The 72,089-nt window shown below is 35.3% G+C and overlaps 1 long non-coding RNA gene across 1 annotated transcript; it reads left to right on the top strand.

Annotated features, from left to right (window-relative positions):
* The first annotated feature begins 4,150 nt into the window (after positions 1-4,150).
* On the top strand, positions 4,151-26,531 carry LOC106892582. Its single transcript, XR_001412884.1, has 5 exons — positions 4,151-4,272; positions 5,065-5,199; positions 5,596-5,668; positions 18,226-18,283; positions 25,809-26,531. It is a non-coding gene; the product is annotated as an uncharacterized LOC106892582 (long non-coding RNA).
* The last annotated feature ends 45,558 nt before the right edge of the window (positions 26,532-72,089 follow it).

Consider the following 72,089-nt stretch of genomic DNA (forward strand, 5'->3'; position numbering starts at 1 on the left):
TTCAAAATTCTTGATGTCCAAGGAAACAAGGTCTGTAGCTAATACATCGCAGTAAATTTTAGTATGGAATATTCACTTTACTCTCTATTTTTAGCAAGATTAAACATCAGCTATGTAACATAAAAGCTCGATGTCCTACCAGTCCTATGTATTTACACAGCATAATAAAGACAAGTTTATTAGGAATGTAATCACTTAATAGGTGCATTTACAACTACCATTAACTTTTTCCATAAATGGAAATTATTGCTAGTACTTTAGCTAGTTTATTTTATGTTATGATGCTTTCTGAACAGGGACTGATTATTTCAAGCTCACCGGGATACAAGGAGAGAATAGGAGCAGAGGAAATAAGAACAAATTATATTAGTTATGAATCTAACAGCTTTAATTACTCAGCATGACCACATAATGCTGTTTTTAAGTAACTCTGGTACAGAAGCATTAAAAGAAGACTGGAGTTACAGGGTAGAGAATTGATGATATCAGCAACTCATACTGGTTTGTCGCTTAGAAAAGAGCCAGCTTAACGAGTTATGAATAATGGCAGGACAGGGTCTACCTTTATGTTAATGAGACTATTTAGGGATGTTTTATGTATCAAAAAGTTGTTCAAATGTTGTAGAATGACTGGGTTTGCTGGTTTGGGTTGGGTTTTTTCCCTCCTTCCAGAGGGATTTTCTTGTGTCTTTTTCTAGTAGCTGCAAGGAAGGGATTTATCAGGAATCCACAGGCCTCTGGGCAGGTCTTTGTGCCTCTGCAGCCACTCTGAAGTGCTGGCAGCTCTTTTTTTTGCAGGAGCAAACTGGCAAAGCAATGTAGGTGGGCTTCACAGCCACTAAAAGGTCTGTTTCCTCATTTCCCTCTTCTCTGTCTGCCAATTGCCAATCAGCTTCAATATATGCAAGCAAAAGTATTTCTGCAGTTAGAAAAGCCAACTACATTACACTTTTTGTAAAAACATTTGGATTAGCCTATCATGAAAAGTGCCTTTTGGAGCCAAATCTAAATAAAATTAATCTACGTATGCCTGTTGATACTCAGTCTGAACAGAATGGACCAAGCAATTCTTTAGGGTTTTGGTGTTGTTTGTCTATTATCCAAAATCGCTGGGAACAACCTTGAGGATTCTGCCATATTCTGGAGTACTTTGTGCTTCTGGAGAAAATGTTTAAGTGAGGTCTCTCTCCCTAGGGAGGAGACGATTTAATTTTCAGTAAAATACTGCAGTGATTATGTGTTATGCTCACCAATAGCCACCTAATTTCTTTTGGACTACTGATTAATTTTCTGAGAGATCCAAATGATCAGCAACTTAGGAACAGCCTTTTTCCCTGTAGAAGAGAGAAGACTGCTAAAGGCAGGGAGGAAAAAAAAAAAAAAAAGATGTTGAACAACCTTGAGGATTCTGCCATATTCTGGAGTACTTTGTGCTTCTGGAGAAAATGTTTAAGTGAGGTCTCTCTCCCTAGGGAGGAGACGATTTAATTTTCAGTAAAATACTGCAGTGATTATGTGTTATGCTCACCAATAGCCACCTAATTTCTTTTGGACTACTGATTAATTTTCTGAGAGATCCAAATGATCAGCAACTTAGGAACAGCCTTTTTCCCTGTAGAAGAGAGAAGACTGCTAAAGGCAGGGAGAAAAAAAAAAAAAAAAGAAAAGATAATTTAACTGTCCTGGGGGGATTAGGAAAGTAAAATTAGCATAGGTATGTAGGAGGGCTGGAATTCCACAGATGCCTCTGCAGAAAAGATATTCTAATCTAAATGTTCTCTAACTCAGAATATAGCCCTGAGGCTGCGTCTATCTGTTTATCTATATGTTTCATTGTCTCACTGTAAACTATCCATTTATACTGCATGCTGATGAAAAAAAATTCTCAGCATTCAGTCATATTTTTTCCCCACTTGCTTCCGTAGTGTATTTACACATAAATCTGTGATCTGAAAATGGGTATCCTGCAGCCACTGTGCCTTTGATGCAGTTCTAGGGCTCTGTACTATGTGTCAAGGATGATCTTTCACTACTACATAGTGTTAATTTCCTGGGAGAAAAAACTTGGTGATGGTAAGAGTTGGTAGATGGTACCAACTTGGAGATGGTATGGAAGGATTAAAACAAAAAAACCAAACCAAAATAAAAAAACCCAACCAACCAATCACAAAACCCCAAACAAAAAGCGTTTAGTGCTTTGTATGCCCATTCACTCACGCTTATTAGCCCTATACCAGCGTGTTCAAAGACAAAGAGGAGAAAATGAGAAGAGCATGGCCCAGCTCTAGCTCTGTTCCTCCTTTGTCACAGGAGCTGATTATCTGTGCAAATGGTCCCAGCCCAGTTTAGGGACAGGAGAAAGGGATAGCATAGAAATAAGAGAGCAGCGTAAGGGCATATGAGCTTAGGCTGGTATTGTGGATGTAAGCAATACTGCAGTAATACTGGTGCCTTGTAATTTTGGTATTGGATCTATTTAAGATTATAATATAGTTATATTTTGGTATATCACCTGTCTCTGAGCCAGGTTTTATTTTGTCTTAATATTCTTGTTAATAAATGCAGTGAAATTTTAAACACCAGCTCTTGTTCTGCATGGGTTATATATTTGTAGTATATATTCACACCAGAAAAGGATTTATGTCATCCTTTTTTATGCAGAGATTTCTGTGAACACTTCAGTAGTCGAACTAGATGGTAATCAGTAATAAAACAGCTTGAATAAAATGTTCAGGTGTAAGTTCTTGAAAAACATAAATTCCCTTTGTTATTGAAGTTGTGCGTGCCTGTTTTGTAATGATGATACAGTGAAGTGCAAATATGAAAGCTTTAATTTTAATGGGAGAAATCCCGACTTTACTAGGACGTATAAAGCTTGCCAATTTAGTAAGTGTTTTATAAATCTTATCTAAATGGTTTTTTTTCATTTTACGTTGACTTGATTGATTGGATGCTTGTATCTAGTAATATGTTCAGTAAATGCTATGAATTTTTTTTTAAAGAAAAAAGTTGATTTTTTTTTTTTTTCATTGAAGATACGGTTTTCCTTCTGAAGCTGACCCAAGTCTTGGAAGACTCTTGTATTTGAAATCAGCAAAGATTAGCTTTCTCTCCAAGGCTCACCTAGGAGAAAACATGAAATACTTAGAGGTTTCTGTGTATGAAATATATGTATTTGGTGAAGTGAAAATATTTCAAGAAATAATAATCCTGTTCAAAGCACTTCTTAGTTTGTGCTCTTGCTTTAACAATGAGAGTGTAACAAGTCTCTATTTCCTCCATCTCTGGAGCCTGTTTTAACAATAATTCTTAACATTTTTTTACTTTTCCACGTACTATATAAAAATGACAGGTATTTAATTTCCATGAAGTTTATTTTGGTAAATTCTAGACATACATTTCTGAGAATGCATATCGTTTTCTGGTTTATTTCTTGTACTTTTATGTATCTGTAAACAACAAATATCTAAGTGTATCTGTACATTTATTTGGGAAATCTTACTTGTTCAGAAAATCATCCTTCCAGCTGAAGACAGTTATTTTAAAATGAAGAGTAGAATTTTATTTTATTATTATTGAAGTAAAGATACTTGGGCCTTTCTTGAGATGCTACTAGCAAGGCAAAGATCATTCTTCTAAGCTGATAACTTAGGGCGTTCCATTTTGAAATGGGCATTTGTACTGTTATTTCTAGCAGTTTTAACATCCTTTCTCCTTTAATCTCACTAACCTAAGCCATTATTTGACATCTTTCTATTACTTCTGGGTTTTGTGTTCTAGTTGTTAGGTTAGTGTCTACAAGTACAGACAAGAATCTAATTTTTCTAGGCCGTTGTGAGATATTATCAGATTATCTACCATCTGAAATACACTTTGTTCATTGTTTTTCCAAGTTCTTGTGACAGTTTACTTTTCTGACATTTGCCTGGCTTTATAAAACAGTAGCTTAACTAATAGTGCAAATTAAATTGGGGGATAATTAGATTGATACTGAAGAACTGTGACAGACCCTAGTGTGAGGATGCTTCCTGAGGCACTGCCACAGCCCTGAGAATTCAGGGAGCAAAAGGTGAGGTCGTCTCAACGGAAAAAGTGATTTAACACGGGTAAATAGTTTCCAAAGGATTTGTTTACCAAAACATGGAAAACAGATTCCTAGAGCTCTCCTTGCTCTTTTTTTTCTCCACTTCATAGCTATCCTTTTGGTTAACAGTGTCTGCCACACCCAGCGATCTGATTTGGATGGATTCTCATGTTCAATGCTATCAAGTGGTGAGTTGGAAAAGACGACAGCTATGATCAGGAGATAGAGATGAGGTGCAGTCACAGTAGAAATCAGGATAAAAGGAGAGCCAGAAATCTTGGAGTCCTCACTGAATTGGTGGAAATGTCTACATAACTGGAAATATGTTTTCCTTTCAAAGGAGGAGGGAGTAATTTTTTTTATAAATTGCTCCATTTTGTCCATATCTTCATATTTTTAGTAAGATGAAAGGAGAGCAGAATGGGTCTACTAGGCTTTTGTAACTATTAGGAACAGAAGAACACAGAAAAAAATTTATACTGCTACTTTTATCAATGAATACAAGAGATAAAAGGAAGAGATGGGTATCTCCCATTCTCATAAGATGTTAATGAAAGATTTAATTAGCAGTAGCAGCATTGTTGTATAATAAATCAATTAATCTCTCCTGCCCTTTCCCTTGTGAACCTTTTTAAAAAAACACAATTAATTAACTGAAACCTTTTGTCACTTAATCATTGCCCTACAACCCTGAATTATCTTGTGATGCAATAGACTAAAAAGTCATATTTTTGATACACGTGGAATGACCCTTCTAGCTTGAATTAATTTACAGTGATTTTACAGAATAATTTAGAATATACTATTTGCTGCTTAGTTTGAAATTTGAAGGAACCATCTCATGAATATACTTGTTGATGAAGATCTTTCTATATAAAAATACATATAATTTATAGATACTACAAGATATATAATGTATATAGTCACATAATAAAAAGTATAATGTAATACAATATCAAATATATAACTTCTCCCCCCAGTGTTCATCTTGCAGCACATGTCCTTTGTACCTCAGTATTGCTAATCAGATCACAGAGGGAGAAACAGCTGTCCTAGAAGTTCTCATATGAAGGGGACAACACTGATTGTGGGCAATTCCTCAATTTTGGAATGTGGTAAGAGCTTATCTGTATTGTACCTCAAATTTCTCATATATCAAAATATTCATGAGTGTTTGAAGTGGAAGACAAGAGGAAGACTTGTCTTAATGCTGCATATTCAGAAAATAATCTGCTTAAGGAATGAAGCGGGGAGTAAGGAGATGAATGTTTGACTCTGGCCTACTACGGGGTCCTGTGTGTCCTTGAGCTACTTATCTTGAGCTCAGCCTTCGCTTGTTCACTCAGCTACTACATCTATAAAAATAGGTCAATAAATCATCAAAGTTAATTAGGATGTGTTGGATATCTTCAGAGAGAAGATATTGCTATTAATAGCTGTCTTTTTATATCTTACCTTTATTTTATTTATGGATTAACATGCTAAACGTGTAATTTCATATAATACTTTAGGTGCTTTCCACGATTACCGTATTCCTGTCTGAAATCCTGACACAAGAAAACTGCAGCCAGCCTCTCCCCAAAGGTCAGCAGATGTTTGAATTGCTTTTGTGCCACTAAGGTGTTGGTGATTATGTGCTCTCTGTTGCTTGATGTGTGTGTAGGGTTAAATTACATTCAGATATAAAATAAAAATTCAGAAATGAGCAATACATATTTATAAGAAATTCATATTGGCAAAGTTTGTTTTGCTGACACTGTTTATAAAAGCACAGGTGTGTGATAAAAGCTTTTGGGTTGAAAGAAATATGCTCCTTAGTTTTGATTGGGCTGTTCTTTTCTTTTTCTTTCGCCTTTCATGAAGCACATTCCATCTTTAACAAATTATCTACTCAAAAATAATCAAGATGCTCTCAAGTATTCAAGTTGCCAAAAGCAATCCAAAGACTTTCTGCTTGTCTTGGTTTTGGTTGTCGTCTTAAAAGCACAGAACAAATTTTCACTTCACTGTAGTAAATGCACTTTGATTAATATTGTATGCTGCATTTTTATATGTAGATTTCAGATTGTGTTCTGAAATCTTCAGTGAGGAGATGCTGCTTGGAAGGTCTAGGAGAAAAAAAAGATTGATGAAGAATTTTGTTAGCAGGGAACTAAACCAACAGGTGCCACATTGACGCAAGCAAGCACCTGAGCTCTCCTGTGCCAGTTTCAAAATGTGTCCTCCTCTTCTTGTCCATCGTGCTTTTTTTTTTTTTGGTGGGGAATGTTGTAATGGAGAGCAGAGGAAAAATCTGTTTCAGAAATGTAATTTGACCAACTCTACGAAGGCTCTTCCTTCTGCTGTTTGTCTAAACTTCAGTCATATCTTTGCTAAAAGTATTTATGCTTTACATCGTGCAATCTGTCTCTTCTGAGCTAATGACTACTTGGAAAAAAAATTATCTAGAAAGACAAATGTTGAAAGGGACTAGATAAATGAAAATGAGTGTTCATGAAGCAACTGGGTGTAAGGACTCCAGCAATGCAGTTGACCTGGAGTAGCTGGCAGATACACACAGTCTTTCTTATCTTTCATATGAAAAACAAGTTTTAAACATAATTCACCAGGCTGTAACAAACCTATTGCTTCCTGCTTGTTGGTGAACAAGAACAATGCAGAGCATCTGTGCTTTTTTGTGTGAGAGGTTTCCTAGGACTGCCAAGCTAGAATTTACTTAAAAGAGAATGGGTTAAAGCACGATTGCTGTCAGTCAAATTATGCACAATTTTTTTCTCATTAATTTATGATAAAATTTTAAACATCTTCATAAAAGTTGGTCTTCTGTTTGGCAAATGGTTTTGTCCCTTAAAAACAGGATATTAAAATATAGAACACTTCAGCTTCATGTGCTTATTATTGTGCTTCATACTTAATATGGGTATTTCTCAATGATGAGAACTGGGCAATAAAAATGAAAGTAAATCATTCTAAAATAAAATGGCTTTCAGACTAATTGACTGACTTAAAAGCAATGCATTAATAAAAATACTAAATGACAGTTCAGTTATTGAGAAATTATACAAAGGAAAGTAAGGACAAATAAAATCTTGGTTCAGAAAGGTGACAGCAGTGCTTAGTGCTTGCTTTAAATGTTAGCTTTTTTTTTCACCCCCACAAGAAGGCAATATTAGAATATGAAATGCAGAATTTCAAGTTACAACATTTAAGTCAATGATCTCAAAACAATACATTGAAGTTTCATACTGGTATTTTCTAGAAAACTTAAAGCCTCCTGCTGGGCATTATCCTTGTTTTAGTAAAAGGAAATGCAAAGGATTATTGTGGGGATAACCAAGCGAGAACAATCTGAGATATCCTTGCGAGCTGATAATAAATATGAAGCAACTGAGCCATTAAGGAATCAGTACTAGCCAGTGCAGGTTATTTTTATTATTTTTTTTTTTTTACAGCAAGCTTGTAAGCCTGCTGTTTTCTATTCTTTGTGGGTTTTTTCTTTAATTAGCTCTGCTACAATCACTAAAGCTACTGAAATAAAAACATTGCTAGGCAGATGTTGTACTAGCAAATGGGCCCAGTTCATTAAATGGATTTGTCTCATTTAAATGATTTACTATCATTTTCCAAAAAAAGTTCTTCAAAAAACCCCCAATCTACTACAGGCATGTTAGTTCATTCCTTCTAAAAGCAAATATCTTTCACTTATTAAAATTTACAGCTAAGATACTGAAAGTTGATAAATGATAAACTCTGTATTCTTTTTATATGCAGTAATAATCCATCCCTAGGAAAAATCATGTATTTTTATGGACAGAAGATAGTATATAAAGTTACTGGAGGGAGGGGGGAATGGAAGTCCTGAATTGCAGAGGCCTGCTGTCTTGCCTGATTTTTTGCAGTAACTTCAAGTCAAATGCATCCTTTTCAAATTTAATTTGAGGCAATTTCTGCCACCTTTGTGAATCTTTGTTTTCTCTATTTTACACACCTGAAACTAATGATCTGTTTTTTCCATGGGATGCCTAACATTTCTGTTTTAGGTTCGTCATAATGCTTCAGAATATTTTTGAGGCCTTCTTGAGGAAAAGTCTAATCTGATGGTCTGTACTATGATATGCCAACTCTGAACAAAGCTATGAAATGGTATCCCATGGACTTAACAGAAAGCCACAGACAAAATCTATAGCTTTCACTATACTGCTTTTATGTCATATCTCTCAAATAACTCCTTCTGGAAGCAGTCAGCATGAATTTACCGAGTGCAAATAGTGCTCAACCAACCCGATCGACTTCTGTGATGAGATGACTTGCTCTGTGGGTAGAGGGAGTGTAGTAGATACTGTTTGCTTTATCAATGTATCTGCTCCTCAGTTAAGTCTCTCTTGGAAATTTGTTGTTGTCATGATATTCAAACTGCTTCCTTTGCGATAGCCATTCTGTGAAATGTTGTGGGGAAATCTGAATATTTCCAGCGTTTTATGTAATTATCCTCTTAGGTTTTTGGTTTTGTTTTGTTTTCATTTTCTGCTATGTAAAACCTGGATTGTCAACATTCATACATCCTTCTTGATTTTTAAAAGCAATTTTTTTTTTATTGTGTCAAAGATGCTTCTTGAAATTGATCTCTAATGAAGTTTCCTCTAAGGACTTTTCTCAATGATAAATATTATTAACACCTTAAAAATAGCTCATCTGTGTCTATATGCCATAGGTCATGAACTAACGTAGACCCCATAGGATAACTAGGTAGTCTTGTGTAAGTCTGAACTCAGAGGGTACTTTTCATTGTGATGGTGACAGAGAATGTGTGTTATATACTTATCTCCTTGCAACTATTTTTTTTTAACTCGGCTTCCTCCATGCAATAGTTCATTAAACTATCTGAATCTAATTCACAAGCAAGTGTGAACACATTCATAGTATGTGAGAACAGAAATATTTCATAATAATATGCCAGGAGAGATTTGCTTCTTTGTATAACCAGTTTTCTTGATCTTATTGACGAGAAGTTCAATCTTCATGTAAAATATCTCAGTGAATTTCTGTGCAGTCAGCTGAGATATAAACGCCCATTCCTATGGGAACGGAAGCAGAATTGAGACATTTTGCCTCTGCACCTTTTTGGTATTTAACTAGTCTTTTCCCACAGCTGGCTCAAAGTTGCCCTACTACCACAGTCCTTCATCTCCTCCTGAGTATAAGCAACCAACAGGCTAAAGGATTTTCACTCTGATATAATTTATTTTGTGCTTCAGTCTGGACCATTTTGATCAGTCCACCTATGTTTTGTCTTATACCTCAAGGCAGGTTATTGCTGGAACTTGCTGATGATGTAAGTCATCTCACCTAAAAGTCAACCAAAAGTGGATGTTATCTATTGATAATGAGAGAGAAAAATAGCTAAATAGGTCTTAAATTAACCATTGATGTTAGTTTAGGGAAAGTAACCCTTGAGTTAAAAGGTATTGGTTCTTGGAAGGAGCAGGGGGAAACCTAAAAGAGGTTGGCTGTTTCGACCTGTCCTTCCAACTGTTGCTGTCGCCAAGCAAAATATGTTTTCAGGATGTGTATGTGTTTCTTGCTTTTATGTGTCATACTCCATAAAAATCAAAAGCAACCTGCTTTCACAGTAATTTGAAGACTCCAGTGGTCTTCATTACAGGCAGCTAGATATAGATTTGTATGAAAGTATAGGAACCCATGTAACACCTTCCTCTGTTCTGAATTATCCAAGTACTCGGGAGGGAGCAAGTCAAGCTGTTTCCAGAAGCATTTTGTTATATATTCTTCATTTATGTGGGAACTAAGATCTTCAGAAGTAATTTAGTCTTTGTCCCAATGTCTATGTGTTTATTATTATTATATTTTTGGATGGAAAGTTGCTCTTAGTAGAAAGAATCATAAGTTAGTGTACAGCACAGTAGTCTAGAGGTAGCTTTCAGATTTCAGGCTTCTTCCAATAGATCTCTCTTGCCCCAAACTGGGAATAAATGTGTGACTTTTTTTTTTTTCTTCCCCTTTTCCCCTAGTCCACGCATGTCAATCTTTAGAAAAGTTCTTTTTAACTGGTTGCATTTGCACTTTACTGTGCGAGACAAGTGTGTGTTATTACCAAAGGGAGTGGCATCCACCTCAGCTGCTGCTGTTCACTTTGACAGTGATCATGAATCAAAGCCATCAGCTGTCACGATTCAGACTGGTGTATTAAGTGAAATCAATGGCAATTTACATTAGTACATTGGGCTTTGAATGGCAGCAACTAAAGCAGTCAAATTGTCTTTTTTAGTGAGTTTCTCTACCTTTTGCCCATAACCTCTGGCTGCAAACCTTAAAATCCAGCCTTGCTTACGTTGCTAGGGTTTGCAAGAGCCACACTGATCTGCCGTTCCCGAGGGCAGAAGATTAATTCATTTTTAATAATAGCAATAAGAATAATAGAAAACGAGTCTGGGGCTACCATGGGACACATGACATGGTTCAGAACACTTTTGAAATAAGAAAGCAATAAGAAAGCTGTTTCTGTAAAATCTGGAGGGCAGGTGGTTCCTAGTAGAAACTAAAAAGTTGATTATTAATCTTTCTTTTCTAATAATAAGGCCAGCTGAACCTTGTATGATAATGATTATAATGGGCATAAAATGCCACACCAGGAACTACAGTTTAGAGTTCTATGCTGAGCACAGGTAAGAGAAGCAGTAATTTTTTTGGGTGCCTTCAACTTTCTAAATGTGGAAGGAACATTATTTGACATAAATATTACACTGTAACTTAAAAAGTCTATGTAAAGTTTTTTAGTTTTTTTAATAGTAAATTGGTGAAAGAGGTATTCCTTGCTAAATTAACTTATTCTAAGGACAAACCTCATCTCAATGTCCAACCACTCAATCCAGTTGCAATGACATATATAGAGATTGGGCTTCATGCCCAAAATCTAGCAACTCATCTTGATTCCATCAATTTTATCGTCAGTGGAGAGAGATGAAAAAACACAATGTGATTCCAATGGTATTAATTTAACACTCTATATTTTTCAACTACACTGTTACTGAAAACTGTCGCAGCTCTAAGCAAGCTACATAAATATGAAACTAGTTAGACTGTTGGCAAAATAGATTTACTTTACATAAAATATTTATACAGTTCATTGTTGGATTCATTTGAGATGCAGTGAAATAATTAGAAGCAGTGATTTCTCATTTTTAAACACCAAATTATAAATACTAGTTAATGTTTAAAATATATTGTTTATTTGCTATATAAAATTTTGGACTTTGTATATGTTTTAAATCTCAAATATTTATTCTCAAGCTTTCCAAGGTCTGTTTTGAAATCTGGGATTATTTCTTTGTATGCAAAGAATAATCATACATTCTTAAATAAATACAACTTCCAAATTCATTTAGTTTAAAACAAATTAAAAGGATAGATATTAAGTATTTTCCTTATGAAAAATCAACATATTGTGTTTTCAATTTACTATTGGAAACCTCATGCTGGATAGAATAGTTTTGATGTGGCCAGAAAACAAAACAAGCCAACAAACAAAGATTTTAATTTTAAAAATTTGCTATCCACATTTGCCCCGGATCAAATCTGTTCCAATTCCTCCTTTGATACATTCCCTAAGCTAAATTTCTGAGCAAATTTTATTTAGCAATCTTTGTGTTTGTCTTAGAGGGTTTTCCATACTTTTCCTCCATTTTCAGCCAGTAGCAACCTTATTTGTTTAATATATTGGCTTTGGTTTGGTTGCTTCTTAAGTAGTCCTTGTTCATATTTATTTTGTGTGTATCCACCTGCAGATTGCAATCTAAAGCATTAAAATTTGATTTACAGAAGAAATTCCTGCTGCCTGTGAATAATAGTCAGTCTTCCTTATTAGTCAGTCTTACAACAATTATTTTATATTGTAGTAAGTAATTAATGTTATATATATCTTTTTTTAAGTAGCATACTTGTTGCTTCACGTTTTTTTTGTAAATATTGTAACTCAGATGTTCTGAAAGTAAAATCCTTTCATGCATCTTTTGCATAGCCTGTTTTTTTATGATTTGTCTATGTGATAATCCTAATTTGATGTTTTGCTGCATACTATAGACTATTGTGAGAGCAATTGCTTTAGCAAAATTTGAGTTTCCAAAAGAAATGGACAGCATTTGTGAAAGGAGTAAATGTCAGTCGTTTACATTTTAATTATGAAATATTAGTACACAAAATACGTGCTAAATGATGTCTTCTGAACCTAATTGCATCATGTGACTAACTATTGATTGGACTCTTGTTAGTGACTAGCAGAATGTAGCCATTAGTTATTAAGTTGCTTCTTTCTTTGCTTCAGGGAATCTTTATACTGAAGTCAGGATTAAACCCAAATTCCATCTGTTCTATCCTAACCTAGTTCTATCTGACAAATACAAGAGCCATTGTGAATATCTGCACGTGTTCACACAAGCACAGGCTCTGGTCCAACGTATTCACTCTTACTGTGGCATGCCCTAAATTTTTTATGATATCAGAATCTTTACTGGAAAAAGTTGTATTTAGTCCTACTTCTCTGCCAGGTTAATGAGAGACGAGTAATATTGTTTCTCCTTGCTTTATGTAATTTCTTCCCAGAGCATTGTTGCCTGATAGTTTGGAAGGACTTGTAAAGTTGCTCATGAAATCTGCCTTGAATCGATTTACAACCTGCACCCTTCCAAATTATGCAAGTGACAACGCATCCACAAGCTTTACTTTATTTGGTTTTCGTCTTTGAATTGAATTGTTTCTAATGCTGGTCTCTTAATACCTGACAGATTAAAGCAAATCCTGAATTGTATTGGGTCAAGTGAAGTTTGATACCACGAGATAGTTCCATGTCACGCAGTTGTTCAGGATGACAGTCCGGACTACCTCAGGACATAGCGTGCTGCTATGTTTCATGACACCTTTGGCCCAAAGATTGCATAACAGTGTTAGCTTCCTTATTCTGATCTTTTTACAAACTAAAATGATTTTGGACTCATTGCCTTGATCAACATTTTTAGCTGTGGTGACTCTTTAATTTCATTTAAAAGTGTGGCCATAAAAGACTTCATTTTAAGAAACAGAATATATCCTTCACAAAAAGTCACAAAGTGAGTAGTCTGTTGTTCAGTGTGAGCAGATAGCCAACCATTGACTTCATCCCCATTAGATCCAATCATGCTTTATATTGTCATTTCATGTACTGTGTAATTATTATAAGTGATCCTCGACTATTTCACGTATTATATTCTGTTTATGGTTTTATATCTTTTAATGTCTCCAAAGCATTTTTTCCTCTGTTTTGCTGCGCTATAACTAGCCACTGTGGAAAAAATATACTCTGAAATTTCTTCTCTCTTTTTCCTATGCGTGATAGTAGCAATGAAAGCATTCATGTACAAATTCATAAAGTCTTCTAAGAAGCTTCCCTGATGCTGCACCACTCCCCACCCCACCTCCCCACCCATTGCTGCTCTCTTTCTTACATGGTTTTTGTTGTGTTAATAAAGCCCATTTTCTATTTCAGCAAAGTGAACATCTCTAAATACTTGAGACGGGAAGGTTTAGGGTGGTAATGGTTCCTGATGGGAATACTGGTCCTGTACAGGAAAATAAGCTGTTAGAAAAGGTAATCACTGTCTAGTTATCATTGGGTGATGCAAAAAAATGCTGTTGTGAGGAAATTGTGTCCTTTTTCTCATTGCAGTTCCTTTCACATTTTTAAAGGGAATGGTCAAAGTCCAGAGTCTTTGCATTTATACTGTCCTGGGAGTAATATGACCTTGATGTAAATTTTAAGCTATCAGCAGGGTGATGTAGTCACAAGCCAGATGCTATCAAATTGCTAAGTTGCTTAGGACTGATTAAAGAAAAATAAAAACCCCCACAATTTTTAGTTTGGATGTGGAAACTCTGCCAGTTGTTCCTATTTGCTTAGAGATCACACCCAAGAGAAAAAAAAATATTGTAAGAGCAGTCAATGTATGTAGTAAAACCCATGCAAGTTATGCGCAGATGTGTTATTGTTAGTCAAGTTTGCTCACTCCAAGCCTCTATACAAAAGAAACAATTTCTTGCAGGGGCAAATGAGATTAATCCACACTTTCTTTGTTAGATCAGGGAAAGGTAACAAAAATTTTGAGGGCAGTGGAAACTGAGGGGGAAGCAAGACAAGGAACTTGAAAGTGAAGGAAAAATAGAGTAAGGCAGGCTTCAAAGGTGGAGAATGAGAGGAGGTGGTTCGTATTATTCCCAGAAAGTTTTAATCTTCATATTAATTTACTAATTTGTAGGAAATTGCATATTAGATCAAATAAAGTGACCTAGTTTGCCTGGTACTCTTCCTTTGACAGTTTTCAGTTTAGATGACTCCTACAGACAAGCTTGGAAACTAAATCAATTAGAAGGTGATGGATGCACTGTCTTTATGTCCCTTAATTAAAACTGCACTTAGAGTTATCCATTTAGAGTTTACTTAAATATATTTCACCAACATATATGTGTGTATGTACACCTATATAGGGACATGTGTGTGTGGATATATAAAGAGTGAAAGCTTCAGATAATCCTTAGACCAAAAAAAAAAAGAAAAGAAAAAAAATGAAAAAAGGTTTTCAGGAACACTTGAGCGTTTTTCTTTGCTCCTTTTATCTCACAGACAACTAAAGCAATGATCAGTTGTCACAGTGAGTTGACTATTGCAAGTTTCTGCATTGTCTGAAGTATGGTCTAAATTTTTACTTTATTATTTTTGTTTCTGCCTTCCTTCTCTGTTTATTCACTATAACTAATATGTCTAATATGACTAAGATTGTCATTACCTTTCTTCAGTTGTGTTTACCTCTCTAGCCTTTCTTTGTGGGTGCTCTGGTAGATACTCCTATTTAAAGATGAAACTGCAGAAAGGGTAGTAAAGTGCATACCAGACGGTACCTAACTCAGTAGTCTACTTGTTCTATGTCAAGCTTTTTCAACTTCTCTATATTCACAAATTCACTACTGTTTACAGAAACGCTTAAGAGAGAGAGCAATTTTGCATCACAAACGTGGGGAAAAAAACCAAAAGAGTGGCATGGCTTTACTAAACTGACAAACCATTTTCCTGGAGTTTTCTTGTATAAGTTTTTACCTTAAAACGGCAGTTCCAAAGGTAACAGAATGTTACAGTAATTAGATGTAAATCGGCAGTGTATATCCTTTCATTACCTTCATGAAACACAGTTTTAAAATAGAACTGAAAAGCTAAAATGTGACTTTTTTTTTTTTAACTTTGCATTGTGTTCACTTGCATTTAGACTGCTTTTTTCTTACTCCTTATTATAATTCACCCAGAAAATCAGCTCTTTGCAAACCAAAGTATGCATTGTTTGTGTTTGTGGGATTTGGGTGAGTACATATTTAAATAAGGAAACATAATATGGGATGGGATAACATTCTTTGTTTGCCAGTAAAGGACGTGGGCAACCACTGGAACATATGGAAATCCTTATTTGATTAAAAAGCAATAGCTATGTTTTATTAGCCTGAAACAAGAAAAGCTGGTGCTTGGAAAGCTTTTGGTTTGGGTGTAGCTTCCACTGCTCACATCTGGAAAGTTCCTGGTTTTGAATGCTGAAAGAGGATTTCTCCATGTGCAAAACAGAGAAACTTATGATTGAGATCAGTAGTAAAAGAGGTATAGGAGTTGTGTTGAACGTGATTTGGTAAAACGCAATTTCTAGGCATAGTCCATCTTTGTAGCTTTCCCAAGAGTGTTGGAATGGGCTCAGTACCTCCTGCTGCTGTGGGACTCACTGCCTTAAACTAAACAGAGTTGGATATTCTGGGCTTGGCATCTACTCTCTTTCTACAGGTATTTTCCAGTAGATTCTGGGCTTGGCACACATCTACTCTCTTTCTACAGGTATTTTCCAGTTTAAAAGACAGTTCCTCAGCAACAACATGCAGAATGTGATCTCCCAGTAAGAAATAGAAAAATAGTGAATAGAGATAGAATATGATTGCTTTTTCTCAGTCTCTGAAAATATAGTAAGGAAAAAGGCAGGCTGGATGCCAAGTGAACGTAAAAACATGTAATAATGTGAATAATAGCGATATAAAAAAACGGACATATTGCGATTTGTATCATTATTTTGATGAGATGACTGATGCGTGCAATGACTTCCTCTTCTGTCTGGTATTTCCTATCAGTGATGTGACCTTTGCAAGGCAGGCTGACAGCTCTATTGAAAGGGAATGTCTAACCACATATGTAATTTTTCTTCCATATGGTTGTGAACACACCATTATTCGATGCATTAAAATTCGAAAAAAGTGTCATAATCATCTTACCATCATCTTAACCATTGAGAAACTGAGAAAAAGAAATTTGTGCAAGACCTTAAATGTAGTTTGCTGTATCTAAATTTGTAAAATACTATTCAGTTCATGGGGCTGGATGTGGAAATCTGGCAGTGCACACAGAAAAATGATCCTTCATTAATTATGTTTATCATCAAAATAGTGAGGAGTCAGGCAAGATTTCAACTGTATTCTTTCTTTCTTGACAGTTGTTCAGAAATTGGGACAGGGCCCTGTTTCATGACCTCTGTAATGTACAGTGCTTTTTGATTTAATTATAATTACTTCTGTTTTGGTTTTCCTTAATGAACTGGTAAACGTTAAATAAAAACACTTTTCCCACATAACATACTGATAAAAAGCATGTGAATAATTCCAGGTTAGCCAAAACTGTTGTTTTTTAATCCCTAAATTTCATAAATCTTTTTGCTTCAGTCCTATCATCGTGCCAGTGTGTATCTGTATTTTTCTGTAAGCTACAATTTTTCTTTATAGGAAGAATCTACACTGTAGGTTGTGCATGAAAATAAGTGGATACGTTTGGGGCAAACTGTGAAAATTACTTGTTTTTATTTATTTATTAGATGTAGCCCGCAGTCATAAATATTTCAAGTGTTCATAAGAGTACTTGTATTTGTAGGTACCGCACAGTGCACTACTATTAAAATACAGAAGAAGAAATAAAGCTAAAACACTTGAATATTCATTAGTTCCCATCTTGACTATATACAAGTTACTAATAAGTGGTTGCCTGCGTAAAAAATAATTATATATGCCTACTGAAAAAGATTAACAGAATATGTCGGTTAAGATGGATGAAATTTAAATCTAAAAACATATTTTAACTGTTGTTCCCTGTTGAGAGAACACTTTGTTCAAAGTTCAGGTACCATTACCTTTGGGGATAATACAAAGCAGCAGAGTAGGTGTCTCATCCATAGACATACATTTTTAGCCTGTCAATTCATTACTGTATGTTTGTCTTTCCTTTGGAAAAATATTCTTTCCGTCACTACCCTTGAGCCAGTCCATGTCAGTTTTACTTATATTGAATAGTGATAATTTATTCAGAACTACTCTGCTTGACTCCAAGGTTTGTTCACACAATAACTTACTTCGCATGTTATGAATGGTGACATATGGGTGTTTACTGGTTTTGACTCAATTTTGAGAGAAATAATGCCTAAATTAAGAAAAAAGTAGAGATACTAATCACAGAGTTTTTTTCATTTTGATTTAATGGTGTTATTTTATACATTATATACATTGTTTAGTAGTTTCCTTTAAGACTTGGTAATATTAACTGTGCTAATGGTGTTTGGGCCCAAATGCCTTATTTTAAGTCTAAAAGTTTCCTCTTTGCCCATTTACAATTGTAGATGTTTCTCTATATTTTCCTTAAATCTTTCAGTAATTTAAGTCTGTTTGGGGGTTCTTTAAAAGAATCTGATGACAAGAGAGGCACAACAGCCATCGTGGATTATTTGCCTGTCTCTTCAGTACTATGATAAAGAAATGTTTATGTCGACAGAGTATAACTTAAGAATTCACATTGTGATCAAAGAGTACATGGGGTTTATATGCATTTTTTGTAAATAACAGTTATCTAACTTAATCTACATATAAGCTTTTAATGCTTCTTATAACTAGAATTTTCAAATTGTGACAAAGAAGCTGCCTGTATGACTGTGGGAATTGTGATGCTGAAGGTTGCTATATACACCACAATACGAGTTGTTATATCTAGGGACTGACAAAATTTTTCTTGTCATTGTCACATGTCTTTTGTTTAGAAGCACCTGAACAGACAGCACGTCTCTGTCACTCTCACCTGGTCTTATGGTCCATTAGGTAAGTCTGGGATTTTAACCCTTATTAAAATATAGTGAATGAAGAGTAGCCACTGCTACATCTTATAGGCTAGATTGGGGATTAGCAGAAAAATTAAGTGTGTTTTCATTCCATGATTTAGCTGACAGCTGGGAAGGAGTTGTCATGATACCCCTGCACTCTAGTCACATGAGAAAACTATTTAATGCTATAAATGCTATTTAAATTATGTTGTTGAATTTTGGTGGGATTTTATCTATTTTTTTACTTCTAGATTTGTTTTTTTTGAGGCAACGTTGATTTCAAACAGCTCTCTTACACAAGTTTTCTGATCTGTTCATTTTCTAAAGTGTTGCTTCCCTGAGTAAGATAAATGCAAATTGTTTTGGTAAAATATAAATTTCATAAGAATTGATTTGTAAAGCAATTTAGGTGGCAAACTCTGGTAGATTTGATTGGAGTTGCTTGAATGTTTGATGAATTTCCATACCAGTGATAAGAGATGGTTTCCATACCAGTGATAAGAGATTCTTAAAAAAGCCTGGAAAGAATGTTAGAAGATAGAGTGTGGCAAGTTTGGACATAGGCAACTAGGAGCTGGAGTAAAAGCTGGAATATGTTCAGAACTTGTTGCCTGAGGCCTCAAGTGATTCTCTCTGTTGAGGATTTAGCTTTGATTATTCCAATTTTTCTTATTCATTGGAATGAGTAATTAGAATAAAATATTTTTATAACAAATTTTGAATAGCTATGGCACGCATTCTCTCCATTTTTTTGTATTATTATTTGTAGCCCATAAACATATATATGCCTATAATGTCTTTTTTTTATAATGTATACAAGCTTATCCTATGTGACGGGTGACATGCGTAGTGCTCAAAAGCCCTGTTAATAGGAATTTCCTTCCTTATTACTATGAGGCAATACAATGTCCAGAAGCATTTGAAGATCAGGTCGGTTTTAGGACCGCCTAAAGCAAGTTAAATTGTTTTAATTGATTAACCAGGCAAGCGAACTGTTCTTTCTTACCAGGTCCACAGCTAATTTCCTTTGAGTTTGCAGCTGCTGTGAAGCATGCTTGGAGTTGGACATTGTCATTGATTGCATGGTATCTCCCCTGACTTCCTTTGGTGTTGGTGGTTTGTGTGAATGTTCATGCACGCAGATTGCTGTCAGTTGGGTCTCTGACATCTAGATGTTTCTGTCTCCTGAAACTTATCCCAAAGTTGTAAACTTTGGCTGGTAAACAGCATTTTATGAGATTTGTTATGATTTGTGCATGTTTTAATGTCTGACAACTTAATAACTACATGCTACTTCTCTTCTACTACATAGTACTGAACAATAACTATACTTGAAGGTTTGTATTTTCTGCATGTTATTAAAAGGAAAGGTATGCCTCAAGGCAGTTTGCAATAATTCTGCAGTCAAAGGCAGAAATCAGGAGGGGACAAAACTGATCTGACACTGCTTCAGCTCACGTGAAATAGTAAACGTATTAACTTTGGTTCATTTGTGAAGTAGACGTAATTTGGGATTAAACATTATAGCGTATGTATTCAGGGTTTGCTTCTTTAAACAACTGGAGCAGCTCTGTTGAAAATACTGAACTATAAAGATGCTGAGAAAGTAGTGTAGTTTGGGGGTTTTGTTTGTTTGTTTTCTTCCTGCTCAGGCAATCAGTACAAGTTGTTAAAAACATACCTCATCAAATTTTAGTCTCACAAAAAATGGAAAGGGTCTTTTATCTGATTTAAGATATAATGTGTCAAATAGATATTCATATCTATTTGACCTTTAGAAATTCATTATGTTAAAATTTAAAGTTAAATAATTCTGTCAGATATCCTTGAATTAGAAAAATTCCTAACGTTTGGTTTGGAGGAGGCTCTTGAATTTACATGTTTATGCTGTAGGAATGTTCTGACCACGGGGTCTTACTAATCAGGAAAGAGTTAGTGTCTGTCTTCCTTTCTTTTCCATTTCCCTCATCTTTTCTTTGCAAAGAAACCCGTCTATATGTGCAGGTCCTTTTGTAAGAAAAAAGGTGTTATGATTTTATTTCTTTGCAGCCTCCTATCTTACTCTCTCCCCTTTCCCTAAGGTCCTTCAAAAGTCTGTATTCCCAGTATACAGCTTGGGGGCCCTTTTTCTTTCTTTTTTCTTTTCTTTTCCTTTTTTTTTTTTTTTTTTTTTTAATGACCAGCCTTAGTTTCAGTGACCTGGCATTTTCAAAGTGGAATAATATTTCTCATGAGATTTTCCTTCTAGATCTACTGCTGAACTCAATGAATATATGATCTTTCTTGATAGCAAGATGGGAGCTGACTACTTTTGAATCTAGCCAAGATTTTAGGAAAATCTAGCTTTTAAGTAACTGTTGTGTCTAACAAACTACCTTTGGCTTTAAGCTCTATACATAATGAAGTGCTTTTTTGGTCTTGGGCCAGGAGCCTCAGCACCATGTACAATCATATTATTGATTTGCTAGTGTGCCATTATTTCTCATAAGGCTAATGCCATAAATCACTTGATACTTTACTATGAAGATAAGAGGTAGCAGGTCTTGAGTCTTCTCCTAAAATGGTCAGCAAAAAGTTACAGAGTTCCCAGGGCTCATTTGAGTTTCCCCAGTGACATCTATGCTTATTCCAGGAAAGATGATACATCTCCAGGATCTAATACATAACACACAGGCTGCTCTTATTTGAGGGAATTTCATATATTTTATGTACTTAAAAGGCTTGAGCACTTGCTTCATGCAATTTGACCTCTGGCACACTTAATGGCCAGAAAGGCATTAAACCATTCTCAGTTACCCATACGCTAAGCTTAATAACTTGTGTCCTATTGCATCCTGGAGCCTCTAGAACAAACTTATTTATTTTTCAAAACTTTACGTCTAAAGTTAATTTTCTAAACTCTCTGGTTAGCTGTGAGTTGCACACCTAAATAACATGATCCTCCAAAAAGGCTAGCAATTCAGCAACATCCACTGGTGAACAAATCTACCTTAGTAAATTCCAGACAGCCAAGACTATATTCTTAATTTGCACTATATTCTTAGATTGAAAATAGAATCATGCTGTACAAATAAAAAGCAGAAATTTTTGAAGTTCCACTTAGCAATGAAACAACCCTCTATTTCTTCCCTCTTTCATAGACTATTACTCTCTCTTCTGGCTGTCAATACAGCTAGTCCGGGTATAAAAATCACAGGATTAGTTGACAGACTATTTCTCACCTGACATTCATTCTATCATTGTTCCAATAACTGAAGGACGATAGTATAAGATTAGTCTAAAAAAAAAAAAATTAAAATATTTGTACCTACTTATTTAACATGGCAGTTGCTGATTTGTTATTGTCTTGAAGTATTCAAAAACAGTATGCAAAAACACTTAAAACTCTTCTAGAAGTCCAATCCTGTTCACAGTAACATCAGTTGGTTCTTTTCCTTTGATATTAACAAAATGTGAAACAGATTTCTCCATTTATTTTGGCTCTGAATGCTTTTTGCCAATGAAGCACTTGTACCATTCAAAAATTAGTAAATTAGATTTCCATTTTAAAGTACTGTTTATTAAAAGGAAATCTAGAGAAATAAAATATTAATGTACAAAGAATTCTACTGACATAGCACTATTAAATGGTGACTTATCATATCAAAGTAACAATTTAACAAAAACCGTAGAGTGTAAGTCTTATAATTGTTAATACCTATTGTATAGTTTTATTTAATTCAGTTTTGGAGTATAATGCAAAGATACATTAAGAATACTAAAGGTTTTGGTTGTATTTAAAACTGTACATGATAGTGTGGCCAGAGTTTCTATTTTCTGGTGGTGGTTTTTCTTTCCATATACGTGTTTTCCTTCGGTTTTTCCTTCTTACTGTGATCCATCTTCTTTTATTCCCACTGCTTTGAGGTAATTATTTTTTTTTGCCAAAGGCTTGATTCGTATGCATTTTGGATATGTCTGTGGTGTACTTATTTGTAATATTAACAGTTCTGACTAGTTTTGTGAGATTGCCAGCTTTATATATAGCTGCATAAAAACTTGTATTTGGTCCTAATCTCTAAAATGCTATCAAAGAAAAAAAAAATCAGTAAAAATAAGGCTTCTTATGGTTTATCTTAAACCCATTTTGTTATGAAACTAGTTATTTTTCCCTTCCCCTTTTCTTATTTTGCTTATAGATTTTTATAAATGTTGCTATTTTATTAGCAAAGATACAAGACAAATACATTATGAATCTTCTCTAATTGTATGTTTAGTGCTCTGAACTCAATTTCTGACAATAGAACTTTACTCACTACTGGTAAATTAAAAAAAAAAAGTAAATAACGGAGAGAAAAAAAAAAACCCACAGAAAATTTGTATCTAACTTGATTTTTCCACTCCATAAAATGTTTTGTGTTCAGCACATTCAAAATACTCTCATGTTGAAATTATTCAGAAAAATGAGACAGAAACACTTCATATAATTTTCCTGTTAATCCAAGCAGTCACCCATGACATGGAAGAGTCAGATGATAATTCTGTACCCTGCATGACCACAGGTAGCCCACATAAGGGATTGCTTCTTCAACAACCTACATGAATAATCTACTCACTGGGTTTATATGAACGCAGCCTTTTTCTTGTTGGTCCAGTGAATATTGAATAATTTGTATAGTTTTCCTGCAACACTTGAGAGACTAACTCATCATTGAATGCTGAGGTGGTTCAGAGTAAGAACTGGAATATCTGCTATTCTTCCAGGGTTCAGACTGTGTCCTATTGTTAAGAATTTTACCAAAAAAAGTCTTCTTTTTTGCATTAAAAACTTGCAACTAGTGGAGCTTTCCCATGAGAACTTTGTATATCAATAGTTCCTGTTTGCTGATTAAAACAAAACCACCACCCCCTCCCCAAAACTTTCTACTTTATTAAACAAAAAAATACTGTTCTGATCAGCTCAGGAATTTATGAAGGCACAAAGACATGGCTGCTTTTCTTCTCTATTTTTTTTTTTTTTTCCAAAACTTGTAATTAAAATAAGTGATACAAATTTAACAGGTTGTCAGAGCTATCCATAGGGAAATTCTTTATTGCTATACTATTCTGCTATCTTGATAAGTTTTTATATGTTATTAACCTTTTGTAACATCCATCTGTCTTTGCTAAGGATGCTTAATTGTGAAATTTTTACACTTCCCAAAAGCTCAAAATAGAAAATGGAAAATAAAAAGAAAGCGAACTCAGCCTGAAATTTTAGGCCTGATCTTATAGCAAGGTGAAACAATCCTTTGTTTCTCAGAGAAGTGTAAACAAACATGCTAATATTTCAAATGCAAAATCCGTTAATACTTTTGCTTGCAGGCTGGAAAACAGTGAATTATTCCTTGGAAAAATCTGCACTGTTTTTAATGCTCTGTGAGGATGTATCTATTAATGGTCCACCGACTCTGATCCCCAAACCAAATCTAAATACACACAAAAATAGTTTTTATAAAGAGGAATAGCTTTATGTTGTATTAAATTACGTTAATTTCACTCCACTGGGCTTTAAGTTCTGTTCCTTTAAATTGCGATGTAAAAAGGCACAAGCATTGGGCCATTGAGACTTTTGTTTCTGCTGATGTCAAAAGAATTTATATGGAGGGGAAAATGAAAAAAATTGCTGAAATATAGTAATATATAAAATACAAATATGCAAAATAGGTGCATTAAACTCTATAAATCATAGTTAATTGGACTGGGGCTTGCTTTAATTTAATTAGATGTGGCTCTCTGGCACTAATGCCCAGAAAATGTTCTGGTCTTAAGGTCATTGTTTCTATAAAATGCTAATGTTCTAAAGGTTTTCTCCCATTCCAATTGTCAGTGCAACAATTAATTCCTTTGGTTTATAGGGTTAAACACTAGGAACCAGAAAACAATTTGGGATTCCTCTTATTGTGGACTTTGGCTAGTAATAATAATCCTGAGTTGGTTAGAAGTAAATCCCATTTTGTCCTCTGGAGAACGCATTTCTGTGTCATCCAGGTGCTCTTTACCCCAGAAATATGTTTCAATAGAAAGAAACAGTACACTAGTTAATCTGTTTTTTAATTTATCTTTCACTTTCTCACTGTCTGTAATCAGATTTTAAACTCTCTGAGACAGAAGCTGTCTTTGTAAACAAAAGCCTAGTAATAATTATACCTCTAAAGAAAATTATATTTGAGAGTATAAGATGACAACAGCTCAAATAAGTATTTTTTCTTTTCATTCTTTTTCTCCCCTTTATATGGGGGAAAACTTCATGTGTCTTTATATGAAGTCTCACTTCCATTTAGTGTACTTTAAAAAAGAGTATTTTTCTGCTAGTTGTAGCTGGTGTCACGTGTACACATCCAATCAATATAGTAGGATGAAGTCCCACCAGTATGAGTGAGATGACTTTCGTGTAGTTAGGCTCATGAATGAAGTACAAAAAGAACCTCACAGATTTCCAAAACTGGTTCCTAAGACTGAAGATGATAGAAGTGGAAACATTAAAAACAGACAGATAAAACGGGGTAACATTTCAAGACAGAAATGTAACCTCAGGTGAGTTCAATTTTATTCATTATTGCTTTTAAAATACTTTGATATTTTGCAAGTAGAACTGGAAGATTACCTTTATAGGAAAATAAAGCAAATCTTACATGAAACCTCTGTAAAAACCCGAAGCACTTGCATGCTAAGGTATATAAACAAGTTTTTTTTTTTTTTAGAACCTTTGTTTTCAAGCTATGGAAGGGTGTGGCTGAATTGCTAAAGCAAACCATATTTAAAAAAGAAATAAAAAAACCCCAAACAACCCCTCCACAAAAACCCACCCCAAAACAGTTCTCAAAGCAAAGAACAATAGAAGTAATTTCATGCTTAATAAGGACTTCCAGATATTAACTTCTCAGCTGAAAAATGATAAGATTATTCAGAAACCTATAATCCTGCACATTGTCTTACGACCTAAGTGTTAAGTACTCACAAGGGGTGTAAATGTATTCAACCAATAAGCCAAGTTTAATAACTCTCTTAATGTTTGGAGACACAATAAGATCCAGAACACTTACCAATAAATACTCTTGTTCTGCGATTCTAAGACCTATGGTCCAGTTCAAAATGATCAGCAGTTGGAAAGTGATCATACTATTGGTGTGGAACCGCTATACTAAGCTATTTTTCTTCACTTAACAGTTTGCAATTTCATTCTTCCCGTGCTCTTTTCTGGTGATTTTGGTAAGTGTAAATAAAGGCAAAGCTGTTTACATATGGCATTTTGAAAAATCCTTTTGTCTTGGGCTTACATGGAGAAATGCAAGATAATGCCAAAACTGCAAAATTTAGGTATTAATTCTTCTGGGAATTGCTAGTAATTTATTTGGGGAGGTCATAATTTCTTTTTTACAGCTGACAACTGTTTCTAGAGCGGTAATGGGAGACCTATTGCTTTGTTTAGTTATTTATTTATAAATATACATAATGTTGAGTATCCTTCCTCACAGATTTTTTTCTGTGGATCTTTTTCTTAGGTCCAGTCAAGTTCTGTTACGTCTGAGGACCAGCCCATCTTTAAGGAGAACTTCACTGGTCTGAAGAAAATGCCAAATGAGGGCTTTCTTCTGCACCCAGGTTTCTAGAGAACTTGATGTTTTCTAGGTATTCTGTAGATATAGATATATATTTTGCTTCTGAGGGATCTGTTTAGAAAGCGTGATGGACTTGTTGAGTAAAGACTGACATTTCTTTACTTCAGCATTTTGTCATTTTTTTTTGCTTCATGAATAAAATAGTACATCATTAGCTTGACACAGTAAAATGAACACAAAGCAAAGAAAACAAATCCTTTTGGTAGCAGATCTTCCAAGCTGACTAGTGCTGCTTTGTGCCCAACCTCACCTGGCTGATGTGCCCTCTTTCACAGCTGTCTCAGCTGCAGCGGTCTGCGACAGGAACACACCTTGGCAGGACTGAGAAGTGAAGAACTTTAAAGTCTGACTGCAGGAGAGCAGCCTGTTGCATGAGGTCACACGACATTCTCTGTGACATCGGTGTCAACTGAAATCAAGGTGGAAGGAAAGTTTGTGGTGTGTGTTTTTTTGTTTTTTTGGTTTTTTTAAAAAAAAAGCTGGACTCTCTAAGAATGGACTAATTCATCTTTCCTCAATTCTACTGGCAATGGTAGGACTGTAGTGGTGAACCATGACAGGATGGGAATAAGAAAATTGTATTGCAAATAAAAGCATTTAAATCTACAGGTGCTACAGTGCAGAACTGTCTTCTGTGGTAACTACTAATGTTGATGGCAATTATATTATGAAATAAGCATACATATTTAATTAGAATGGCAAATAGTATTTACTTTCATCACAAAATGGACATTTTTTGTGACACACAAAGCAGCAAAAAAAGTGTTTATGGTCATTATAGCAAATAGTTGTAGAGCTGTAGGTTTACATACTCTATAGTATTTCAAACTAGCTTTGATTTTAAAGTGAATAGTTCACAATGAAGTCTATTCCAGTAGATTTGTTGCAGTAACCTTATACAGTAGGAGCAGATCTCTAGACTGTCACAGTCATTGTTTCATTTCATCAAGACACTCAAAGGCATCGTCTCAATAGAGTTTTTCTGTCATTGTGATGAGATTGTTGTGACATTTGCAAGACCCTGAAGTTTACAGGAAATTGACATTCATAACATCCTATAAAGGGACTGTAGTATGTGCTTAGTGATTCTTTTTAACTCACTGTAACTACTTTGGCCACCATATATCAAAGGAATTTTAAATTGTACATAAAAAAGTACTTTAGCTGTTTGAAATGTTCGTTCAACCTATCAATATGACTAGCAATCCGTACAGATCTGTGCAACTGGTCTTGGCTTCAGGACTCCTTGTCCTAACTTAAAAATGGAGTAAAAATGAATATGCTATTTAGAGGAAAGAGGTGTAACACTGGAAGTGGGCACAGAGAGATTCGACGTAAGCAATAAGCACTGTAAACTGAATAACAGATTATGTTCTCTGTTTTACTTTTCTAGACCCACATCTGAAGCGAAGCGAGATAGTTCTGCCTTTTTGCTAAAGCAAGTATAGTTAAAGAAATTCAGAAAGATTCAGAAGAGCTAGTAAACTGAAGTAAACGATAACCTTTTGCGCAGAGAAACTGCAGCTCTGGAAAAGCATACTGAAGGTAGTTTTAAGTAAATCTCATTATGGCAACACTGATTTGCCTGGTGGGTCCCAAGTTTAGTGTTTATTCTCATTATATAATTTAAAAACTTTCCAGATTGCAATTCACTCCATGCTAGCTTTTAGGATCCTTCTTGGGCTTTATCTTCATCCTCGGTGTCCTTGGTCCTCTCATAAGGCTTTTGGTCCCTGCTTTATCTTCAGACACCCTTTTTTGTCTGAAAACATCTTTTCTGCCTTCCCTCCTTGTCCCCGTTTATTTCCTTGGATCTATGGTATCAGATGCTCGGTTGCCCTCAGAGAAGAAGCAATGGCTATGTGTTTCCAGGTGGTACCCAGTGAAACGCAGCTTCTGCCCAGGTGGAGTCTTTAAGGGAACACAACAAACAGTGGCATTTGGTTACTGTGTACAGCCAAGAACACTAACTGTACTGTGCACCTGGTTTAAGTGCGATCTTTGATGTTGATATCTCTCTAAGTTCATTGGTTCAGGTTTATTTTAACAATTTTATAGAGCTTTTCTTTTCACTTCAATCAGCTTGTGAAATGGAAGCTTTTTACAAAACTTTGAGAAGTGTTCTGGGCTGGTTGTTTGCTGCTGAAACTTTATTGACTTCTCTAAAAATTAGTCCTCTTCAACTCCAGGAGAAACTTTCCTTTCTCTTTTTTTTTTTTTTTATATGTATGTATAGAAAATTGAAAACGGGTCTCCGCCTGGAAGAAAATGTGAATGTTTTGAAATAATTATTATGCTTAGTCTGAGTCTTAACAGCGCTGTGGTTAGAGGCTGTGACAGAACTGATGAGCTGATTTGTTCTGGAAACCAGGCTTACTCCCTGAGTCATCCACCGACCTGCTCATTGAACCAAAGGATATGATGTTAGTCAGTTGAATGAGACTGGTGTACATTTAGCACGCTGTCCTTATAGTTCCTGTAAGCTGTGGGACACCTACGGCTTTGATTTCTGTCTTGAGTTGGTCCAGTCCTGTTGCAAGAGAGAATTCTTACTATTGACTCTGAGGGGAAGAAGGATTTCATATTTACATTTTCATTCAGGAACATTACCTTCTAGCAGATGGCTGCATTAGAAAAAAGTGATTCATAGATATTCTTTGGCTGTGGATTAATTATTACATAATTGTATAAGTAAAGCAAGTGTATTTCAGCACTTTCTTGAGTCTAAATAAAGGCTCTAAGACAGTCAATCTTACAAATACACTTAAGTCCTAACTTTTTCACTATTCTGCAGGCATCCTGAAGTGATCATCGTCTGTAAACAATCTACTATGATTTTCTGTTTCAAACTAGTGTTTTTCTTGATTCAAGGCCATGGAAATTTGTCATTCCCTTGTCTTTTTCTCTTTCTTCAGACTGTGTGAGATATCTTTGATTTACTTCTTTCTGAGGGAGTCCCTGCCCGACAATAAATAAATAAATCTCTGTTTTAATGCTGTTTCTCCCCTTGGGTGTCTTTCAGATGCTTTTAACTAGACGGGATTTTGCTGGAGTAATCCATCAATGTTAGTAAGACGTTGTTCAAGTTGTGGATGCCGGTGGTAGCAACATGACTGGCTCTGAAGGAGGTTAAAAGAATGTTAACCTTCCATAAAGCCATGTCTCTTTCCCATAGGGATGCTCATCTAGGTTTGACAAGTTTAATTAAGGAAGCTGAGCAGAGTTTGGAAATGTTCCCTGAATTTCCTAACAATTGGGAAACAGTTTGGGTGTGGATAAAAGCATGTGCTTTACTTGCAGAGGATGAAAATGGAAACAAGAAAAAAAAAAAGCCCAAAAGCCAAACCAACAAAAATCCAAACCATTTTTTACTGTTATCTGCAAAAGAGTCAATTATTAATGCTACTATGAAATTATAGAAGTTCTTTTCTTTCTCTTCAACGGATGTGAAGATGGAAGGGAAAACCAAGTATCTGGCAGTGAAACTCATGGTTTTCTACAGCTAGCTCTGCTTTTTCAGGTTTAGAATCAAACAGTAAAACCTTATAGAATCAGACAATGAATTACTATATATTTTAAATAATAAAAATAATAATAAATCTAATATTGAAGTGTCAGTTCAGAAACAGTTCATAGTTTTCTGAATAATTCTGAAGGGATCAATTATTGTATCACTGGAGTCTAGCTATAAAACAGCTAAAGTGGAAATCTGAAAATGATAAATATATTTCTTGTGTTCTTTTTGTTTTATACATAATGTGTTTTATTTTCCTTATTTTATTCCTGTACTATAATGGCCATCGTGTCCTGGGTATTTATGTGGAGCTGATATATGTGTATATTACTACTATTATTTATTATAGAGGAATGCTTTTCAGCTATGTTGTAGTGATAACAGGACTGAACCAGCTGGACGCATGGATAGGTCTTCCAAGGAAAGAAAGTATTTCAATATAAGTAACATTTGAGTACATAAATACTTGGATTTCAGTGTCTGCTGTTTCTGGAGAGACTTTAGTGCGTATCTGTTACACCTTGCAACTCAGGGCCAAGATAGAGATGCCTGAGCTAACTCTGAGGTGGTTGATATGCCAGGATGCTTTACTGCAGCAACATGCAGAGAGATCATCTACCAAGAGGTAGGACCTAGTTACTCCTGGGTGTGAATATGTGAACTGTACCTGATCTTTGCACTGAAAGAAAATGAATGCAACTACCTAATCTATTAGTATGGTTACTTGCCTGACCCAGCAGAAAGGTCCGACTCAATCCGTGTCATCCCATTACTACCTGCATATTTTTTGTAATTTCTGCTGCTTCATAAAGCAGATGGAAAGAGGGGAGCAAAGTTATGAATCTCCTTGAACAGAGCAATGAATTAATTCCAGCTGAGATGCTGTTCTAACCATTGCCTGAAGGAGCAGGTTGTTTCAGGGGTGGGTGCTGTGGGTGGGCTAGGCAGAAGGATGTGCAGCCCGTGGGTCTTTCATGCCTTGCAGGGCCAGGGGACAGGAGCAGCCTGAGCTGTTCAGGCTGAAGCGTTTCTGAGCATCTCCTGCCACAGAACTGGTACAGCTTGGAACTCTAAATTAAATATATTGATATCTTCAGATTCTTAAATCTCTCTTCAGTAACAGAGAGAATTCTCTGGACATGCTTTCATGTCTGGACCCTGGGACGTGCTTTGATGGTAGTAAATGCAGACCAGTGGTGTTTGGCAAAGACAGCTTGCCTAAACTCAACAGTGCTCACTGAAAATATTGCTCCTTTGACTCTATTGAATATTTGGAAAACGGAGGAGGAAACTGACTAGGAGAGTAAACTGTCCTTCCAAGTTGATGAATTCCCCTTTTTGCAGCTGATAGTGTGATCTAAGGCTAAAAATTACAGCCACTCTGGTAAATCAATCCCACTGGAATTAATTTGGGGAAATTTTGGCATTAATTACCTTGTTTCTTGTTAGGATCAAAATAGATCACAACTAATTCTAAGAATAATTAGTGACTATTTGAATGAACAAAAGCCTTGACATATGGGGATGTATCACTGCAATCCAATATTTATAAAGTGCTGGGTTTACATTAATGATGAAATGTGGTTATTCCCACGAGAGCGATTTTAATTTTTTTTTCTACTTTAATGTTTTAATTAATGGACTTGAAATTGCAATTTGTTAAAATGCCAGCAAATGAAAAATATCTTTTCTGATGAATCCCACCTGTTAAAAGACAGCAAAGAGGGACTTCATTTAACTGTTTTTCTGTAGGAAAAAAAAAATAAAACAAACACCAACTATTAACAACTTTAAAAATTCCAATATCCGCAAAGCTTGTCCCACCACATTCCTCTGTCAATTTTTTTAAAAGATGGTTCTGGGGAGAGAGGCTGGGAATGACCCTTTGAAGATACCTGTGTTTATGTTTAAAGACTCGGGGAGAAATAAAGATACTGCTTAAAAAATACCTTTCTCATTTCAGCTCCCATGTTCTTATGTAATTGCTTGGGAGACTTAATTGGACTTTGGGGAGCAAAGAGTGTTTATACTGTGTGTTGCAGGCTGATGTGACCTGGCTTCTAAACCAAAATAATTCTGATTGACTGTATTAGTCTAGCGCCGCGCTAAAGGATAATAAGCCCTGCTGAGAGGTTATGGGATGTTTTTTGGTGGTAGCCAGTGTTAGATCGTGCATATACAAACTGCCACCCCGTCCCTCCCTCCTCTCGTGTTCAACTCTTGGATCTGGTGGAACACTGTGGATTTGCTGTTGCATGTTCTGGGGAGGAGTGCATCAATGAGCGATTCTTCTTGCTAGGAGGAGCCAGTTTTGGGGTCATCTTAGGAAATATTTATGCTAGTTCTTAGATCAGTTAGTCCTTCTATTAACTAAATTATTTACTACGTCCCTAACATGTGAGGACTTGTAGATACCTACAGTCATTCAAAATATTGACATAAACTGCATTTTTAAAGGTATTTAACTACCTGCAGAGATTCAAAGAATTCCAAATAACGGCATGAAAAGATGTCCACGACATACATCATTTCTTTCTCCTATCCCCTGAGGTAAGGAAAGGCAAAAGTTTTGCTTCTGTTTTGGATTTAAACAATGCATGGCTGCAGATTGATGCCTGCGCCCCCTCACTGCTTTTTTTTTTTTTTTTCCTGTGTGCTTTTTGTTGGTTTGTTTTCATGCTGAATGAAAGCCTGCAGACCAAGTTACCCTATAATTTTGGATAATTGGGTTATTCATTTTAAAACTCTTAGCTGGTAGGAGGAAATAATCACTGTGCCTGTATGAATTAGAAAGGTGCCATTCCATTGAAACCAAGGTGAGACAATTTGTTTCTGGAATACCAGCAAGAACTGAGCTGCTGGAGAATGAATGCCTTTTGAGATAAAACTAGACTAAACAGCTTTAAGCTTCCCTTTACTTGTTGGTGCCTGCAGTTCTGAACATTTTAATTGAAGTTTTTCTTTTGTTCCACATAAAAGAAAGCTTTGTCCATCTGTTAAAAATGAAATGTTTTTTTGTTTAAAAGAACACATTTTGACAGTCGAACTGTAATGTGTTATTTTAAAAGCATTTGGTCATATCCTGAGTTGGTGTAAAATCAATACTGAAGTTAATGAGAACTATGCACCACAAAAGAATCTAATTCATTTAGCTCTCCCACCACACTTTATTTATGAGAGGGCTAATGTTTAAGAATGTCCTAACGTAAGCAACACCATTTTGATTATCATACAAGTGACCCTATCTGTCTCTTTTGCTCTGTGAGATGTGGAGTCATAGACCCTAATTAAAAGTTCTGGACTTGAACATGATGTTTCTGCTTTACTTTCTCTGCCTTCAAAATAGGTATATATACAAGATTTTAGAAAATTATTTATATAGCAATTACAGAGTGGAATCCATAAGTTTAAATATCAGATATTGTTAAAATATATCTACTTGAATGTCTTCAAATTTGAGCATCTCTAAACTTCACTGCATGTAGAAGACTGTAGTACACAGATGACAACACTAATATTTAAAGCTGAGCATCTAAAAGATTGGCTTTATTAATAAAACATTCTATCACCAAGTGACTGAATACATTTTAACATCCTTTATCAGATGTCCAAAGAAAGTGATGAATTCTAAAGAAAGTAAGATGATGTTGTCACTGTTTTTAATAAAAGACCAATACTTCAGGGGATATGTTTCCATTTCCTTCCTGATAATGACTAAGTTCTTGCATGACCGTACAGAATACAATGAGCTACTGAAGGGTATACAAAGTTATAGCTGCACTCGTTGAGAACATTTCCTTAAATGTGAGCTCTCTAATATTACACAAAACCTTTCATAATCTATAAAATCTTAGGCTAAGTGAGTTTTTCTTTGGAGTTGGTCAATGGCGTTATTGCTTTTGAATATAAGCTGGCTGACTGTAAGATGCTTAAGAAATATGGAAGAAGCAAATCTTTAGTACGTGTAGGAAGAGCAAAACCAATAAGGAAAAACAAAAAGACATAAGTTTCATTAATTCCAGGAATAATCACTATTAAGTGAGTTTAAAGACGTTTGCATTAGTGCATAATATTTACTTTGTTAGAGTGAGTGCCTAAAAAAGATATTATATATAATAATAATAATTATTTAATAATATGAGTACATTGAATAGTGTTACCTGTGGACTGACGATAATAAGGGGGCGCTCAATTAACTCATTCCTCAATTATGAAGGAATGGTAAATGGAGGCATTTAAAATGTGTTAGGTAAATCTCAGGTAAAACATGTCTACCTGAGAAAATAAAAATGGAATATAAATATAAAAATACAGGAAGAAGAGGAGAAACCTGGGTGGATAAACCACTGTGCTTTATAAAAACTGACTGACCTGCAGCTCAGAGCATAAAACCAAAATTTATCTCCCATTTGAAAATATGGATGACCAGGAGCTTCTGAAGGTAAGTTCGTTTTTTTCTTATTTTAAGCCATTTAGCAATTGTACAGGAACATCTCAGCAAGAAGAGGAACTGCAGAAATTAAGATATTATAAGGAGTTAAAAAAATAAGTATTGTGTTACATGTGTGCATAGATATATGCAATCAAAGTTATTGTATAGCTGAATGGTTCAAAATACCTACAGATAAAAGGACACTCTCTCCTTTTTACAGCCTCTCTCCTTCCCTCAAAATACTGTGTACTGGTGGAAGGGGTTGGGAAGCTGATCCGACTGCATTTGGTGCTTCACATCCGAGGGAGGGGGGAGCAGGAGTGTTTCATGGCAGCTGGGAAATGCATATCCAGGGAACTTTAATGCAACTTTTCTTCCTTGCTATCCCCCCTTTTGATTTTTCTGTCATGAGAACCAAGGGACTTTTTGATTCTACACCAAGTGTATCTTAATCTCACACCTCCAAAAAGCGTATTTTCCCCACCATGTGGCCTGACATAGTGGTGAGCCTCTTAACAGTCACTTGATCCAAATTATCACATCTCTTGGAAATGTGAGCACACCTCTTGCCTATGAAAATGGGTACCATTATAGAACTTAGCAGAACAAATAAAAACATAAGGACTAGTTTTATTTTTATGTAAATAATGGACAAGACAAGAATGTAGTCTGTTTCGTTTGTATTTAAAGATATTATTCTCTATGGGATGTGCTAGTAGAAAGCCTGTGGAACTGATCAGAGGATTAGCTTTTACACCAGCTGCTGTTATTGAGTGAGAGAAAAACAGTTCCAATTCAACATATTTCTCCAGCACTGGAAGCAGCTGTATCATTCAACCTGACTCCCCACAAACTTCCTCCAGTTCCATTTCCACTGAAATATAAGGAAACTTCGAATAATAGTTTTCAAGTGTCTGTATTCGTAGAGCTGGCTGATGAATCTCTTCCTGAAATTAGGTGTATTTATTTATCACTTCATCCTAATCTAGAAAAAAAAAAGTCATAAAAACTAAATATATGTTAGAAAGGGATGACTAGAAATCATTTATTTTGAAAAACAAAATTGTCCTCTTTTCTGGCTGCTCAGCAGGATTACTTCTGCTGAAAGTCAGTGAGTTAAGGGTCAAAAGAAATTTATATTGCCTCGAGTAAAACTTTAAAATATATTTCTGTTATAATTTGTCCTTTGAATGAATTGGTTTAAGTAGCAAGAAACACTGAAATAATCTCTTACATAAGTTTTTAAATTAGTATAGTCTTTCAAGGTATATATATCTTGCGCTGATGCCATAGGAAGTAAATGAGTCTGAATTCTTGTAGTATGTAGCAGCTCCAAATGAATTAGTAATGGAAGATTCAGGGACACAATGTGAGAAACTGAATATTAATTTGAGAAAGGAAAAAATGTTAGAGACCTTGGTATAGTGACAGAAGAGCCAAAGATGAACAGTGAGATTTGTTGGCTGAGAAAGAGATTGAGGAAGACTCAGCTTGTCTCCTCTCTGAAAGTAGGCAATGGAGGGTGATTGAACAGTGCCAAGCTTACGTAGTAACTGCATGTTACTGATTCATAACACCAAATGCCCTTAAAAATGGAATTATCTATTATTTACTTGTTGAAATGTCTAGACTTCATATAAAGCAAAACATGAGAACGGCACCAATTTGAGAAATATTGCTATGATACTTAAAATTTCAAAACTAATATTAGGAAAAAACAGTACTGATTTTAATATCTGTGCAAATAATAGACAAAAGGAGGTAATAGTAATGCAACTGGGATATTGAATTATAGACATATTTTCACTTGCAACTTTCTTCTTCTGCTTTTCCAGTATTAAGGAATGATGGTATTATGGTTTAGGCTCTATTGGACAATGATGGACAAGAGGTGCTTTCCTCAGTCTCTTGATCTGAGGAGAGGAAGGAGAAAGAGATGTACGAGTTTAGAAGGAACTAAATTACTTGAATGAAATAAAAAGGTAATAATGAAATAGCTACAATATATACAAAATCAAATCAAGCCCTCAGGATGACATCACCGGCAGGCACTGGGGAAGTCCCAGACTGGACTTGGCAATGGATGGGAACTGGATTCAGGATCTGGAGTCAGGAACGCACAGATCAGGATCAAAGGCAGATGAACAGACAAGGTCCTGCTTGGATGTCAGCCATTTGAGGAAAAAGCTGATCCCTCAGCTTTTATAGTAAAGATAGGACAGATGGGATGGAACACCTTGTTGGTCAGTTTTGGGTCACCTGTCCTGCCTGCTCCTCCCTGCAGGTGCCACCCCTCCACACTTGTTCCAACCCTCCAGTGGGGCAAATAATGAAGTTATCTGACCTTGGCTGTTATAGCAATAAGTATAAGCAAGAGCCTCTCTATATAACATTCCTGCAACAGTTTTCTGCACAATGTGCTGTTAATTTCAGAGAGTTAGAAGAGGCTCAGCCAACAAGTAGAATTACTGAACAGAAAGATTGTTCTGTTTTACCTCAAACCAGGACAGATGATGACCTCATTTTTCCCAGGAACAGTAGTCTGTGTAAGGATGGACCTACAAGCTGCAGAAACCCATCCAGGGAAAGCTCATGAACTGCACGATTTCCTAACTCCTTTTCCCAGCTGCTTCCTTTGTGGATAAAAGAGAGTATGTATGACCACATTTCAAACCTATGAAGGTTAAATTTGGCTATCTTTATGGTACTGCAGCGTTACCTCAGGTTGCTGTTATGCGTGAGACTTGTATGGCTCCCTACAACCTTCTGCCTACTGGAGCCCCCCTACTGCTTATGTAGTGTATGTGATTTCAACAGTAAAATTCACATGGTCAATATTTGCAGAATCCAAGTATAGATCTCTAATGTAGTCTTAGTTTGCTGTTTTCCATTACAGAAAGAAATTCTTACTATCCTTATACTCAACGGCTTCCATACTGAGAATAATTCCACAAGCCAGCAATCTGGTGAAATATAAGCTCCTGTGTTTTTTGCCTCGTGCCTGAGCGCTATGGTGTTTAGTATGCTGTGCACTACAAGTGAAATTTTCCCTCCCTTATTACTAAATTCATAGCTCCTCTTGGTAGCTCAACTCCTTTGGAGATACCAGAGAAAATACCTTTGTGTGGTTTCACAAATCTGTAGAAAATGAGATCTTTTGAACACTAGGATTTCTCTCAAATGAGACTTAAGTGTAACAATGTCTTTGGAACTGCTAGAGAAGAAGGGGACAGACTGATTTACACCTGAGGAGTGTGATCAGTGGTTTATATCCTGGTGTACTCTTTAATTTCATGCATGTGCAAAAGTCTTGCTCATTTCAAAACCTGGAAAATGGCCTAGAGAGTTAGCATCCTTATCTCCAAATTTAAATTTACTGCAGGAGATGAAAAATGGCATTTCAATGCAAACACTCAGCAAAACATGGGAAAGTAACTTTAATTTAATAAGCCAATTATTTTCCTATTAATTAAATGTGTATTGATTGTTGCAAGAACAATTATTGAGTTTAGCAAGTATGAAAGAGATTAATCTAGCTGCAATCTAATTAGTTCAGAATTGCATGGGCAATACAAATACATAATTAGAAGGAACTGCACTTGTAGGAAAGTTAAGGATTTATTAATGAAAAATATTGTAATTGTATGAGTACATATTGTAGGATTTACATAAGAATTCAGGGAAGTTACAGTTTTAGAAAACTGCTAGTTTATAATGTCTCCAGTTGCCTAAAGATTACACTCACACGTGTGAAGACAACAGCGATGAGACAGGTACCAGTCATGCTTATAGCACCTGTATTAAACTATTTTTTATTCAGTAAATAAAAAGCACTTTCCTTACCACTAAAGGCCTGAAAACCTGCTGTAAAGAAGAACAAAAATGCTGCGCTGTCAGCGAATGGCCAAAGAAGAAAATAGTTTATAAAACTGCCTGTCGTTAAAGCATTGTATTTCTTCTTGCAGAGTTGAGGCCGCGTAGCAAAGGGTGAGATGGATGGGATCTGCTCTGCTGGAGGATCTGTGCAGGTCGGATTCAAACCACCCCCTGAGAGGTGTGGAACAGAGGGGTGAGTGGTGCAGGCCGCATGGCCTCTCTTCCCTACACACACACACAGAGCACAGTCAGGAAAAACCTCACTCTGTAATTCCTAAATGTTATTAAATTGAAATGGTTTCACTGACAGGCTTGAATGATTTTTATACAGGGATTTTTAAGGAGATGGACCATAAATTTTAGCAATGCTGGGCAGTATTTTATAACTCTATAGGCCAAATGAGGTTTGTGGGTCGTTTTGAAGCCCTTGCTAGCTAAACAAGCAAGCAATGTGTTTAATTCTGTTGTCATTAATAGGATAGGAACTGTTGAGATGTGTCTCATAAAATGCTTAGAGAAATTTGGTGAAGCATTATGTTTGGAGCAAAACAAAAACAATCAATCAAGGAGAAAGGAGGAATTAATCTTCTTGCTGCAAGATCACACAGAAGGGACTTAAAATGTCAGGTAGTTCAGAAGAGCCGTTGTTAAGCATTTAAACTTTTTCAGGTGTACTCAGACAAGAGCTAATATTATAAGATGTGATTTTTTTTTTTTTTTTTTTTTCAAATGGATGGTTTTATTTTTAAAACTTCCAAGCACACAGTTTTGGTTTTTTTTCTCTTGGACTGGCAACGCAGGAAGGGTTTGGGTTCACTCTTTCCTTTTCTGGTGCAAATAAGATGTGATTTTTTTTTTTTTTTTGCTGATAGAATAAATCTAGTTGTCTGGTGATCAGATGCAGTAGAAACAGAGATGTGGAGTAAAAAGAAAGTAGAAAAGAATTCTTAGAAATTTTGAGCATGTTAATGAAAGAAAAAGGACTTTTCTCAGATACATGACATAGGAAAAACAGTGTATTTGTGAAAGATAAAATAGAATAGATAATATTTGGAAAAGAATTTGCTTGTGTCTGAATTCTGAGGAAATTTTCTTCAAGACTGCATTTTCATTACTGTTTTAAAACCACTATCGGTTCATAAAGCTTCCCAAGATGTGTCACAGAAATTTGTTGGCCCTATTAGTAACTCTTTCAGAACATAAAACAATAAAATGACTTGTCCAAGGTCAGAGTGGATCAATAGTGTCAGTGGGGATCAAATCTCATGAACTCCTGTTTTAGTTCTTTGCTTTTGTTACTAAGCTGTTTCCCCTCAATTTCTTCGGATATGACAATTCAAAGCCAGCCAAATAACCGTGCATATTTCATCCTCGCTTCTCCTTTGTACTCTCTTCAAACATATTTATTTTGTGAAATAGAATGAAACTCCATCTGTCTCAATTTGTTTGAGTTCTCCCTCTTTCACACTCGTCCCCATTAAACATTCTAGGTCACAAACTCACTGCAGATTACCGGCTCCTTGCCCACCTCTTCCTCCCCATTCACAGTTTCGGTGCCGGGAGAGCAGGGGGCAATTAGCAGTCTTCTGCAGCAGCTCTTTCATCCGCTGAAGACACAGACTGTGCATTACTGGCTTTTAGAGTGAGAAACCCAGTAGTGCCCCTTGACCTATCGCTCGTGTGTCAGTGGAAGAAGCTGAAACAGCTGTTTCTCAGAGGACAGCAAATGTATCAACAAAACACTTTGTTGAGATAGCTACCTTGCACAAATCTAGCCTCTGTACCTAGATGTGGCAAATAAAGGCTATTTTGGGTTGACAAATATATAATAACTCGTGTGTAGAGATTTGTAAAAAGCAAAGTTTGTTCTGCACAACTTCAGTCTTTTCAATGTGCAGGGCCTAGGAAAAGTTGAAGTTCTTTTAGGTCAAGGAGATGTGATTTGCAATGTTTTCTCTCAGGGCAAACTTTGTGTAGGATCCCTCTGCTCTGGGTCTGCGTGTCCTGACGCAGCTGCTGCTCCCTCTTCCTGTTTCCTTTCTCTTTTTCTTTCCTACTTGTGCTTTTTTTGTTTATTAAACTAAACTAACATTTAAAAAATTTCCTCAGTGCATATTTCTGCAAATCTTTTGTGGTGGCAGGTATGGGCAGAGTGGTAGGTTTGTAATCAAACGTACATATGGGTTCTTGCATTTGTGTACTTACTTTAGAAGTCACACCAAGAGGAGAAGCAGAAAGTACTACTTTGAAATAGCTGTATTCTTATATTCCTAAGAATTCCTAGGATATTCCTAGCATAAGTTAGACCTCAGTTCCATCATCTTCCTTTCTTATTTGATTGCATTCCCTTTCAGCCATCACTGGTCTAGGCTAAAACCTACACCAGAGCAATATTCAAAGGATGAGAAACTCCGAAGAAAACTATTCAAAATGTATGTATTTGTATGAAAATGGATGAATAAGAGGGAATAGCTAGGTAAGCTATTGCATTCTAAATATACTGTAAACCTAGCCTAATGCGTTAACTATTAACAACCCATAACTATGTATTCATGATATATTTATTGAAAAACAAGAAAGCGATCCTCAGAGTGTGTGTTTTCAGGACAAATCTTGCAATGATGGAAGGTATTTGATTCTCTTGACATGCGTTTGAATAACTGGTTTTAAAAAATCACCTCTCAAACTTGACTGATAATGTATGATATCATAAAGTAATAAAAATGTATGTTCAACATACATCCATCTGCAAAAATGTTGATCCAATTTTTGTATCATCTTAAAACACAAAAATCTCTTAAACCTGTTTACATAGAAGCAGGTTATTTGACTCATGTATGGTTTTGCAGACATTTGTTAAGGAAGAAATCCAAAATTAGAGACTGAAAGGTGTACATTTCACAGTGGGAGCATCTTGTAAGGACATAAGCTGGTTTTTAAGCATGTGGGTAGTTCAGCATTTAACTAATAGCAACAAGGAAATTTATTTCCATTTCCAGTTTCCTATAGGCACAGTAGAATGCGGTAAACTGAGGTCATTATAACCTACTGTACAGACTATAGATTACAGGAATTCAGTATGTTTCAGCTGCAATTTATTCCAAATCAGCTATTGTTAAATGCGATAGCTTAACCTTTTTTGAAAATCTTATTTGTACTCCCTAAAGCCTGTGGTGCCAATTTAGACTAACTGTTGAACAACCATGCATATTTTTAAGCAAATTAAATTCAAGCTGTAAAGACTGGAACAGAGTTCTTTACAGAGTGATTGGACAATAGAAATTTTCACTTGGCTGCAATTTTTTACATTGCAATAGAAGGTCACATTGTATGTGATTCATGGCATAAATGGTTTTGATAAAGCCCATCACCTTTCAAGACTTCCTTGGGTAAAGTTTTTAAAGATTAGAAAAGCTCCCTAGAGTAATAGGGCCTATTAATCCTGAAGACTCTCTCTAGTTGGGAGAACAGATGAATATACAGAAATTCCAAGACCATGTGGAAGGCAGAATAAAGCCCAAAACATATGTAACGCTGAACAGTACCTAGTAGAGCTATTCTAATCTCACCGGCACCCTGGGAGCTATAAAAAGTGTAGGGCTGTGAGGGAAGATCGAACATACACATCTGGGGTAATGATTTTGGGTCTCTCAATTTAGACATAGCCAATTTTGCCTATAATTTTCTCTGATACTATGGGAAATATTTGCAGGATTCAATTCATATCTCAAAAATTGAATATTGATTAACTTCATTTGATCTTTCTTTTTTTTCCCCCTGCTACAGTTACTCTAATTCTGTTGCTGAATGTGGTACCATGAGGCTACAGACTGTAGTGTGTAGTTAAAGTGTGTTTTGACTAATGGAGACAGAGCTAAATCCTATTTCTTGACCATCAGAGGTCAATGTGCTGTTTTAGCACTGGAACTGGTCAGGGCTACAGGGCAGGAACACTGATAAATAAAATAGCCAAAGAGAGGATAATCCTTTGAAATGTGGAGGGGGAGACAGAACATACTTTTTGAAATATGTTTGGCTAAAAAAAATCGCACAGAATTTCATTTTGGCCCTAAAGATCCAGCATATATATGTTTGAGGTTGTTTTGCTTGTTTGCTTTTTTAGCAGTGTGTTCAACAGTACGGAATAATTTTGTGTTGTATCCTCCCCAGAAAACAGTTTAGGTAAGAAACAGAAAACATCAACATTGCATGTGTAGCTGCCACTGTATATTTGTGCAGCTTGTCTGAAGGCTACACAATAGTGAATTTGATGAAAATATGTTATTTAAAATGAAGAAAATAGATCAAGCAGAATAAAACAGCCAGGAAGAGCATTATATTTGTGACTTAAGGTGAATACTTCTGCAGTTCAAATGGTAATATTAGTGTTTTAGGAAATAAAAGGAAAAGATACGCCAACAGTGAAATATGTAGGACATGGAGCAAATCTCCCTGTATTGTGTTCTGACTAATATCATCATATATGTTCAGTAAAAGACATCATCTGTCACTGGATTTTAGAGTCTTGCTTTAACTATTAGAATGGGAGAGTAGTTGTAAGACATTCTTCAGAATCACCTGGTGTAAATACAGCAGCTAGACAATCTTTTCTCAAAGTAACCCTCAACTTATAAATAAGGTGTAAGAACTGATTCCTATAGTTACTGTCTCAAACAGAAAAAAAAATCTTTTTTCTTCCACTCCAGATGCTACATTAGAAATTGATACTAGATCACACATCTTTTTAGATGAAACTGTTCATTTTTTTCAAATTATTTTCTACACTTGATGCAAGATGTAGTCTCTGTAGTTGACTCTAGTTGCCACGAGAAAAGCAACATGCATCATAATGTAGTACACCTTTCCTGAGAGTCCGTCACTACTTAGAGCTCCCATTTAGATTGGTGAGATTATGGATGATGTCTTCTGAATGCTGCACATCTAGTACATCACAAACATTCAGAGTTTATTTTGGTTTTTTTTTACATTCGGTTATTGTTTTTTAGCAGAACTGTCTGCTGCCTTCATCTTTGGTTTTGACGTGCAACATTAACAAGGAGAGTATTTGCGATATCTATTGCCAAACAAGTAGTTTTGAAAATAGATGCTAACTGGATAGTCGATGTAGCTAACAGATGGTCTTGTAACATGTTCTTTTGAATCGCTAAAAAAGAAAAATAGATTCACTTGAGCTTCTTTTTCTCAGCAGACGAGCTCTATGACAAACAATAGAATCCTGCTGGTTCCTTAGTCAATTGAAAAAAAAGACATTGTCTGCCTCCAGAAGACAAGGAGAAAGACAAATTTCCTAGGATAAAGAGCCCGTAGGTGATATCTGCCCTCTTAGTCTAATTCAGTGTGCCTGAGAAGAAATATGAAGAGCGTAGTCCTTCAGTACACCTATGCTATTGCAGTGCTATATTCTTAATGCTTCTTTTTCATTTGGTATTTTGAAAACACTGATTATTCCTAATGACAGCCAGCACACAATTGATCATTGTCAGCTGACAGATGGCAATGAGTTTGAAAAATAGTCTCTTTATAAACATTTTCTTTGGATGCATTCACATTTTCTATACTTTATTGCTTTTTCAGCCTTCAAAAAGAGAATTAATACAAAATCAGGATATTTTCTTTTTAAAACCTCAACTCATCTGCTGTTCATAGCCTGTGGCATGAACAGCTAGTTATTGTGTTGCAAACGGGATCATAACAAATCTGGATCAGCAAAAAGAGAATATATGAAAATTCCCTGAACCTAATTTTCCCATACTAAACCCCAGGAAGTTCCTGCTAAGCAGTAGCTTTCTACAAATGACAACTTGTGCTTTGGGAATGTTTTCTACTCACTTTGCATGAGTGCCAGCAAGCCCTTCAATTGAAAAAATATTTTTTTTATGTGTTTTGCTGCTTCTAAAGTCTTTGCAAAATAAGCCTGTTCAGTTATTTAAGTGTGCTTGGTCCTGAGATCATGTTCACCAAAATCTTAATTTATCAGTTACATAGTTAGTAATTTAACTATGGCTTAAGAAACTCAACATTTAGACTTTTACTTTTGTATGCTTATATTTTCAGTAGAAGAAATAGGACTTCTGAAAACTTTTAAACTCTGAAGATGGCATCTAGACTTTAATAAGCAGGACTTCCAATAAACTTCAAACTGATCTGAAGGAGATGGATGACTTTCAGTTGATTAAAACATCCATTTGTTACTAGGTTATTAAAGATGTCATTTGCCAAGATGAAAGTGCTTTTAAAAGCACTATTTTAACAAGTCCACCCTATTTCTTTTCACAGACTTGGTCAGTGAGCTTCATCCATGTATCAGCATAAATTGACAGAGTCAAGTGAAATGCATGGCAAGATGTCTGTATTGATTGGCAGACACAGCCTGTGAAGCTATTATGGGCACGCAGTGAATTACCCTTTCAGAAACTGATTGGCATCTTTGCAGCCATAAGCAGCTTGATGAGGGCTAATGTGAGGAGGGAAGAGGTTCCAGCACGTGTCCTTGATGATATAGGTATATATCTATTGATTTCGAAATGGGAATGACAATGTCAGTGTGTTGTACGTGTGCTCTGTGTAGCAGATAAAGGAGCCACGTTCTCTAGTACGAGATGCGTGTCTCTTTCTCATTTTGTCATTCATTTTCTACAGGTTTCTTATTCAGTTCTGGGAACAAATTTTGATAGTGAAATGCTTAGGGATATGTAAATTCAAGAAACAAAATTTCAACTTCTTCTGATAGCGGCTTCAGAATGTATTGGAGTCACGATCAGAACATAATACTTGTAGTAGAAATATAAACATGCATAGTTTTCTATGAAAAGATGCAGATGCTACAAAAATGAAACCTGTGTCTCAATATCGATGAGGTTTGTTTTGAGAAGAGAAGGAAAAATAAGTTAATATAGTTAAGCCTCTAGTTCAGAAATTTTAATATTTTTTTTGTCTTATGAGACTGCTTCTGGCTCTGAAAATACTTTGCATCTGTTAGAGACCTCAGAAAAAGATCAAATTCAAGCAAAACATCCATTTTTCAAAATATTATTTCGAATAATATGATACAATAATTTTCTGGGTTTCTTGCTTTGCAAATGGAAAAAAAAAATTAAAATTCTAATAAGCTTAATAATTAAAAAAACCCCATCCTTTAATTCTCAGCAAACTAAAAAGTAAACTGGGCTTCTTCCCCCCACTGCCCTTCGCACCCTTTTTTCTTTATAGTAATAACATATACTAGTTTCTGTAATATCTCACAAAAAAAAAATATAGATAAATCACACTTGTAACATTATGCAGATATGCTACATGTACTCAGGTAACAGTCTTTGCCAATGTCCTTCAAAGTGTAGTTAGTTTCTAAACAGTAATTCATTGTCTCAGCATTATAAATCTGGCTTGGTGATCAGTACAGATATGGTTTATTTTGTGTCACTACCCACATGTTTTTCCTCCTTTCCACATTTTTCTTCCACAGTATGAAGACCTTTGACATACTAACTGCATTTGTCTATTTAATCATGAATTCCAGTAATTTTTTTAAAGGAGCAAAATTGTTCTCCTCTATACTAATTAAGAGTCCACAAAACAAATCCTCCAAGGCTGCAATAGATTCAGCTCCTCAGTTTTTGTCTGAAGTTCATTCATTTCTCCTTCAAGTTAAAACTTTGTCTTGGGGAGGGGGAAAAAGCAAAGCAAAACAACACCTATATATAAAGAGAATAAAATCCTTAATTAGTAATCAGGGAGAGGAGACTCTTGAAGGAGATATCAGTGAAGAATAAATACTATGCAATAATAAATGCACTCAAAAATAACATTGCATAAGCGATGCAAGGAGAAAAGAAAAACATCATTAGGAGACTCATCAAGGAGATTCATGATTGTGTATTTTTTTCAAAAATGATGAGAGTAATGTTAACATTTATCCAGAACATTTTTTCTTTTAGTGCCACTTTGAACTGAGTGCAGTACTTCATACATTGTACAAAATATATCCCATTAACCTTTCTCCCTTTGTAGGAAATCAAAATGATCCCTACTCTTCTCACAACCTCTGCCAAATAACAGTTCTGCCACAGAAGTTTGCATTTCATAGACTTGGCTCTATTTCAGATGATTGACCCCAAGGAACTTTGCTCAGAGTGTCTAATTTACCTGAGAACTTTCTACCAGAGGTTTTATTGAAAACTGTACGATCAATACTCAGATGACTCATTTTTCCAGAATCTCAGAATATTGTAACCTTTAAAGAAGTAATGATACAGATTTTTGATTTTTATAGTAAAGAAAAAGTGCTTTAAACTATTAGGAGATATATTAACATGTAGTGTGAGAAAACTATGAGGAAAAATAAGGTACCCAAGATGCAACTTGCTAGTTGCTGAAAGTTGTTCATGGGACGAACAAGGCAGCTCAGAGCATCTTCTATTATTCAGTTATACATCTCAGTTGTCTGAATGTCATATTAGCGTCAAGCTAGCATCTTTTCCTCATATTTATGTAGCTCAAATTTGACTTGTGCTATGTTGTACTATATTACAAGTTGGAAATTAGGAAGTCCTGTAACAGCTGGGTTTGGGAGAGTTGTTTTGTTTTGATTTTTACACTCCCCATGAAATCTACCTTGCCACTTCCAGCCCCACCATCCCACACCGTGCACAGTGAAGTAAAAAAGGGGAGCATTAGACAGTTGAGATGGCTTCTGTTGTATCTCTTAGAGTAATTTGTTGTTGAGTAAGAATTGCAGAGTAGTCTGTGAGGTCCTATGGTGTCCTAGTTTCTTATTACTCATAAAGATAAGATGGTACGAATTGTTTCCAGCTTTAAGTATTATTTCTGTTGGCAGTCTGGGGAACTGAAAATAGTTCTTTCTATTTTGGCTTCCACCCACATGTTGAAACTCCTGCCTCTGTCTTCACAGCATATTGGCTGGTCGCTGGCTTTTGAAATGGGAAAGTATTACAATCCTGTTGCCCCCAGCCTTCCTGCCAGTTTTTGCAAAATGAAGTTCACAAACATTGTTATATGCTGAGCTTTCCGAGGTTCTCCCGTAACATCAAGATTAATTCTGCTGGTAAATGTTTCATATGAACCTTTGCAAAGGTTAAGATTCTGATTTCAGAATACAAGTTACAGTAATTGGAATTTACTCTCTGAGTTATTGCTGGTTTTTCCTATGAAGGTGTAGACTTGTTTTCAAAAGTCAAAATAAGCTTTTAAAATATCTGATTTTACTCCAATGCCACCCCACTCCTGAAAAAATCCCACCAACTTTCCAACGCTCATGGTATACAAGCAAAACAGTGCTAGCAATTTGTACTTTTATTTTCTTACAGACAAAAAAAAAAGTAATGACTATCTGCATGTAAACAAGCATTGTAAGAGTCTGATTATGATTATTGCTCTTCATTGTTTAACATCTGTCTACATCTTATTGTTTCTCTCTCCTTCATCCTAATTGATTTATCTCATTTTCATCTGGTATCTTTCTTGTTAAGAAGATGAGAGAATACAGCAGGAGATTACTCAGTGCTATGTTCTCTATGTCAATATAGTGACCAACACCATAGTGCTCAGCCCGGCTGAATGCTAAATTACTTATTAAACCTGTGCTCCTAGTGAGTGACTGAATGTATATTCAGTTGCCAGCTTCCAATTTTTATATCAAATAAGGAAAAAGTCCCACAAACGACAGCCCCATTCACTATGTGGCCCTAATTCATCCCTTGAGCACTGTCCATCCTACACAACATGCAATTAAGTAATTAAAAGCTGTATCAAAATGCATACACACAGGGGGGTATAGGGAATTAAAAAGTCACAGTCAGTGTCAATTCTAACATTTCTTCATTTTTTAGTGCTTGACATTGCAGACTTAATGATCTTTTAACCGACTTTTTGCATGTAGCTTGCTATGTTAAAAAGTAAATTGAAAGAATCTCGGAATGGCTATCGGGGTGGGACAGCACAGAGGTCCATGCAGTTGGAGAGGTCAGGTCAACAGTTCAGACTTCTTTCTATTCAGCTAACAAGATTTATAAGCAGTACAATTTATAAATTCTCACCCTCTATGAAGGTCAGCCACAAGAGGAAGATAAGGCATGTATTTTGCCAGGAGTTTCTGTATAGTATTTGCTGATAGAAAACTACACTATGTAAGAACTGTAGTTTTTATTCCAGATTTTCTGTGTGTCGAGTCACCTCTTCCCTTTATGCTAACACGGGGTACTCTAAGCTCCGTGGATGTTCTCCTGTTCTCCTCCTGCTCTGCTCCCTAATGTGTAAGATTATTAATTTCAAGACCATTAGTCATAAGATGAGTAATTTTAGTATGATTTTCCTCTGCCCTCTAATTTTTTTAGTGTGACCACGACTATGTATGCCAGGGGAGGAGTCTACCTCTGACTTCAAAGGTCTGTGACAGGGACTAAGACCAACCTCAAAATTAACAGTATAGGTGACGATCAGCTGGAAGTAGGCAGGATGGCACTGGCTTTATTTATAAAAATGTTATGATAAAGTGGAATGTGGTGAACATTTGTCAGGATAAAATCTATAATAAATCTTAATATTTTTAAAGACTGTGGTGAGACTACTTAGACCTTGGAGGACTTCATGATCAAAGCAAAACACACCTTGACATACTGTCATGGCAATGTTTACAAGCATCAGTATGCAACATGTCAGAGAGACTGTTGGCATAAGGTGAAATAATTTTTATATTTTCCAAAGTAATTATATAATCTTTGCATTCATCATAATACTTGCTAAACTTACATGTATTAAAAATAGAAGATGTTTATATTTTATGTCCTTCTAAATGCATTTGAATTATTTCCCTGATTTCTAATTCTGAATTTGAAGCACAATATCTGACCTTGCTGTCCAGTAGAATTATATTTTAAGTGAAAACCCGTGTAATTTTTCATGGATCCCTGCAGGCTTTCAGTTAGAACTGTACGTCAGCACGTAATGCAAGGTGCAACTGCTGTGTAGTCCATCAGCACAGTGACATTGGAAACTGGTTTTATAATTTCTTTTTTAAACAAATGATTACACTTATTTAGAATCTATTGAGTCAATAATTGTAAACAATACCAGAATTTTCTCTGATATCACTCTGTAACTTTCTGAGGAACACGACAAATGTCTGCATGAGTATGCAGTAGTTTGAAAGACCTAGAGGAAGAGGTGTGGCTTGACAAAATAGCATTGAAAGAAAATGAAATCTAATTGCAATAATTATGATGTCAACAAAACATTTGTAGATAAAGCCTTTCACCTAAGTAATCTAAGTGTTACAGGGAGAATAAAAGCCTCTTTTTTGTTAAAATAAATATTGTTTTCCTGACCTAGGTCTTGCTTTGTAGATTTTGAAGTATGTAATAGCCCCCAGGGGAGACAGCGCTATTCTTGAAATGTGTGAGTCTAAGGCCTGTAGTGGTGTTGAAAGGAATGACAGACAGATGCCTCTCTCTATGTTTGAGTGTAATGCTGTTTAAAAGAAAATGCAATGTTTAAATGATCCCTGGTCCTTTTTTTGGACATATTCAGATTGTAGTCAGCTCTGCAGGGAGATTTAGATGTCTATTCTGTCAAATGGAAGACTGGGAACTCTACATACATTAGCAGAAGCCACAGATGAAATTTTCTTGTTCAATTACTCGATAAGTTCTGTTCAAAAGAAAATATTGTATTCCATTTTCAATTTTAAATGTGAAGTTTCCTTTCTGTTCCTGTCCTGCCAGACTGCTGATAACCTCCCAACTGGAGGCTGTTATCAATGGGAAGGTCAAAAGCACCGATCCCAGAAATGGGCAAAACATGAGACACTAGAGACATGAAATTAAATCTAATTCGAGAAGGAAGTTCACAATGTAATGAGTCCTAGAGTTTAAATCTGGGTACAAAATACTTACATTTCTAATCTGACTATGTTTGAGTAAGGAAGTTTTTATAACAGTGAGAATTATTCTGTACTGTTTCTAGACTTGGTCTATTGAAGAACCAGGAAACTTGCCTCCTACACAGAAGTACAAAGGCAGCACAAAATTACCATCTCTGTGTGTTGTAATGATGATGCAACACTTCAAAGGTATTGTAATAACAAAAGTATTATCTACATTTCCTTTAAGTACTTTGTACATTAGTTGTGTGTTAATTGGCCGAAGAATTTGCATGCATTTCTGTCATGGAGTTAGGAAAATGTTCCTTAAACATTCATCGCTTCTATGAAAATACATAAATAACTTGCTCCAAATAACTTTTTCACTTTCAGGAAAGTTGCATTTAAGTGATACATATCTTGGGGTAAGTGCTGATATGGCAACAGCAAGCAGAACTTGTAAAAGATATTGCCTGGTTTTAATTTTATATGCATATTTTAAGACTAAATAAGAATGAATGGGGCATCTGTCTCAGCCCCTAAGTTTCTCACGATTGTGGTCTGGATAGTTCTACATGGAGAAGTATCGCTAAATCCTTGCTCTGTTCTCATATTCTTACTCTAAGCAACTGCTGCCTAGTTAGGCATGTATGTGTTAATTCTTCTTTTGTTTCTCAAAGACACAATAGACATGTATGTAGAACAGCATGTACTTGCCTATGTTGTTAAAAGAACAGAAATTTGATTGCAGACTTAAAAGTATTTCTATCTTTCATCTTTTAAAGGAATGTTTCTTTACAATTTTCTACATCATTCATTGATGACAAGAGTTAATACTCCTAACAGAAGTGTGGATAGGTATTTTTCTCTCTCAAATATACCAGAATCAACACTGTAGTTTAAATGTTGTTGTATTTTAACTCAAGTTTTATAGAGAGTTTCTTCACTTCAGAGATTAAATTTTATATAGTGACCACAATGAAAGCATTGTCTGCAAGTGCAAAGAAAAAATACTCCACTGATGAAGAAAACATTGAGTAAGGGTAAGGTAAGGATGGATGGATGAAAGACCATTGGTGAATTCACAAAGAAATTTGGGTTGGGTTTCTCACCATTCAGTAGAATTGCATCAATCACTATTCACATCCCTGTTAGCTAATACTTATGATTGATTCACCCCATTTAACCTCTCATCTTCAACATTTGACTCAACTGACTTTTTTGGTGCTTTATAGAGCAGAAGTGTGAGGCACAGGAACAAATCAAAGCAAGAAAAAAAAAAATCTTTCAAAGTGGTTTCCGTTAGCCAAGATTCAGCTGAGCATTTGTTAATGCGTTTAGGCTAGGCTGACTGTGAGGTGGGATTTTTCTGTATTAATTATAAGGCAGGTTAAATAGTGTCTGTTTTAGAATGGGTACAATCTTTAGCTTGTTGGCAAGCAGAGAGGTTCCAATTCTGCCTGTAAATGAAAGGAACTAGTGTTTGCCAATTATATCAAGCAGCTGTTTCACAGACAGTATTGCTAATAGCTACCAACTAAACTCTAAGCCGTTACTCTGGATTGTTTAATGAACTGCTTTTAATAGATAGTAAATGCTAACCTCTGTATCTCAATTTATTGAGCAAGAAGGGAGGGATATTTAAAGGCACAACTTCCCTCAAACTTCTGTAGCATCATAGGATCTGTCTGTGCCAATGAAGCAAAGGAATTTGAGACTCTTTCCTATGCAATATAGATTTATATGAATCCTGGAGACAATAGTGCTAGTTAAATTGTTTTTGACAGGGCATGACAAAAGTCACCATGATCTGATGCTGTACAGTGACTGTATTTTTCTCTCTGAAGGAGGTAGTGGAGACACTATATGTAAACTTGCAGCTTGTATTCCTCAGTTAACTGCAACAGACTGATGATATAATCAAAATACATATCTCATTAGACTTACCAATCTCTGTAGCAGTTTTGAGTGGTAAAATTAATAATGGTATTGAAAACAATGTATAGTCTTCACCTAGAACATTAAGAATTTAAGAATTCTACTATAAGGACATATAAATATATTTAGTGATTTTTTTTATTTTTTTTATTTACTGGAAGGCATAATCTCTGTTATTACTTCTCTTTCTCAGAAGGCCTTCTGTACATCAGCTCTGAGAACAAGCATAAGGAAATGAGGCATCAAAGCTATCTCTAATTCAAACACTAGAAGTAAGTGATTCAAAACTCTGCAGAACAAAATTTCCTGTGTAGACTACATTATTTAAAAACTAGCTTATTTAATACTGCTGTTTCTAATAACAATCTCTGTGCTTCTCAGCTGATGGCTTTTTAAGATTTCAGTGTATCAGGTTACAAGGAGTCACCCTCTTCCAACCCTAAATATTGATAGTACACCTTCAGATACAAGTTGGTTTGGGTTTTTTTCTGAGTTGATGAAACTGCATAGAGAGGCTCCCAAGCACCCATCTTAACTCTAATTCTGCGTTTAAAAGGTCTAAATGTCTTTTTATTGCTCCTGCATCCATTTTACAGTGTTACATCAGCTTAAACTGCAGTTAGTCTTGCTTGCTGTATTTCTATGGCTAAGCTTTGCCTTGACCACACAGAACATGGAAGTAAATGGCTTTTTTTTTTTCAATATTTTGAAACTCAAACAATCAAGAAAGAGTGAAAAGCATAGGAAGCTTTCTTTTCTCTTTTTCTTGTTATTATCTAGGTCTTGTGCAGCAAAGGATGAAAAATATAAATATTTTTAGAAGCCTCCTTATTTTCTTTCCTTATTTCAAGCTAACATCTGCCTTTAAAAGGGGAGAAAACAAAAAAAAAATAGACAAGGAAAAATTAAGGACATTTTCATAGACCTGTTGCAATCAGCATTCTCTGTGCTTTTTCTGTTACTGTTTTATGAGTAAATCAGACTAGAGAAATTACATTTATAATAGGGGGTGGAGGAAAACTACCACAAAACAAACACACAAAAAACAAAGATACAAAATTCTGACTTTACAGATGGCTGTTTTTCTTAATTATATGGATAACAGTTTAGAAATACCTAATTGGTCATGCTTGACAAGTAATAGCAGTTTTTCCAAGATAAACAAATGTTCACATTTTTCATACTTAATCAGGGAGTTTATGTGCAAAAATGACCACATGTATCATCTATTCTAAGCTTCCTATGTTATTTTGTAATAAACCACCATCTGTACTTTGATTTTACAGAATCTGTGTGTGATGACCACAGAATCTGATTATATGGCAGATGGGTTTGGGGAAGAAACAAAACTTTTTTTTTTTTTTTTTTTTAAAAAGTAAACCACAGAAGCTCACTTCATTAATTTAGAGATGTCCCCAAAACGAGTCTATTTTGCTTTTATTTGTCAGGTACTGCTCTGAATACTCAATAACTATCTTACTCTTGCTTTTCTATGTCTTCCAAACTCGTAGATGTTACTTGATGAGTGTATTCAGCTTGTGACAGTGTATATTTGTTTCTGTGCTGTATATTTGCACATTGGTTGTTTATTTTCAGAATTATTTATGTTTTAGTAAATGAGCTTATCCATTATGGTTAAGATATTAATTTATTCATATGTTGAGAGCTTGGCAATTTCGCTTTTTTTTTCTAGTTACTTGTTTTATGAAACTTTGTAACTCTGTAGGTTTTGTCCTAGTGAGTAAATATGCCTGAAATAACCATTCTTTGCTAAATTTTTGGTGAGCAGCTCTTTCACACCAATAGTGATCTGAAAGTCACTTACACTGTCTTTCTATGCATTTTTTTTTTCTAGTCTTTCTTCCTCATCATTCTCAGTTTGGCCTTTCAGGGTTGCTCTGTCTAAATTGTGCTCCTTAGGATGCCTTGAGCACACTGCACTCCAGACCACTTTTACTGTCTGCTCTTCCTGCTTTCAGGGAGGACAGCTGACACTCGGATAGATGTTAACAAGATTCCACGTGATTAAAAATTGTGGTCAGTGGAGAGTCCCAAATGGGCATAATTTTGGCCTGAATGATCATAAGAATGTAATTTGCTCCACTGTCTTCAGCTAATTTAAGCTGACTCTGATAGTGTGAAATGACGAGAACAGAGTGGAAAAGTATTTTATCATATTACCAGATTTAGAGTAGCTTCCAGTTGGGCTGAGTTTTGAGAAGCATTCTATTTCCAGGCTACCGCAAGAGCATCTGCTCTTGCATCTTGTGCCTTACAAATTTGATATTTTAGTAATAGCGGATGCGAAGAGGGAAGGAAAATTGTCATTGGGGATATTCCCAAAATACTTATGACGGTAACTGGAGATGCTTCATTCTGTACTGGTTGTAAATGGGATGGGGAGTTTGTTTGTTTTGGTTTGGTGTTTTTTTTGTTGTTTTTTTTTTTTCTTTTTTCCCTTCCTTCCTTTGGTTGCTAGTTTGCTGTTAGAACTGGCTTGGGTTAGTTGGATATTCACAGCTCCAAATAATTGGTAGGTTAACACCTGTTATTAGGGAACAAAAGAGGAAAGATTAATTACACTTCCTAATTGCTCCTCCTCATGAGGGTTGCATGCCCAGTTTGAGCTGCAGGTGGGAATGCCCTCTTCTGAGGGACTGCAGATGAAGCACCAGGGGAAGAAAAGTTCCTAGTATCTTTGTCCATCCACACACTTCTGTGCAATTGTCCTGGGGCCAGGAGGGCTGTAAATCTTGGGAATAAAAAAATGTGAAAAGGTTTGCTTCAAACACGTGCTCAGAAAAATAGAAATACATTTATCTGAATTTTATGAGTTTATTAAATGTTGAGAAATGGCTTGAACTAATTTCAGGAGAATAGGCTCTCTCCCAAAAATCATTGGTACCTACTGTTCCGGGTTATGCTGGAACAGCTACAGGCATAAGCTTTGTTGTGATATTTCAGCACTTTTACTTCCAATCTCAGCTTGAATCAGGGAGTATAAATGTATGCAAAATGGAAATTGGCTGTTAAAAAGGTGTCTTGGTTTGCTTGTTGCTTTGAAAGCTTTTAAAGTTCAGTTTGGACATGTTTCAGTTTATGAGTTAGAATTTGTGTTGCTTCTTATTACATTAAAATCTGTACTTTTCTCCTTAACATATAGAACAACAATAAAATATAAAATGAAATATTTCAACAATATATACACAGTATATATAAAAATAAAATGTATAAGAAAATTATAACTAAATATACTGAGCAAAAACCTTCTAGAATTTTAATATATGTATGTGTGTTGAACTTTTATAATGTGAAATTCAGTATTTCCCAAATAAAAAAAAAAAAAAAAAAACCAACAAATAAACTAGGAGATAAATAGTAGTACTGTAGCAAAATAAAAGTAAGATGGAAAAAGAAAAATCCTATACAGACGATTTATAATAAGTGTATCATAGGCTGATTTATGTGCTGGTTGAACCTCATTAGGATCGTTGGCTTTTTCTTCACTCATAAGGCTACTTGCAAAAAACTGCTGTAGGTTTGAAATCCAAGTTCTGTATTGTATTCCATTAGTAACTTGAAAGGAGTTTAAACATTTTAATCTTTTCATTTTAAATCTTTGGGATTAGGCAAACTGTTCCCAAGTGGTTTGAAACCATTGAACATCATTTAGATATCTCTCAAAGCTTGAAAAGCTGAGGAAAATGCCAGAGGAACAAAAGCACTGTTGTGCTAATATACACTAGAAAAGCTTGAACACAATCAACTTCATAAAGATTGAACAGCTAGCTTGAATTGTTGGATAGCATTACAGAAATGTTCTTTTTAAATGTAATAAGTAAAGGAAATTAGTGTGATTAATATCTATCACAGTTTGGAGAGGTGATTTCTGTTTAACACATTTGTTAGTATTTTTTGATGAGATTGTAAATTGACAGACGCAACTGTTGATGTTGACTTCTGCAAATCATTTGAGGTTTGAGTTACTCTTGCATGACACTTTGATTAAAAAAATTCCCACTCTAGACTATCAATATACCTACATTAAGTGGATTTGTCATAAGTGTTATATCAGGAAACCTTCCTCCAACAATGTTTCCAGTTGGATCCTTCAACAGTCTATTCTTAGCCCCATTAAATCTAGTATTTTCCACACTGATTTATAAAATACATAAAACCAGCTACATGTAATGTTTATTCATCACACTGAAATTTCTGGGACAATGAATAAAAATAAGTATATAGCAGCTGAATTGTATTCTTTCGTAATATAGATTCAATTAAAAAATAGGTCCAAACACAAATTCATATAACTTAAAAAAACCTAAGCAATCATTTTTGTATGAAAGGGACAGTTATAAAATGGAAGAGATTTAGGGCATTAGGTATTATATATATTTATGTGCATAATCATATACATTTTATGAAATAAGATGTAGCTAACTGAACATAACCTTTCAGAATAAAAATGGGGGCATGTCAAATGGAAGACAGCAGGCAAAGATATTTCATTGTACATGACAGGTAAAATAATTACTGAAGAGTTCATGAATGTCCAACATCCACAGTTTTGAAATGAGATTGCAAAATTAAAAACAGAACTATAAAGAGATCTTTAAAGTGTGTGTGTGGCAGGGGGGAGGCGGCAATGCGGGGCAGGAGGAAGCCTTAGTGCCTATCTAAAGTGTTTAGAAATGTTTAGTTTTGCAAAGAGTTGTGTTTAGCCTTGATCAGCAAATACAAATGTTGACATCCTTATGCTGGAAGGTTCTTTAAGAAGTTTCTGAGAGTCAGGGGATGGGGGACAGGGTAAGAAAAGACTTAACAAGATCCGTAGGTGGTCCACTTTTGGGGAGCTGACATTAGTCAAATTAAAACTAGAAATCAACAATTATTTTTCCACAGTGAGGAAAATAGTCTGGAATAAAACAGGGTACCATTGGAACATTTTGCACTCATCAAGACCTTGCTTATTTCTAAAATGTAATCTCAAGGTAAAATATTAATTTTCAACTATATAGAAAATATTGTGTGATGCACCTGAGCAATGTTAAGATTTTCAGGTTCTAGTTGATGCATATTCTGAGTTAGTAACAAAACAAACAAACCACAAAATCCCACACCACAAAAGCTCATATTGCAATTTTGTGAAAATATTAAGAGCTAGAATTATTAGTGGCAAATCACTTGAGACAAAGTAACTGCCTCTTAGAGGAAAATGAAAAAAATGTGTTCACAGACTCTTTCTCTCTTGCCATCACTGCTTGACCCTAGCAATATTTTGAAGCAAAAAGGATGAGATCCTGAGCTGAGGCCCTCGGAGATGCAGCCGAGTCTCACAACACAGAGAGATGACGCAAGCCAAAGCTATCAGTTGTACAGCAGGAGACCAGAATCCCACATACCTGTCTGAGACACTGATAAGAAATCCAGCAGGGTTAAATCGTCCTGATTTGATCAGTAATGTTAAATTAAATCAACATAATCTTCTTTCTTAAAAAAAAACCTTAAAAATTTTTTACATTCTACCGAAAAGATATGCTACTTAAGTTAGCTGTACCCGGGAACTGAGTAAAGTCCATTTAAGATGAAGGTGAGTGAGTCCTGCCCTTGGGTCCCACCAACCCCCTGCAGCGCTCCAGGCCGGGGGCAGAGTGGCTGGAGCTGCCTGGCAGAAAAGGACCTGGGGGTGTTGGTCGACTTGGCTGAACATGAGCCAGCAGTGTGCCCAGGTGGCCAAGGAGGCCAATGGTATCCTGGCCTGTGTCAGGAACAGCGTGGGGAGTAGGGCCCAAGAGGTGATTGTCCCCCTGTACTCGGCACTCGTGAGGCCTCACCTCAAGTACTGTGTCCAGTTTTGGGCCCCTTCCCACAAAAAAGGCACTGAGGGGCTGGAGCGGGTCCAGAGAAGGGCAACGAAGCTGGTGAGGGGTCTGGAGAGCAAGTCTTATGAGGAGAGGCTGAGGGAGCTGGGGTTGTTCAGTCTGAAGAAGAGGAGGCTGAGGGGAAACCTTATTGTGCTCTATAACTACCTGAACGGAGGATGTAGAGAGGCAGGGGTCGGTCTCGTTTCCCAAGTCCCAGGAGATAGGACAAGGGGAAATGGCCTCGAGTTGTGCCAGGGGAGGTTCAGATTGGATATGAGGAAAAATTTCTTCATCGAAAGGGTTATCCAGCATTGGAATAGGCTGCCCAGGGAAGTGGTTGAGGGAGGTGATCAAAAGACGGGTTGACATGATCCTCAAGAATATGATTTAGTGGTGTTTTGGGTTTTTTGTTTGTTTGTTTTTTGTTTTTTTTTTGTTTTTTTTTATTGCTTATTTCTTATTTTTTTGTCAGAACTAGGTTGATGGTTGGACTAGATGATCTTTAAGGTCCCTTCCAACCTCGACGATTCTATGATTTTTCTCATGGAACAACTTTGTCCCTCAGTAAAATCTGTTGACTGTTCAAGTGTTGCTACAAGACTTCTGGGTCTGTATTCCATGGCAGTTAAGCAGTCTTATGTGGCTTTTTGGCATTTCATGCCTTAAAGAAAGGAGCTGCTGTGGCTGCTGTTTGCTTTGATCTAGTCATACTGGTCACACTGTTATTCATATTACTATCCATAACTTTATGTTTTATTTTCAAATATTTTAATTCATCTGCAGAATCAGAAACTTCAAAGATGGTAATGGCTACCGAGCTAGTCCATTGCTCAGTGTGACACAGAAGGAGATCTACACAAAGACAACTCTGATCCAAACCTCCTATAGCTGTGTGCCAAAGCAAATAAACCCTGCCTTAAGCAGTAGAGGATTCTCAGCAGTGTGTGTCATCGTGCTCTGCAACAAAGAAGGAACTTAGTAGAAGATCCCAACACTATCTTCCCTCAATGCTTTATCCTTTATGTTTTCACACTAGAGGACATAAAATGCACTTCAGGTATGTAAGTACTAATTATATGGTTTCACTATGGATCTCATCCACACTAACTCCTGCTTCTCATATTTTTCCGTGAAGAGTTAATGGTATGAACTGTGTAGGTTACCTTTATTTTCATGGTTGCTGTATTATGACCCTGATTTTCCCCACTCTGACAAAAGTTGTTCTGGGTTAAAATGTCTTTACATATTAATATATCTTAAATACTTCTCCCTCCTGCTGTTAGTGTTCATTTGATAGTGTCCCAATTGTTGTTTTCAGGCTGACAGATTTTCCTGTGCTTCTTAAAGCCCTGCCACGTAATGTATCATGAGATCATGCCTAAAAGTGGCTCCCTTTTTTTTGACAGTTAGAATCATACAAGCTGAGAGATGTCATTATTTCCTAATTATTATTTCTGTAGAGAGTAAACCATAAATCAGTGGACATCCTTAGCAGACTTTTAGTGGTGCATATATATTGACATCAAAGTTTCACTGAGTTCACTGGAGCAATGATAAGCCTGAGGAGATGATGATCTGTTCCCACTAATGGAAACAGGACAGGTTACTGCAACTGATATGTTCATTTTTCAGTTGCTCTTCAGTCGGAGCAAACGTGACTTACAAGAACTTGGGGAGAAAAGTTTCCTTAGGTCAGGTACAGCTATTTGTTAGGGTGGGATTCAGTGACCTAAGCAGAGATGTGTGGTGAGTGACATCCAAAACATCCACGTCAGGCTGGCCAAACTGTCACAGGCTGACAAGGAACCTGCATTCTTATAGCACAATACAGTTTAGAATATTTAAAACAATAATAAATGTTTCCCAGATTTATATAAAATATATAAGTTGGTATGAAAACCTTCATTCCATTCTCAGAATTTTTTTCTACAGTTTCTCTATTTTCATAAGCATTCTGTTGCTCTCTGCACAAAAACAAAGTAATAAAAACAAAGAGAACATCAAACCCAACAGACTTTGGTCTCTCCCACCCCTGTATAGGGTGTTCAAGACTCCAGAAATTTAGGAATCAAAGACATTTCTTCTTTGTAAACATCAGACATCAGTGATATCACAGGTCTGATTTTTCAGCTATTACTTACTGACAGGATTGGTCTTTGACACGTCAACAGATAGCTACAGATATTTTATGCTTTTCTAAAAATCTGAATGTAGTTTTCTTGTTTAGTATCTCTATTACTAGGTCTGGGGTTTACTGCTCGCTGCCCACAGATGATTTTTAAACTAATTTTTTTCATCCTGTTTTTTTGGTTGTTTTTAAACTGATATTTTAAAGAGAAGTTGTCTTGGACCAAAAGCTTGCCTTCTGAAAACTTTCAAATCTTGTTAAAAATTAAGTTCTGAATTCTCTTAATGAGAAAGTATGTTCTGTCCTATATATTTGTTTCTTAATATAAAGAAAAATGAATGTTTCTGTTGACTGAACCAGACATAGGCTGTACAAGACACCAGATGTGTCTTGATTTTCATATATCATTTTGTACTTTCATATATCACTTTGTACTTTCCAATATTATTTGTGCCTTCAAACATATTCTGTGTGTTTTGGCAGCTAGAGGTTCAAGGTCATTCTGAAATTCTGCTTTTCTTTTCTGCATAGCAGAGAATTTATGTGAGGAATAGTTCTCTCTTAGTAATTACAGTCATTTATTTTCAACTTTTCTGTCTTGTAAATCTTAGTTGATTTTTTTTTTTTTTTTTTTTAAAAAAGTCATTTATTTTCAACTTTTCTGTCTTGTAAATCTTAGTTGTTTTTTTTTTTTTTTTTTTTAAAAAAGAGAAACAGAAACAGTGTTTTACAGATACAGTTTGTTGCTGTATGTGTGTATGAGATGGGAGCTGTATGTGTGCCTGGATTTTAAATCTGTGAATGCCCTACTTAATAAGGTAATTTGGGGAAGGATTGTCTCTTATTAATGGTTTGTGGTAGCCTAGCACAATGTCCTGGACCGTGGCTCAGCTGTGAAGGTGCTACTGCAATACAAATAAGTGATAATAACAATGTTCTAAAGCTACTGGTCTTGCTGAACTTAACCTATAACATCCCATTTCTTTAGACACGAGGCCAAGCTCTTCTGCACTAAATCAATTCTTCCTCTCATTTGAACCTTCTTAAAATTCTACATGCAGATTGCCAGTTAAGTCATTACAAGGACATATTCCAGAGTTTTAGGCATTTGCAGGAACACAAGGGAATAAAGTGAAGCTTGGTACTTGCCTTGATATATTTTTATTTACTGATCTTCTGTTTAGTGCACTTAATTTATGTCAGATAAATCACTTGAATTCTTTTCAAAGATCAAGTGGGGAAAATGTCATAGCATTAAGCATAAGTATCCATTTTTTCCTAAAGGTCTTGTTGTCCCTAGGTACACGCATGTAGAAGGTTCTTTGAGACAAGCACTTATCCTTTATTTTGAACTCTCGTTCTCCCATTTTTACAATATCCCAACTTTGTTTATATTTGGAGTAAATTTCACAAGTGAAGATTAGCTACTTAAGTTAAAATACAGGTAACTGAGATTAGCAGTTGGAAAAGGAGGTATCTGTATTTCTGCAGCTGAAAATGTAGATTATTTTCTCCCTATTATCAAGGCTGATGTCACCAGGTGGTGCTATTACATAGTATTGCAAGACGTTCTTTTGTAATTTGTTTGGGTTTTTTGTTTTGTTTGGTATTTTTGTTAGTTTTAGGTTTGGTTGAGGGTTTTTTGTCTGGTTTTTTTTTTTTTTTTTTTTTTTTTTTTTTTAAAAAAAACCTCTGCTCTAAAGAGGGTTCCCCCCCCCCCCTCCCCCCCCAGGAAATACCGTGTAATCCCTTTATTTACAGTTGAAAGAAGCTACAGAAGCTCATTGATCAGTGTCTTTTAGTTTGGGAGTAGAAGGACTTTGTGGGAGGTGGGCATTGGTGGCTAAGGTTGTCTTCCTCTAAAACAATATGGTTGCCTTTGTTCCCAGTCTGCAATAACACATAAATTAATACAACATGGTTTTTGTGGACCCTTGAACCACAAGAAAGCAAAATAAAACTTGACAGTAGGACAACAATTGTGTTAGAAAGAGAATGCAGATATCAGACAGATAACTGTGCTGTTCTTTGCATGGAGAATAATATAATGACTTTGGGGATGTTTTTTTTTATCCCTTTAATCTGGAGGACTTCTTCTTAGTTTCCTTTTTTCATTGGATTGCATTACAGAGAATAACCATGAGAGTAACTATTCATTCAGGTGACATTGATTTAGATTTTTATCAGCAAAACCAGTTGAAATCCTTCAAATGTAAGTTGAAAAAAAAAAAAGAGGAAAAAGAAAGGTAAATAGTCATTATCTGCCAGTACATGCTGTAGCATAATAGAGTGATAAAGAAAAATACCTTAATGGGAAGGTAGCCATCTGGAGTTTAAGAGAGTAATGATTCAATCTGCTTCAAAACATTCAGCAATTTTAACAGAAAAAATCTTGTTAGTGACTTGTTAGTGACTGAGATGATCTTCTATCGCCCTATACATGGAATGTGGATGGTGCTACTTACCTCACCTCATTAGCATTTTAAGTAATAGCAAAGATAGTAAAAGAAATCTGATTGGGGGGAGGGGGAAGTTTTCCTGGTAACTATTGATATCTATTTCTGTAGTTCACACAGGCATATGCATTTCTCTTTTCCAGGTTAGGCTTTATTTTTGAAAAAGCTTCTGGTGATGGTTTCCTTGCTTTGATGAGGTTTAACTGCCACGTTATGTCTTTACAAATTTGAATGCAGTCACTTTTAAGAATACCCCAAATTAATGATGATCAATATGAACAATGTCCCTGTTGACCGCAAGTTTTAAAGTAATTTTTGTAGTGGTTAATGCTTTTGTACTTGACGACTTTGGTAGGAATGATAAAAGTAGCTTGCTTACATCAAAGCCTTTTCATGGAGGATATCTAAACTAAATTTGCAATATCATTCAGCTAAGCTTTAGAAATAGACATTAATGCTTTAAATATAATTTCCAAATGTCCTAAAATTATTCTAGGTATGTAACAATTGCCTGTGCCAGAAATAATAAGAATTTACATTTTCCATCTTCCAGGGTGGTTGTTGTGATGAAGATTTATAGTTAATGCAATTTAGGATGTATCTGTGTTGGATAGACTGGGATAGTAGTCCAATGCAAAAGTTGTTCTTAGGAGCAATTACTTTCTTAAAAACCTTTGTCTAACCTATTAAACAATTTCTCATATGGGTAATAATAAATAAAAAGTCGCTGCCGTCTTTAACAGTTTAATATTGTCTTCATGTAGGTAGTGTTGAAGAAAATAATTCTAGAATTACACTAGATTACTCTCACTAAATGTACTTCTAATAGTTCATATCATTTCATTAACCATGAAGATTCTGTGATTCATCCAACATCATACAATCAAACCAATAGAAACATATATACAGACTATTCTAGGTACAGAAATAAGTAGGAAAGCCAGATTTCAATGAGATCAAATCTTCACCTTTTTGGTTTTTGGTTTTTTTTTTTTCTCTTCACCAGTTTCTTCTAGCTGAGCATTTCTTGCTGTTACTTTCATCTCTATATGCCCTTCCATTCAGCTCTAATTCGTTAATATGAGGAACTTGAAAGCAGGCTTAGGGTTGCAATGCTAAAAGCTTCTTGGAAGGCATGAGAAGCAGCACGGTTTGTAATAACATTTTATCTAACTTTTTTTTTTTACAGTACTGTTATTCTGATGGTGTCCTTAGACTTTCCCATTTACATCATGAGAACTGAATCGGGTTCTCTGAATCCTAGAGAATATTTCCCTTTTGATGATTAAGTCGTTGCCTTTTTTATGAAACTAACACATCACTGGTTTTCAAAATGGCGAGCTTTATTTTGAACCATATTCCTGAGTTTTATGCTACAACACTTTGTTCTAAACCTTGATGATGTATGACTCAGAAGTTATATCCTACAAGGATTTTAGTAGGGAGGAGGTTGGCAAAGTGAAAGTGTATCACAGGAAAAAGGGATGCTTACCAAATAGAAGAGTTATATTTACACATGCTCTTTAGCTGTCTAAGCACAGAAAACACAGGTACAATTATAAACATTTACAGATTTGATTCTTTATTTTAATCTCTAGATAAATACTTCAAGATGTCACAAATAAGTTTGTCATCCTAAGAATATCTGGGAGACCTGTCTTGTTGGGAGGTGCTCCAAATCTTTGGGATTTAAAGAAAAAATGGTTCAATATAAGAATAGAATTTTATGTACGTATAAATTGTGCATCACTTGAAATCTCTCTGTCCTAAGAGAACAAAAGAGGTCTTAAAATAAAGGACTTGAACTGATTTGGGGCTTAAGGGGCATCTAGAAGATATGCCATCTAGAAGAAAGGAGGTAAAATCACTGGAACAAGAATTTGAAAGAAGACCTGTATTGTCATTTGTGATATACAAGATTTCCTCCTGAAGTGAAAGAAAGTTTTAAGTGTGTACGGAATAGGAGATTAATAGCAAAGTTAAGAGAAGATCCAACTGAAAGCTGTGAAGCTTTTGGAAGCAGTGAGGACAAATAAGAGCACAAAATGATGTCACAGGAATTAAAATATATTTATGCTTAGCCCTTACAGGAAGGAATATAAATTTACATGTGGTGAAGTGTATTATCTCTAGTATATTAATTCTGTTCACATGTTAAAAAATTCCTGCTCTTTACCGAGTCAGAAAATAGATTGTTTTGTTCTTGAGATATTCCATCTCAGTATATTTTTTTTGAACAAATTCTCCCCCATCTCCCTCACCAATTTGTTATGCAAATTTTTCCAAACTCAGTTTGTAGTCTGTATGAAACTTGTCCTGAAAAGGACATCCAAATATGAATAACAAAATTAGATAAATACCATCTCTGATTATTTTCTATCTATAAAGAATGTAACTTCTCTAATGATACTACAGCTACTATAAAAAATTTCAAGAAATCAGAAATAAGCTAGTAGGGCATGTAAAATAAAAGATAAAAACTTGAGATTAATCCTGCTTGTGAAATCACCAAATATATCAAGATATATTTTTAGATGATACATGGAAAGTAAATGGCTTTCCAAATACCAAACCAGACTTGTTTAATTCCAAAGTCCCTGGACTAACTTTACTCTCCTATAATTTCCATTTCTCCCTTCAGTTTTTAACATCCCAGAAGAATCTCCCAGTCCCTGAACTTTTTTTGCTTATGATCAAGTCTCACTTCTAGAATGAGCTCCATATTTTGTCAGCCCGCTTTCCTGAGACATCTCACCTGCTGTAGTTCCCATTTGCAAGGTAAGGATCTCAGAAAGTAGCTGAATCCTGAATTCTCCAAATGTCTCTTTCCTGATTAGTGTTTTGTATATCCTTTCTCACAATGCTTGCAAAGATATGCAAAATTCTCTTTTGTAAGAGAAATGGGAAAAAAAATAAAATATTTTGAATCATATTTTCTTATCATGTAAGTGGAAACTAGAGCGCATATGGATAATTGAATTTAGCAATACATTTTAGCATAATGTAACATGTTAATAATGCAATTTATATCTGAAAAAGTCAAAATAGATTTTTAATTTATAAGGCTTCTGAATTACATCTTTGCAGTTCTAATTTTATGTGTATTTAATCTCCTCTATGGGTTCAAAACCAACACTTCACTGATTAAAAACTACAGCACATCTATGCATTTCTTTGGATTAAATAAACTGGGGATTTCTTTAGTGGTAAATAGTAATATTAATTAATACAATTAAAAACATGTTCAATATCGATCTTATAACACTATTTAAGAAGAAAAATGCTGTATTATTTCTGTATTGAATCATAATTTCATTCAGCATAAATTTCAGTCCGTATTATAAATTAGTCTGTATTATTAAATAGCAAGAACTAAGGAATCATTACATAAATTTTAAGAAAGTTAATTCATAATGGCTTATGTTTATCAAAAGATAAAAAGCAAAGAACTTCATAAATTTAATATACTTATCACTAAGAAAGTTATATATTATAACGCTTCTGAGCTAGAGAAAGAAAAACTAAAGAATAAATATTAAATGACAAGAAAACCTATACAAAAAAAGGGGGGGGTGGGGGGACTCTTTAGAGTAGTAATGATAACAAAGCAGATGACAAATGACAATATGCATGTTAATGAACACCAATCAATTTATTTTCTTGAATCTACTTTGAAGGACATCACATCAAGAACATCTCACAGAACAAATGACAATCACCTGACAGTAGTCCTTTCCCTGGAGGGAATTCATATCTAAAACAGCAGAAGTATTTGTGAAAAACAAAAGAATTTACCATATGAATCAAAATTAGGCAAGGAGAAAAACTCAGATGTGATGAAATTGCTTTCACTGAAAACAGGAAAGAAAGCTGGGGATGAGAAACATATCTTGAAATTCACAAAGGAAGAACAGTCTGAGTTTTCTGGGAATTCAGTTTATACTCTTACTTTTTTCAAGGCTGAAGATAGATCTAGCTGATTTATCTTGGTCCTGTGACACTAAAGCAAGATGAAAATATATTTTTTCTTACATTTTTTCCTTTTTTTACATTTTTTTACGGTATTCTTTTTTAAAGTCCTGAAAAGGAACTTTTTAAAGTAATGAAAGAATGGTTCATGTTGCTCTTTGCCTATGCCCAGTCCCGTGGACTGCAAAGGAATACCTGTGTTTGAAATCCAACACTCATGTAGATAACTGCAGTATCAGTGACTTAATCTTGTCTGTGTTGTCCACGAATGGAAGATTCACTCAGAGTACGGATTTATTTTTTTTTTTAATAAGTAAATGTACTACTCTCATCACATGTCTGTCTTGTGTTGACGTGTGTGATGAACATATAAGTACTGACAACATCTAGGAATGAATTGCTGTTGTATAAGACTGTACTGTATTTGGCACTATTTAGAGTTCTTGCAGTCCATGGCCATGCTGGGAAACCCTGGCATACAGCTTCAACTGCTCCTTTCCTCTGATGCAGTAGGTGCCATTAATCTTTTAATCAGCTGCCTCAGATAAGTAGCCAGATCCCATGCTCTTAAACCTAAAGGGGGTTCTGTGGGCTGCTTCAGCAGGCTTAGACAGGTAATTAGGAATTCAGGACCAAATCTAAAACATCTGTACAAAGAAATTTGTAGGGGTGTTGAGTAGGATCGTACACTCCTGTGAATGCAGCCGTCATATATTAAGTTAAATAACTGCAATATAATTTTGTGTTTGCAATGGTTTACTAGAACAAATATCCAGTCGTTACGTTGTCTTGCCTTCATGCATATTTGAAACGTGAAGATTTTTCGGAGGAATAAGGTTTGGGTTTTTTCCTTCTGTCTTTTCAAATAGGGGTGGTCTGTGTACAGAAGCGCACAAGCTGTTTTCATGTTCTCTCAAGTAAATCATAATATGATGGGTGAAACAACAGGTGTTCAATTCATAATTGCCCCAGAGAAAATAATTTATCATCTGAGCACAACTCAGAATATTTACTGTATTTATTATCATATTGGAAGAAAAACCTTACAAAATATATAGATAGCTCTGCTACGTTCAGGTTTGTTTGGACATAGACTGTTTTCTGAGCATTTAATTTTTTTATTATATATGTTCTCAAATATATAGGTCATATTTTGAATGATTTTAGGAGTGTTAAGACCAAGTTTCAGCTGACTTCTATGAATTGGGAGAAGGATTAAGCTTTAACTCCTTCAGACTTGCTCTTACCCTGACTTTTATGTTAATCAATAAAGAAAACAAAACTTTAGAGGTATCTTTTGACCCTAGAGCCAAGTTTGAAGAATTAATTATGCTATAGTATGTTTACAGATTTCTGTAAACAAGGTAGAGCTTAAAAGAGGAAATGGAGAGGACAGGGCTATATTTCTGCCTTAAAGAATGTAGGTCTTAATCTGAATTGATGAGATTGAGATCTCTTCCCTTGAATTAACTGGAAGCTAATGAGTAGGGCTGTTCTCGGTTTATGAATCTACATCCAAACTCTTTTCTCCAAATAAATGGTGAGAGGAAGATTGGGAATAAAGACATCTTACCAAAAAAAAAAAGAGCTTTCCACTGAGGTGTTCAAAAGTTACATCTAGCTTCAAGTTTCATCAACGTTGTGCTAACTGAGGTTAATCATTTTTGGTTTCAAGAAGGCTGGCATCTGGTTTATTTAAAGACAGACAGATTATGCTCGTGTTTGCCGACTAGACTCTATAAATCCATATTAGACATCTTGAAATCAGTACCCTATATAATTATAACTATGGCAAGTGTAGCTATTCTGCTTTGTTAGTGAGCTGTTGAGTCGGTACTGCAGAGTTGCTTTTGGCATCAGTGGTGATGCATTAATCCTTTGCAAAGACCTGTGCCTGGAGTGGGGAGCACTTAAATATCTTGTTTAAATCTTTATTTTGAATCCCTAAGCAAGATTTACCTAGTGCAGAACTCCATACTGGCGTCCTGAATGTGTGTGAACTTCACAGCATGTGTTTGATTTTGGCACTTAGTCTGAAGGTATACACTGGAAGAACTGACTTCCATTTTGTGGTTCCTATGGGATGCTAAGTGTTCACGCTCTCCACTGTCTTCAGGAGGCTTCAAAGTGCTCAGTAACTTCAGTATTATGCTGTTAATGTGAACTCTACAGGGATAGATTACTCATTCATAGCCAGTTAAGATTTCCTGTACTATGTGTTTGCTTCCTTTTAGGAAATATTTGCTTATACTTTGCTACCAAATATAAATATAGAAGCAAAAGTTAAAAAAAAAAACAACCACAGATAAAACTTTAAGGTCCTGTTGTCATAGACACATTCTTTGTAAGATTATAAAGCATTTTTTCCTCTGTTAATTCTCGTTTATATTGGCTGAATTCTCAGGATAATTTGCATGCTATATTGCGATTATTCCACTAGGAATTGCTTTGATGGTAAAATTTAAAATTAATGTATTTATTCAGGTCAGAAACGGAATCAGCAAACTCCAAAATGTATGCTGATAAAAATTGTTTTTAATTTAATTAGAGCTGTATAAGCTAAAAATATCTATATTGATATGTGCATACATTGAGATGTGATTTGGTATAGTTATGGGTGATTGTCTTTTAACTTATTTCAGTCTTTAAACTCTCTTAAAGTCCCATTAAGATATGAATGCTGAGAAAGTAGATTGACTATATAGAAAGTAGAGAACAAGAAAGAGAATACATGTATATTTTTAAATTTACTTTTATTTATTTATCAAGTTTTCAAGACATCATGAAAATATTGCTGCTTTGTATAGCAATAAGGTCTCATACAAGGCGTGGCTGAAGAAGTGAAAATGACCTTACCTCACAGGATTACAAGGTATCATAAATAAGACATGTTTTGAAACGTTAAAAAAAATTACGACTTCTACAAAACCTGGGCAACACTTTAATTCAAGATTTTCTGTGTGTTGTGTTTTTATTATAATTTATTTCATAGGAAAAAAAAAAGACAATGGGGGAAAAAAAGTTGTTTTGCTAATGTAAGTGCATTTTCTTATATCTGTACCAACTTTCTATTTCTTTTCCTGTAATTAATTCGTGTGCTATTTCTGTCATCATCCTGCCACACTGCAAGCTAATAATGACCAGGCAGGAGCGAGGTTGATTCACCATTCTTGCAGTCTTCTGCCTCTGTACCTACAAATGACCCTCACATTCCATTCATCTATCATATGATAAAAGCAGGGGCATTTAGCATATTTTATACGCTTCCCTGTGAAACACAACTCAATATATTTGGCCTCAATTCTCATCACAACTTCTTCGGAGGAGCTGGGTTTGAGCCCTTTGTAGAAATCCCCATTTGGGATGCAGTGAATTTTCATACGCATCCATTATCAGTAAGGGATCTCAAAGTATACGTCTTAAAGGTGGGATACTAACTATGATTAGCTAACACTTCTCTTTTTTTTTTTTTTTTTTAATACAGCGAAGTGCAATAGAACTGCTGTCTGTGGCTGCACAAAAAATTTCAAAGAAAACTGTTTTATCAAAATCAGAAAATATTTCCGGAACATCTCAATTTCAAAATATGTTCATGAGGTGAAAGATTCCGATGTTTAGTTTCAAAGTTGTGGAAATATTTTCTTTCAGTGATGTTCTTTGAGACACTTTGTTTTTAATTGACTATATGCTAATACATATGTGATATCTTACTGTCCAAATTTATGTCTTCAACATTAATTTATGTATTTGAATATAAAACATTTATTATACTATAGAAAGCACAAGGGAATTTTTTTTTAATGTTATCACAGTGCTGAATTACGTTTGTCTTTTCCCACCCCTCAAAATTCTAATTTTTTTAAAGAATAATAGACTTTCTCTCTTGCAACTTTTTTTTGTTAATCCTAGAATTTTCTGGAGAGCAGAAATTCCTATTGCTCTTCCAGTCCTGTTGGTTTGTGTTTTCTTTCTTCATTTATGCAAGCTGATTGTTTCTGAAAATAATTACTTTATTCTACAAGGGATTGGGGTTCTTTTGCTGTTGCTCAACCCTACACAAATGTTGGTGTATAAACCACATTCATGTGTCATCTTTAATCTTCAAGAACTCAGAGTTCTGAGAAATTTCTGTGTAACTATGTGCAAGGCTGTGAACACAAAAAGGGCTGAAATTGTTTATTAGTACCAAATCTGCAGAGGTATTTTTTTCTTTGTCTTTCTGATAAAATTCTGTACAAGCTTGGAGGTAATGATTAAACAGCATTGAGTAAGTACTACTGAAAGAAAAAAAATATTAACATATTCTACAAATTTAATTACAGAAACTCTTGTAAGAATGTGGAGTCCATAATAAAACATGCCTGAATGTAGTATCTGTTTAAAAATTCCATAGCTACATGCAGGGACCTGTTTGTTGTAAAGCTCTTTGGCAGCAGTTCCCATAAAAAATAGCAGGGGCAGGCAGGTAGATGGTATGGGTCTGCACCCAGGTCAGTGTAGCATCACTTGCTCATACTGGATGGGTGATTTATTCACAGAAATCAACTTTGCACTGCTCTTGCATAACATTTACCTTCAGTGTATGAAGTTTCACTTTGTCAATAGTTTTGGTATTATTATCTCTGACAGAACAATAACAGATGATTGGCAAGAAAAAAATCCAGCGTACTGTTTCTTGTAGAGAGGAAATGGCTCCGATTGAATGTAAGTGTTTTTATTTGATGCACTATTCCCCAGACAGCAAAATAAATATTTTAAAAGTTTGTACTGCATTCCTATTCCCTGGGCAGTTATGCCTTACAGAAAAGTAGGGGGGGGGCTTTTTTCTTGTTTTTTCTTTTGTTGTTGGTTGGTCAGGATTTTTTTCTCTCATCACTTTGTTACTGTTGAAATAATTGGTCTCTGTTTAAAGGCTGCTGCTTTAACTACAATATTTTCTTCCATTCTTTATAAATAAGGTTTGCTCTGGTAGATTTTTCTTTTGCTGCTTTGCTCCATTTTACTGTGAAAGGACAGCCATGTATAGTTTTACTAGCCTACAGCAAACCTTTTAGTGTTTCTTAAGCATATGAAGTTGAAGATAGACAATAAAGGAAAGAATGTCTGATTTTATAAAACTTAACAGACTTCCTTGAGTTCCTAGATGCTCAATGAATAAAAGTAGAGATGCAAATTTACATAAATCTGAGAGGCAAATAGGGGAAAAAAAAAAAGATGCCTTATATTTTTATTGTATTCCCTTACTTTCATGAGTAAGATGTTAGAAATGTAAATCCTAGGTGTGCTAAACTGTCCAGGGAGGAGGTGAAAATTCTTCAAACAAATAAGAGGACTAATCTTTTGGAGCCATAGTAAAACCCAATGAAAAAAATGCAAATCTATAGGAAGACATTTGAGTTGTTAAACTGTTGCGGGGTTCTAGGGTCAAGTCAGTGAGTATGGAAACTGTTTAGAAAAAATTAAAGTTGTGGCTCTTAGTTATTACAATAAAGACTTTCATTAGTGTTTCTGGATAATTTTAAAAAATAATTTTCCCTTTTTCAGCATCGTTTCATTTTACATGTGAAAGAATTGCCTTAACACAAAAATTCCTTTTTTCTTCTTTTATAGAGTTAACAAATGCTTATAATATACTTCACAGCTGGCCTCATGACTATGGAGACACTGGGAATTTAGAGAAGCCAGGTAAATGTCTAAACATGCTTAGCTTTAAAAAGTAAAATTATATGGATAAATAAAAAAGACAAAACTTCACCCTCAAAAGAAAGTGGTCAGCCAATATGTATTCCTTTATCAGTCTGACTTTGATAGGCAAATACTTTTTATTTTTATTTCCAAAATATGCATACTGCTCTCTTATAGAGAGGAAGAAATATTTTGTTACCTCCACAAGTTATCTAGAAGTGTATATTTGCAGTATGTTTCTTAATATTATAGTTTTACTACATTTATTTTTCTTCTAAAGACCAAAGGAGCAAGAAACTCTTCTGTCTTGACAAGTGGAAGAAGCTGATATGACAAGTCAGAATTTTTTTTCCCATTTGACAATAAGTATAGGCACTAAAAGAAATTTTATTCTGTTTTAAACACT

The sequence above is a fragment of the Calidris pugnax genome, unplaced genomic scaffold (genome assembly GCF_001431845.1).
Source record: "Calidris pugnax isolate Ruff unplaced genomic scaffold, ASM143184v1 scaffold42, whole genome shotgun sequence".
Classification (NCBI taxonomy): Eukaryota; Metazoa; Chordata; class Aves; order Charadriiformes; family Scolopacidae; genus Calidris; species Calidris pugnax.